General features: G+C 39.4%; 1 protein-coding gene across 1 annotated transcript; it reads left to right on the top strand.

Moving 5' to 3' along the window:
- The first annotated feature begins 28406 nt into the window (after window positions 1-28406).
- On the top strand, window positions 28407-66012 carry LOC125366876 (putative ankyrin repeat domain-containing protein 20A3). Its single transcript, XM_048367598.1, has 16 exons — window positions 28407-28602; window positions 29332-29446; window positions 29602-29775; window positions 30635-30741; window positions 33449-33611; window positions 36885-36991; window positions 39659-39821; window positions 42498-42680; window positions 44684-44950; window positions 45998-46095; window positions 53852-54068; window positions 57183-57498; window positions 62428-62626; window positions 64275-64339; window positions 65245-65304; window positions 65610-66012. The coding sequence occupies exons 1-16, from the start codon at window positions 28412-28414 to the stop codon at window positions 65681-65683; spliced, it is 2499 nt and encodes an 832-aa protein (XP_048223555.1). The 5' UTR covers window positions 28407-28411; the 3' UTR covers window positions 65684-66012.
- Window positions 66013-67825: the final 1813 nt, after the last annotated feature.

The following is a 67825-nucleotide window of genomic DNA, read 5'->3' as shown; positions in this document are numbered from 1 at the left end:
CTATGATTTTTAAATTAAGTTGTGTCATTTATTTTGTCAGAGGAATTAACATTTTTTTTTACCACATTTCTCATTCTCTGATTTCAGTTTGAGCTCCAGGAAATTATTAAAGAATATAAGTTTTATACTCTTACATTTGTCAGGACTATCCTATATAGGTTATCTTAATTTTATAGCACATAGGATAAAATGTAAGCTAGCACACTTTGGTTGAACTGGAGATGGGATGGTAATGTGGGTTATGCATAACACTTTGTGTTCTAAGAGTACCATTCTAAAAGTGTCATTTCAAACGTAGAATGCAGATCAAATGCAGAAATCATTATGTTGCAAGGTAGAAGGATGCTGTGGTAAAAGTCAAAATTAAGGATGTTATGAAAATAAGACAGAGCTAAGTCATGAAAGGAAAAATCACAGTCACATTTATAGAAATTAAATACTTGCTCATTCAACAGCATACAGGAAGAAAAGCATAAATACATCAATAAAGATCAATACATAGATTTCCAAAAGTGTGAACAGTCAGAATACTCATGCATATTTTCTTTCAAATTTTTATTTTAGGTATGAATTTCTTAAAAAGAAAAGAGAGGTCACTACGACAAGTTATACGAACTAAAGTTCCAACAAGAGTGATCAATTTAAAATTCTTTTGCAATCAAGGTAAATATTAGCATAAAGATATAAAATAGGTATAAACTTATATATAGTGGTATTAAAATATGCCTTTAAATGTACTCTTTTTATGTTTTATGTTTTTGTTCAATGAAAGTTTAGAGAATGCTTTCATGATTCAGAATGAAGTGGTTTAATTTTTTTCTTTTCGCTGTCAGCATAGTATTTTTATAACATTTATTTGGTCATCATTCTATCAAGAACTGAAAAAAAATTATTACTACTAAGTGTACCTCTCTCTATATAATATGTCATATTTAATATAATATGTCTTATACATATGCACATATACCACATTAAATAAAGGAAACTGCAGGAACTTGGAATGATTACACCTACAGGTGTAATCCTAGCTAGTCAGAATGTAGAGGCAGAAGGATTTCAGTTTTCAGATCAACCTGAGTAAAATGAGAAAGCTTGTGTTACCTAAATAAAACCAAATGGGACTAAGCTCATAGGTAAGTGATAAGGACGACTATTTAGCATGTGTAAGACCCTGAAACCAACCTAGAAATGTCAAGATGCAGATAGGTAGACAGACAGACAGGCAGGCAGACAGATAGAGATATAAATGTAAATATAGATACTGATAGATGCAAATATATGCTAGTACTGTTCCTTGAACTCAGGACATCGCATTTTCATTTTCCATTTCCTCTCATGACAAGTACTCTACCACTTAAACCACACCTCCACTTCCAGGTTTGGGCTGGTTAATTGGCAATGAGAGCTTCACACATTTTCCATCCTGGGCTTACTTCAAAGCAATATCATTGTAGCTCAATCTTTTGAGTTGCTAAGATTACAGGCGAGAACCTTTGACACCCAATGAGAAATATCTATTTAAGTCTATTACTCATTTTTTTTTTTTTTTTTTTTTGGCCAGTCCTGGGCCTTGGACTCAGGGCCTGAGCACTGTCCCTGGCTTCTTCCCGCTCAAGGCTAGCACTCTGCCACTTGAGCCACAGCGCCGCTTCTGGCCGTTTTCTGTATATGTGGTGCTGGGGAATCGAACCTAGGGCCTCGTGTATCCGAGGCAGGCACTCTTGCCACTAGGCTATATCCCCAGCCCCTATTACTCATTTTTAACTGGGTTACGATTACTATTTTTTTATTACTTTCTTTCTCTACATTAACCACGTGTAAAATGTATGTTTCACAAAATTTTTTCATGTTGTCTCTTCACTTTGAAAACTGTTTCCTTTGCTGTAAAGTTCTTTAGTATGAAACAATCATCTTTGTATATGTTTGCTTTAATTTTAAATGTTTTTAAGATCTCTTACCTTCAAATTTTTGCTCATGACATTATTCTGACTGTATACTCACATTATTTTTTCCAATAGTTTCATGCTTTACATTGAAATCCTTCATCTATTTTAAGTAATTTTTGTAACTTGTGACACATCAGCGTCCCTTTTTAGCCTTGTGCATTTGTATATCCTATTTTATCAATACCATATATTTAAAAGACCAACATTACTCAAAAGTGTACGCTTAGCAACTTGTCGAAAGTCAGTTGGCCACAGTTATGTGAGGCACTTAATTTCTACTAGTCAATGTGTCTGTTTGTCTTCAAGCTGTATTACAAAGCCTTAGTAATAAAAACAGCTTGCTAATGGCACAAGAACAGGCCTGAGGACCAATGGAACAGAACTGCAGACCCAGAAATGAACCTGCAGAACTATGCCTACTTAATCTTTGATAAAGGAGCTTAAAAAATAGGATGGAAGAAAGATAGGCTTCTTCAACAAATGGTGCTGGCAAAACTGGTTCAACACCTGCAACAAATTAAAACTAGATCCTTATATATCACCCTGCACCAAAATCAATTCCAAATGGATCAAAGACCTCGAAATAAAAACAGATACCCTTGGGGCTGGGAATATGGCCTAGTGGCAAGAGTGCTTGCCTCGGATACACGAGGCCCTGGGTTCGATTCCTCAGCACCACATATACAGAAAATGGCCAGAAGTGGTGCTGTGGCTCAAGTGGCAGTGCGCTAGCCTTGAGCAAAAAGAAGCCAGGGACAGTGCTCAGGCCCTGAGTTCACTGCCCAGGACTGGCCAAAAAAAAAAAAAAAAAAAAAAAAAACCCAGATACTCTGAAAACACTACAAGAAAGAATAGGAGAAACACTTGGGCTCCTTGGGACAGGACAAAACTTCCTTAATAAAGCCCCAGATATGCTACAAATCAAAGAAAGGTTGGACAAATGGGACTGCATCAAACTGCAGAGCTTCTGCAGGGCAAAGGACATAGCTCGCAAGATAAACAGAAAGCCCACAGATTGGAAAAGGATCTTTACCGGCCATACAACAGACAAAGGCCTCATATCTAAAATATATGCAGAACTAAAAAAATGATATTCCTCCAAAACAAAACCTCAAAGAACCAACAGCCCCCTCAACAAGTGGGTTAAAGAACTAAAAAGACACTTCTCTGATGAGGAAATGAGAATGGCCAAGAGACACATGAAGAAGTAAGTGCTCTACATCACTGGCCATAAAAGAAATGCAACTCAAAACAACATTGAGATTCCACCTCAGCCCAGTAAGAATGGCCATTAACAGGAAAACTAACAACAACAAAAGCTGGAGGGCATGTGGCCAAAGGGAACCCCACTTTCTCTGTGTCTCTGTGTCTGCAACTATCTCTGTCTTTGTCTCTGTTTTTGTATGTCTATGTTTTTGTCATTCTCTAGTTCTTTTTCTCCATCTCTTTCTCTTTCTTCTGTCTCTCTGGCTCTGGCTCTGACTCTTCTTCTCTTCTTCTCTCCCCGTCAGTACTGGATATTAGACTCAGGTCATTGCACATGCTAGACAAGTGTTCTACCACAGACACCCCCAGTGTTGATCTTTAAAGTACACAGCTTGAGATGTTATCTACGTAAGGAAATTGATGAAGACGTAGTCCCTGCTCCGCACACTTTTCTCCTTTAAATTTTAATGGTAGAGTCACAGTTGTGCAGCCATCAATCACCCTATCAATTTCATAACAGATTCGTTGCCCAAAGAAGAAACTCCATGTTCCTCATCTGTAACCTTCCAGTTTCCTTAGAGTGACAACTACATCTAGATCCCACAGAGCCAAGAATATGCACTTTGTTTCTTTAAGGACATCATATAAATGTATTCTTACAATAACCGCCTTAGACATAGAATTTTTTTAATTAATTAATTTATTGTCAAAGTGATGCACAAAGGGGTTACAGTTTCATACGGAAGGCAGTGAGTACATTTCCTACCAAACCTGTTACTTCACCCCTCATTTTTCTCCCTTCTTCCCTCCTCAGTTCTCTCCCCCCCGCCCCAAGTTGTACAGTTGGTTTACCGTGTATTGTCTTGTAAGTATTGCTGTTGCACTGGTTCAGCTTTTACCCTTTGTCTCTGCATTTTGATGTTCCCCCTCCCTTCCCAAGTTCTGCTAAATGAGATACAGAATTTTTTTATTTGACTCTAATCATCCCAAAGTGTGCATACATCTATACACATAGACATAACCAAGATGATATTTATATCAAATTTATTTTTGTTATTTAAATTCCTTTTACTTCATTTCATTGAAAATTTACTGTTTGTGTTGAAAATGGAAATATGAACTATATTACAACTTTTTATTTTATATTTAATTTTTTTATTGTGAAGGTGATGTACAGCGGAGTTACAGTTACATAAGTCAGGTGTTGAGTACATTTGTTTTTGGACAGTGTTACCCCCTCCCTCAGTTTCTCCCAGTTTTTCCCTCCCAACTTCCCTTTCCCCCCAAGTTATGTAGTTAATTTCCAAAATAGTGTCGAGTGGGTTTCACTGCTGAATTACTTCACTCTTGGTCCCACTGTTTCTGTGCTTTCCTTTCCCCTCTTCAAATCAGATAAACTTACATGCAAGACAAAGGGCACAGAAATAAAAAAAAAACAACAACAAAAGAAGAAAAAAAACAGGAAAGAAAAAATTAAAAAACAAATGTAAAAAACACTTGTTTCCATTTCATGGAGTTCATTTCGACCAGCGTCATTTTATATGATCATATGCACATAACTATTGAGCCCTTGTGATCTAAGAATACCCTCCTTTGGCTCCAGTGTATGAATATTTAGAGGCGTTTAATTAATAGTGTTCAAATGTAATTGTTTTGCCTTTTACTATACCTTGGGTTTACTTGTAGATCTATAGGCACATTCTAGTGATGACAAATGAGGGAAACCATGCAACCTATGTACAACTAACATATGTTTTCCTAATATTTGTAGTGGAAGATGGAGAAATTTTTTCTCCTTATGTGACCGCATCTCTAAAACCATTTTATACAACACTTAGACCTATGTCAGCCATACGGAAAAAGCACCGGCTTTTTGTAGTAAAAAGTCAAACTACAGGTAATTTTAACCTTTTTAGATTTATGATTGTCTCAAAAACAGCTTTAATTATATAGGAACCATAGATGTCTGTTAATCTTAGTCATGAACAGTTTGGCTAAATTCAAATGAAAGCATTCCAATTATGTTCACCCAACATGTACTCTTAAGGATGAATAGTGTTCCTCCCATTTCATTACTAGTGACAACATTGGATGCTATATCTCTTCAAAAATTTCCTCTCTTGACCCCATTACAGTTCCCATGGATCATCAAGATAAATTTGTAGTATAATATGTTTCTCTTTTTCCAGTGTCAGGGTGGATATACTAGAGAATTTGAGAATATGTCATAAGGAAAAAAATGCACATTAAACATTCTTTTGGTTTCATTATAACATTATCAACTACATAATTTCACTAGTATATATGCACTTCATTTATTAACTGTTTGAGGACCATTATATAATTATCCTCGTATACTTCCTAAAAATAACGAATTTAAAATTCAAAAGAAATGAGTGATTTTTTATTGAATATATTGTGTCTTTTTCTAATACCTTAAAAATAGAAGTGCATCATTTTATCTGTAAGTATTCCAAATAAAATAACAAAGATGGTTGATTAAGCTATTATTTCTTTTTTTTTTTTTTTTTTTTTTTTTTTTTTTTGGCCAGTCCTGGGGCTTGGACTCTGGGCCTGAGCACTGTCCCTGGCTTCTTTTTGCTCAAGGCTAGCACTCTGCCACTTGAGCCACAGCGCCACTTCTGGCCATTTTCTGTATATGTGGTGCTGGGGAATCGAACCAAGGCCTCATATATATGAGGCAGGCACTCTTGCCACTAGGCCATATCCCCAGCCCTAAGCTATTATTTCTATTGCATTTCTTGTTACTACTGACTATGGCAAAGTATGGTAGATGTCCTTGACAATAGGAACTATTGGGCGTTTCTAGGAACTGAAAGGGGAACAAAGGAGAGTGAAATATTTTTGCTCTCTTCAGTGAAAAGTAAAAATACTGTATTATAAGAAATAGCATGTGGTGTACAATGTCTGTTTAAAATAACAAGCAAAATAATTGCTTTTCTTTCTTTCTCCTCCTCCCCTTCCTCCCTTCTCTACCTTTTCCTCCCTCCTCCTCCTCCTCCTCCTCCTCCTCCTCCTCCTCCTCCTCCTCCTCCTCCTCCTCCTCCTCCTCCTCCTCCTCCTCCTCCTCCTCCTCCTCCTCCTCCTCCTCCTCCTCCTCCTCCTCCTCCTCCTCCTCCTCCTCCTCCTCCTCCTCCTCCTCCTCCTCCTCCTCCTCCTCCTCCTCCTCCTCCTCCTCCTCCTCTCTTCCTTTACCTCCCCCTCTTCTCGGCTTCTTCTACCTCCATCTCTTTCGACTCCTCTTCCCCTTCCTTATTCTCTTTCTTCCTCATTGCTCTATCTGCCTGAAGTTTTCATGGAACCTGCTTTTTTGTTGTTATGGTTCTGAAAGATTATTTAATACTTGGTGCTCTAGTCGATACATTATTTTGGCCATTATGGTATTTCCTACTTACATATGAATTTTAGGATTTAATTTCTTCTCTTTGAAGAATATCATCAGAGTTTTATGTGTATTGCATTATATCTCCAGATCATTTGAGTAACATAAATATTATGCCACTATTGATTCTTGCTGATGCGTAACATTGGATAATATTCCTCTTATAGTGTCTGCAGTATTCTTTCTTCAGAGTTTAGTACTTTTCATTTCATAAGTTTTTCACCCCTTTCATTACTGAGTATTAAGACTCCAATGACTGTGAATATTTTCTTTTCTAACATGCATATTTGTATATAAAAGAAATGTTGATTTTTCATATCTTTATTTTGTATTTGATACTTTACCAAATACTTTTGTATTGATACTTTACCAAAAGTATTTTTATCATACCTAAGAAAGTTCTGTTGTAGATTTGGGGTGTACGAAGTACAGGATGTGATTCTGAAAATAGACATTTAACTTCTCTTTTTAAATTTCTATCATTTCCATTTATTTTCCATGCCTTATTGCTCTAAAAATTCAGATACCTTTTTTTGAAAATATCGAAGGGTGAACACTCTTGTCTTTTTAAATATAATTGATTGCCATTTTTATAGACAGCATTAATATCTCCATGCATGACCCTTCAGTTGCAGCTTCCTTAGGTGCTTTTACATAAAAGAATATTGAATGTTATCAAAATATCTTTCTGTGTATATTTATGTACTATCATGGTTTCTTAATTCTATCCAATTAGTTGGAGTATAGTTTTGGAAAATAGTCCTGAATGATTCTCAGAATCTGGTTGGTACTTGCTATCATATTATTTTTTCACTTCTAATTTTATTAATTTGAGTCTCAATTATCTTTAAGTTAGTTTGGCTACTGATAGGTCAGTCTTCTTTGTCTTTTCAAAGAACCAATTGTGCTCTATTGATTTTTACATTTTATTTTGATCTCTATCATATTTATTTTGCTCTAGATTTTCTCCCTGATTTCTCAGTAAACGTGAGAGAAAGCTTATTTGAGGGGAAGGGAAGTACTTTGTATTCAAAAGTGTGATGTTTGTTGTGTTTCCATGCATAGTTTCCATATTTTCTTCTACTACTTATTTGTCATTTTATTCCATTATGGGTCTATTAGGAGATAGCAAAAGTATAAATGCCTCACACGGGGTGTCTAGTCCCACGTTGGTAGAGGCCTTGAGCAAAAAAGCTCAGGGACGCCACCCAGGTTCTGAGCTCAAGCCCCACGACCAACAACAACAACAAAGTATGAAGTATTTTATGCTGGCCTTCAAATCATGGGCCTTGTGCTTCAACCCATAAGCAGGGAGTCATCCATCGCCATGACTAGCTGTGCGGCTCTTTGTGTTCCCTTAGACTATTGTGAGGCACATTTGTAAGTAACAATTGCCAAAGAATATCAGAAAGAAAATGTTTGTGTCAGTCAAATTACTTTATCCAAATCAATGAAAAATGTGTAAAGAATATGTGTTTTAGAATAAGGGGTATTGGAGATAGACAAGGATATTGTCCAAGAAGCATTGTACTCATAACCTGAGTTATGGAATTGGAACCCCTCTGTACAAATATTTAGTAATAAAAATTTAAAAAATGATTTATTTTACCTTATAAAGTTGAAATTAATTTTAGTATGATCAAATAATATTGCTGTTCTTATTTTTCAGAGATGCCTAAAATCCTAAGTGTACGTGAAAAACCTTTTAAACTTCCAAATCTGCGTATAATGACCACTACAACTAAAAAGAATCTCAATAAAGGTAAAAAACTCATTATTTCACAGATACGTGAGGTGATACTCTTTATCACGTTCCATTGTTCTCATTTACCAATATTCTGAAACCCATGTATCTTTCCACTAATATTCAATATTATAAACAAAATGCCTTTTCACTGAGTTTTCCCCATTAATACATGTCTACACACAGAAATAATTTCAATTTACAATTAAGCCATAAACATTTAGCCTATGTAAATGCATGCATTTCTTTAATCTTCCACTCTTATTTTTTGCCCACTATAACAATTGTGTATATTTCACACTTTGATTCAACAGTTCTATAATCAAACTATATTTCTCATTTGTTTTTGCAACCTGTATCTTAATAGATATCCTTGTACACAATTATTTTGTTTCCCATGTCTCCATAATCTAGAGTAGAGTTGTTGTAAAAGGTGTATATAGTATGCATACTTCAAATTTTAATAGGTATGGCCAAACTTTTTTCACAGTAATTGCAGTTGATAGCTCTAATAAATCCACAGGAAGCTTACTTTTGAATATCTTAGCCAGAACCAGACATTTTACAGATGAAAATATTAACAATATTAGATAATATTTTTCATATGTGAATTCTGCCCAGTATGGCCCAAGGACTCTAAAATCCATATAAAATTCCACAAATAATTTTCAAATTAGCAAATTCTGAAATAGTAAAATTAGTTTTGTTGATAAACAAGTTAACAAGAAATAGACCTTATATTTTCAAAGTTATACTAATCTATGGTATTCGAGAGTACTGTAGAAGGCTGAAACATAAACCAGTGAAATAAAATAGTGATTCCAGAAAGAAATGGACTATTATAGTCAAATGCTACCAAGGCTATTCAGGGGGGAAAGCGCAGTCTTTGCAAGATATAGTGGTGGGAAAACTAAAAACTCCATGTAGAATGATGAAGTTGGAGTTGTAAAAACTAATTTATACAAGTCCCATAAGGGAACTCGGAGAAATGTCCTTAACACTTGATTTAGCAATATTTTTTTTTATTGACCCCAAAGGCACAAAAAGGAGAACTATAGGTAAATTTGCTTCAACTGGAATTATATTTTCACATTAGGGAATATCTGTAAGTCATACTGACTTTTTTTATTGGCTAGAATTCAAATACAAGACTTAGAAATGTAAGTGACACTTTCAAAAATATAACATAATTGCATTTCCAATGTATTTTGTAGCGGCTAATTTGTTTATCTTTCCACTTTGTATCATTATATTTATGTTTTGCATTGCAAAGTGCTGTTTTTTATGTTTCATATTATATTGAATTATTGAGCATAATCTTTAATGAAGAAAAAAATCTCTTCAGTAACTGTGGTTACATTGTTTGTCATTGACCATATTGTGATTTTTTAATCTCTTCCTTTATTCTTATACCATGACCATTATGATTTTCAGCAAAGTTGTTAGACTTTTTAAGCCCAATGTTTGGTTTTACTCATTCTTCCCAGTTACTTTTTTTTTTTACTTTGCTAACTAAATTAACTTTTTGTAGCATATTGTTCATTTTTTGGTCATTTTATAAATTCTTATTTGAAATGGTTCTTAGGTTGTTTTCTTTTAAGCAACCAATACAACTTAGTATAAAATGGTTTTGAATATTATTCGGCTTCTTGTTTATTTGAAGTACTCATTGTTTTTCAGCTAACTTACTGATTCTGTTATGACTTACCCATTGAAGTAGGTGCTACTCATATATTTATTAACAATTTTTCATGATTTAAGTACTAACACTAGGAAAAGTTGCTTTTTTAAGAAAAAAGAGAATGTTATCTGTAAAATTTGTTTCTAGAATTTATTGATATTTGTGGTAAAATTATAGTCTTTTTAATATTATAGGTGTAAAAGGTATATTTAAAAATATAAGAACATGTGTGTTCTGTAATCAAATTAAATGGAGCTCGGTTGTTATATTTAATACTTTATTGAATTTTTAACTTAAATAAAAACCCTCTAGGTTGGATGTATTTTGTCTTCTACTTTCTTTTACATTAAAACAAAGTCATTTTATTATCCCATTATCTCCAACTTGTACGTGTTGTATGGCTATGGTGGCAATATTAGCTTCACCTTCTGAAGACAATTTTTGGTCTTTTGGAGGCTTGTGAAATATTTCTATCTATCTTTTGAATGTAGAAATCTGTATGCATGTTTCACAACAATCTTTCCTTACTCTTGTTCACCTATTTCATTAGGTAGCTCAGTGATTCAATTGTTTTCATGGTGTGGATGCAGTTGTATTATTCTTTCTACATATTCTTATTAACATACGCTAGTTTAACAAGGGCATTTTATATTGAAACGTCCATGTTTGCATACAACTTACCTTTACCAGACTCACCTCCTCTGTCACGTTATCTTACTCGCTCTTGCTTCCTCGCCAATAAACCTTAACATGCTTCATTGTTTCTTTCTCACACTGATAATACATAAAGTATTTTGGTCATAATTATCCTTTGTCAATCTCTCCAGTTCTCCCCTTCCACAACTACCCAATCCCCAGACAGAACTTCTTTTCCATTTGGGTCATATGCTTAGATTTAGGGTGCATTTTTGTCCATAGAAGTTTCACCATACATTTCAGAAATGTATATTGAGAACTTTAATACGATTAAATCCTTTGTTTACTCCTATTTCTCACATCACTTAACCACTACCATTCAACTGATCTTAGTGAGGCTCCTATGCCATCTTCACACACAGATGCATTAATTTTGTATGTTGTTCGCCCTCTAAGATTCTGTTTTCTCTTCCTCTCACTCTAATTCTCTCAAACAATCTCAGAATTATAAACCCATTTTCTTTCTTTATATGTATCTATTATCCCATGTGTGTTTATATATATGCTGTCTTTTATATTTACCATCCATATGAGACAAAATACGTGAATTTTTTTCTGAATCTTATAATTCCTAATATGAAGATATCTATATCCATTCATTTCCATGCAAATACCACAATTTCCTTCTTTTCTAGTGCTTAGTAGCATTCCATTGTGTATATGCACCACGTTTGTGGGCCCGCTCTTCAGTTATGCGATATCATGGCAGTTTGCCTAGCTTCTTATTTTAACAGTAATATCACTTCTGTCACAAAAGAAGAAAGAAAGAAACATAAAGCTAACAACCTGAAATGCTACAGGCTGACGCCTGTTATCTTAGCTACTGATGAAGCTGTGATGCAAGTATCACAGTTTGGAGCCAACGCAGGTAGGAAAGTCTGTGAGACTCATCTCCAAGACACGACTCAGAAGGAGGCAGAAGGGGCGCTGTGGCTCAAGTGGCAGAGCACTAGCCTTGAGCACAGAGAGGCTCAGGGACAGTGCCCAGGCCCTGAGTTCAAGCCCAGGACCCGCAAAAACAAGCAACAACAACAACAAACCCTGAACATGCTAAGAGAAGGATAGGAAATGGGAGTCTATAAAATAGTGAATATGTCTCTGTGTAGTGCTATTAATATTCCACTTAAATATTTAGTGTTTTGTTCTCTGTTGAAGAATTTAACTTTTTAATCATCATGCGATATTATTATTTTCTTCTAATAATTTTTCTTGTTAGAATAATGAAAGTTAACAGAGCTTCTTATTTTAAAAGTAAGACCACTGTGTAAAAGAAATTGGGCTTTGTGGGTTTTTTTTGGTATTTGACCACTGATATTTAAATTGATCTTTGACTGAGCTGTATTAATATATTTCATCTATATCCCTGTTTTCTATTTCTGCCCTTACTCTTTCTTTTGTTTTTATTCTTCCACACATACCTTACTTTTCAGTTTTAATTGGGCATTTTATATGCTTACCTATCATATCCTTCTCTTAGTATGTTTTATATGCTTATTTCTTCCTTCGTTAGAGGATGTCTAAAGGCTTGCATTTTGTATTTATACTGATAAGAATAAGTTATTCCAACCCAAGTCTACTCTACTTTCAAATAACATCGGATGTTTTCAGCGGTAGTTCAAATATTAAAGAGCCAGTCTCAGCCACCAATGCCTATACCTGTGGCTATTCAAGAGGCTGAAATATGAAGATCACAGTTCAAAGCCAGCCTGCGCAGCACAGTGAGAGTCTTATCTCCAATTAGCCAAGAGAAAGCCAGAAATGGAGACATGACAGCTCAGGCTAGGGACAGCACTCAACACTCAAACCCTGAGTTCAAACACCATGATCAGAACAAAAAGAAAATAAACCAGAGTCAATTTCCCAGTCTTCTTATTGCTTCAATTCATTTGACTTAGGGAGAAACTCACTTAAGCTAATCTAGCATCTTTAAATTAAAAAAATTTTTTAAATTTTATTTTCACTCATTTTCATGATTTCTAACCCACATAATTTTCCTCTTTCTCTGAATAATAATTTCTTTTAACCTTTATTTTAAAGTAGTTCTACTGGAAACAAATTTCCTCAATTGTATTTGCCAGAGAAGGGTTAATTTATCTTTGTACTTGAAGGATATAGATGAAGGTTTGGTGGTAGGTTCTTTCCAAATATTCAAAAAATACTGTAGTCTGCTTATTGGATTTTCTAAGAAACTATGGTTGCAACTGCAAATATGTTTATTTACAGTTAAAGTGACTTTCTTCCAAAACTTTCAAGATTTTTTAACTTAACTTTATTTGCTGCACATTGAATATGATAGGATTTTATTAGAATTTCTTACTTTTTTGAGCTATCTAGATCTATGATTTGATATTATAATATTAATTATTATAAATTCAAAGACATCGAATTTCAAATGCTTCAAATTTTTGCCATTTGCTTGCTGTGTGGTACAAGATTTCCATCTTAAGCGGAGTGCCATCCATTTTTGTACCTTTATTTTAAGTGGAGTGCGATTTATTTTTGTTCCTTCATTTGCTTCTATTGGGACACCCAAATTGTGTTCCTTTTTCTTTTAATCTGCAACTGCATGGAAAGATCTCTCCATGTCTTTCTGTTTTGATTAGAGCTTATGAATCTACATGTTAGTATTTCTGGATGTGCTATTTTCTAACTTTCTAAGTTACTATTACTGAACTCTGGCTGTCTATATCACCATCTTCTCTGTAGTGCCACACTGGAGAATTTTGTTTAACTTCATGCAGACAAAGGCATGTGGCGGATAGTCTTAACACAACACGTTTCCCAACATTTGTTTTTAAGAGTGCTAAAATGTGTGTGTTAAAATAGTAATCCTTAAGAACTTTTCTCCTCCATTTGTACAATGATTTTTCACCCAGGGAGTGTCAAGTTTTGTTTGTTTTTTAAATGGGTTTTAAAGTTGTATACAGAGATAAAAATGTCTGAGAAATTTGTTTTAATTACTATCATGATTTTCTGACACTTGTATATAAAATATTTCTTCTTCCTCTTTGTTCGGAGAGAGGATGTGGCAATATTTAGTTGCAAACTGGGGTTAAAATTACTGCTTACTTGCATTGAGAGAAATGCATCACAATGCATAGCTTTGTTGTTCGTTTTGTTGAGTGTCACCCCCAGGATGTACATTTAAAAATACAGACTGCTTGGCAAGGAAAATGAGAAGGAAAACATTTGCATTGGTTAATCTACTTTATTTAAACCAGCTAAATTTTTTTTGTAAGAATCTGTCCCTCATTATGAAGGGACTAAGGTTTATTTGACCTTACATAAAGTTGGAAATAGTAAATTATTGGTACAATTAAATAATAAATGTGTTTGTATTTTCCAGGGAAGACCAAAATAGAAAAATTAAATGAACTCCTTTTTGAACTTCAAAAAAATCAGATTATGACCTCTGCTCCTGAAAAATCTCTCTATAAAGGTAATTGCACCACTATTATACAGATACATGAAATAACACCCTGTATCATGTTTTCATTGTCTCCATTTACCAGTACTCTCAAACCACTTTATCTTTCCAGTAAACATCTAATATTATGAACTAAGCACCTTTTTTTAACAGATTTACCATATAAGTAAATGACTATGTACAGTAACAATTTTGTTTTCCATACAACTAAGTCTCATTTTCTACAGCCATGTAAATTGATGTTTATTTCAGCCTTTGCTCTTAATTCTCACAATATTACAGTATTAATATTTTATAATTTTTCCCAGCAGTTCTCTAATTGAATGTCTTTTTTATTTTTATTTTCAATTATAATCCGTGGCTTAATAGATTTTTGTGTGTGTATGGTTAGTATTCTCCTTATATTTCTCTAAAATAATATGTAAGTGCAGTTGCTGCAAAAAATATGCATACTTTAAAATTTAATAAATATTGTCAAATTATTCCAAAATAATCACAGTTAATTTTCCTAATAAATCTATGAGAAGCTTATTTTGTAGAATTTTAACTAGTACTAGACATTTTACAGATTAAAATGTAAACAATACTAAGTAATATTTTTACATGTAAATTTTACTAAGTATGGCCTAAGAACTTAGTAAAATCCCTATTAAATTTTCATAGTTATAAAAATTAAAAATGGTAGTTTAACATTTATAGGTCATCTTTGAAACTGAAGCAGTAAAAGTAGTATTGTTGATGAACAAATTAACAAGATATAGACCAGAATTTCAAAATTATACAAATATATAGTACTCAAGAAAATATTATCAGGGGATGAAGTACAACCAGTGGAAAGGATTTATTATTCTAGAAAGGAATGGTGACACTTATTATCAAATACTCCCAAGACTATCCCCTGGGGAAGTAGTGATCTCTGAAGATATGGTCTTGGGTGAAAACTGGATGCTCTATGTGGAAGAACTTAGCTATCACCTTTCAACTGAAATAAAGTCATGTGCCTGAGAGAATTACTTGTAAAAACTAAACTGTCCAAGCCTGTGAAAAAGGCTTAAGAGAAAATTCCTTAATATTGGATTGGAGAATGATTTTTATGGTTCCTAAAGAAATAAAAATGAAAAATATAGGCAAATTTCTAATGGAGCAAAAAGCTATGCAAAATAATGCAAGAAAATATTTTCAAGTAATATACCCTACACAGCACTACTATCTAACTATATTTTAGTAAAGATCTGAAAATCACTAACACCCCAAATCATTAAAAAGGAACAAAGCAAAGTACCCCAACAGACATTTCTAATACTATTGTGCACAGCCAACTGAGAGATGAAAATACATTCACTATTACTAATCAGTAGAGAAGAGAAATGTAAGATCATAATGATGAGATGAGGCTAGATCATAGCTCCAATGCTAGCTGCTATCCTAGGCCAGACACAGACCATCACAGTTCAGAATTTCCTGAGCAGGAAAGTTCATGAGATGACTTCAATAATAGCCAGGCAAAGCTTGCCAGAGCATTCTGTAAATATTTAAGGACATATTGGTAAAATATATGTTTCATATACTTGTATTGAAGGAAATATATATTACATCACATATACTATTGTGTATATTGTATATGATATGCGTGTCATATGCATTATATATTCCATAAGGTATATAATATTGCATGTTGTATATATGCTATATTATATATAATAATATATCTTTTTATAATTTTGTTTTATATTACATTTTATTTATATCATATTTCAAAGCTCCTATATTTTATTTATATCTATTATAATAAATATTATGTTTCCAGTTTATGATATATGGCCAAGGACCTAGCCCTTGGCTGTGCTCTGTTGTCACTGTTTTGCATTTCTGTACGGTTTGTTTTGAGTTTATCTGATTTGCAGAAGGGAAAAGGCATCACAGAAAAGTTGGCCAAAGATGAACCAGCACAACAGCGATACTCATGGGTCACTATGTTGGAAATGAACTTTACAACCTGGATGAGGGCTAGCGGATTTGGGGGGAAGGAAATGTGGGGGAAAGTGAGAGAGTGGGAGAAATACTATTAAAAAAGAAATGCACTCATTACCTTATGTAAATGCAAACGGTCTGCACATTACCTTTACCATAAGAATGAAAAAGAATTTTCATTTCCTTGTGTCTTCTGGTAGTTAATCTCCTGATAGGGATATACAGCAAAGGTTTTTCTCTATTGCTGTGCAGAAGTTGTTGACTTTGAAACAATTGCACGTTTCAATCCTTCTCTAATTTGCTTAACTGCTGGAATTTGATTCAGTAAGTTATTGTCTACACATACATGTTTATACCTTGTCCCTATGTTTTGCTTAGTCATTCTGAAAGTATTAGTACTATGGTTCTCGGGCAGTTTGCAGTCTGATTCAAATTGTAAATTTATTATTACTAAATTGAAGAAATCTCGCAGCTATATCTTTGCTCTATTATTTTTCTTTGCTGGTTTGTTCTCTAGTGCTGGGGATCAAACCCAGGTCCTCACACGTGCTAGTCAGTGCAGGGCTATGCCATTAGAGTGTACATCCGGACAGTTTTTCACTTTTAAAATACTTAATGTATCTGGAAAAATTTCATAGCATCAAGTATAAATAAATCTATGTTTTACACCTTCCATACTAATTATAAAGCATTTAACTAGTCTTCCTATAAGTGAGCACTTTACTTGTTTTCAGTTTTCTCTGTAACAGACAATTTTACTCCAGGGATCACTGGTTTGTCTAATCGAGGAAGCTGATTGCTTCCAGGAGGAGGTTACGTCAAAATAGTGCTTGCTATTATTTCCTTACTGATGCTGACTTCTCTTCATTAACTTCTTTTGCAGCCAGCCTACCGTTTAAAGCTGACTGATGATTTATACATGTTATGTTATACCTATATGCCAAAAAAAAACAAAATTTCAGTAAACTTAGCATCCAAATGTGCTTTTCAAAGTGTGATCTTTGGTCTAGCAGCACGGTTATCACATGAGAATGTTCATAAAAATGTAAATTCCTAGATCTTGCCTCGGTCCAAGTGAATCAGAATGTCTGAGGCTGAAGCACAGCAATCTATTTTAAAGTCTTGGTGAATTCTAATGCTGATTGAAGCTGGAGAAGAATTATTCTGTATTTACATTGCCTGACAAAAGTGTGACTAACACCATTTCCATAAAAATAATATGTAGTTAGATTTATTGTTTGTAGTATTCATGTATTCTATTTTCTGTGATGCCAAATGTAAAAAAAAATCATATGAAACATAATGAGGCTAAATAAAATTATAATTTTCAATTTACTAATTTCTTTAGTGCTGAGTGTGGCTACGCGAAAATAAAAGGAATCCTGAACAAGACTAAACATGGATGAGTTGATGGACACAGCAATGGCTCCTTTGAACAGGTTTCGTGATGTGAATGAGCAATACTAAGAAAGCCACTGGGTAATAGTGAAGATCTAGATCGTGTGAGACTTTCAAAGGCAGCAGGTGAGTTTTCTTTCCTTTCCACTTCTCTTTTTGATTTCTTTTCTGTTTTGTGTGTCAGTACCTGGGTTGTTAACGCAGGGTCTGGGTGTTGTTCCTGAGCATTTTTTTTTTCAAGGCTTAACACTCTATCACTTCAGCACAGCTCAACTTTTTAAAAAATTTTGTTACTTGGAGATAAGAGTCTCATAGACTTTCCTGCATGAGCTAGCATTGAACCAGGATCCTCAGATTTCAGCTCCTAAGTATCAAAGATTTGAAACAGGAGCCACAGGCATCAGGATGAGTTTTCCTTATATTGTTTCAGTCCTTTCTTCCCATGTATACTGAGGTACAATGATTTTTTTTAAGTCACAAATAATGAAAATATCCACAGCATTAAAAAATATCTCACTGGAAGACCAATGTCAAAGTGAAAGAAAGTAAAAAGCCTAGAAAAACAATTTCATAAGTATGTGTTACGTTAAAGCACATTCTATCAAAATATAGTGGTATAAAATATAGCTGGCAAGAATTTTAAAGATGATTGTGGCTATTCACATCTTTCACAACATCAAATTATATTTTGGTTGCATTTTACTGAGAACTAGAAAACATAAGTTTTTTAAAACAGGATTATAGCAAGCAAAATGTAATAAAATCTAGATAACCACTGACATATATGTTTAAACTTGTAAAACATGTTGAATTTTGAATGTTCCCATTTTCCCAGCCAGAATGGTAAATCTAATGTTCTGGAGTTCTGTTTTGAACAATATAAATGTTTGATACAGTTTCTATCCCTTTTAAGATATCATTGCCAAGATGAAATTTCCATTTTATATATTGATATAATGGAATGACATAGTAATCACTTAGATAGAGCTTAGTCAAGAGATAACAGATGATACCTGTTCGTGATCACTTGTGTGTGTGTGTAATCCTGGCTATTCTTAATGGAGGTCAGGATGATCACTGTTCAAGTCAACTCTGGGCACAAAGTTCACAAGATGCTGTTCTTAATAAAGAGCTAGACAGAGTGCAGTTTACCTGTCATCCTACTATGTGGGAAGCACTAAGGAAATGACTAAGAAGTGCAAGCCAACCCAGGAAAAAGCAAATCTCTATTCAAAAGTAATAATAATAAAGGAAGAAGGGAGGAAGGAGAGGGACATGACTCAGCTGGTAGAGTGCTTGCCTAGTGAAGCAGGGCCTTAATTCCACACCTCAGTACTGAAAAAAGTGATAATAATTGGAACAGTTCTTTGCTGTTCAATTATTCCCCGAAACTGAAAAATCCCTGAACTAGTGTCGGTGGTTCCTGTGCGGGTTGTGTACATAGCTCCAACTCAGCTTCTCTCTTCTTTTTGTAGACATCACAATGTCACCTATAGATGAACTTCCACTCGACGTGGAGATTCAGTAGGCGTTCTTCATATCTCAGTTAAAACTTTTCTATGGGGCTGGGGATATAGCCTAGTGGCAAGAGTGCCTGCCTCGGATACACGAGGCCCTAGGTTCGATTCCCTGGCACCACATATATAGAAAACGGCCAGAAGCGGCGCCGCGCAAAGTAACTCAGGGACACCACCCAGGCCCGGAGCTCTTGCCTTTAAAATACTTATTTTAATAAATACGTTAATGCATTTGTCAACTACTGCTTCTGAATTTTGTCTACCAAGTACAATTCTTGTAGTTTTATGTAACAGCTCTTTGGCCCACGTACACAAGCAGGAGTTGTGAACCATGATCTTATTATTGATGAGAATATAAAAGAATTCACCTTACAACCAAGATCATATACAAATAGCTAACAGACTTGATCCACATTGGCTCTACTCAAATGTTCCTTATTACAGCAATTCCCTTTCAGAGAAATTATGAAATATTTGTTCTTTATATCCCTCTCCAATAGAATGTTCTGTGATAAGAAGAATGTTCTATTTGTGTGCTTCAAAATGGGACCTATGATCCACACGTAGTGATTGAGAATCTACTTTTATATTTCACAGAAGCTTAAAAGTTAGTTAACATGGGTAGTTCCTGGATGTCATGTAGAAAAGCACATTCAAGAGTTGTCAATGAGCAATCAGTTGATACATAATTACTAGGAAGTTGTTTTTCAGCTATTCAGAAACAACTTCTCTAACTTATTTTCACCCTGATAGCAAATAACTAGAATTTTTATTAGGGTTTGGAAATAGTTATAACTATTATGAATTTTTGACAGAAATCACAGAGCCACTGGGCACTAATATCCAATGTATTGATGCTGCATAGTGGATTGATATGGAGAGTTTCTGCTCTGTCTGTGGCTGACATTTCAAATTCTCTAAAAAGATCATTGATTTTGAAATCCAAAACCTATAGTTATTCTGAGAAACACCATGTTCTTTTTTCAAAATTCAATCATTCCTCTATAAATCACCCCTCTATACTATTAAGGAATGCAAAACATTAAAGCTTCAAAAATGCTTGAAGGGATGTTTGTGGCAGCAATTTCCAGAATCCCTTTCTACTCAGAAGCCAGAAATGGAAAGGTTCTTGACTCAAACCCAGAGAAGGAAAATTAGTGAAACACTATGTCAATCAACAAGCTGGACATCACTGTAATACAAACACATGCCTCCCCATGCCAGTGTAAGAAAGAGATTCACATCGTAAGGATAGCTCCCAGAAAAACGTCAGAGTTCTACTTACAAATAATGCAAACAAAATAGCAGTGAATGCCTGAAGAGAGACCCATCCTATGACTGCAAAAAATAACATATATGGAATTTTGAGTTAAATAAAAACTGCAATTCCTTGATTTCTTTCAGAACACCTCTTCACTGTGTCTAATGAACTGCAACTCCTAAGATCACAGCTGTTTTGTTTTTTTTTTTTATCCCATGGTAAGAAAGATGCTCTATCTTGATGGTCCAGCTTACTTCTACTTGCTAATAGCCCTGTCGAAACCTTCTGGAGTGCTGTAAAATAAATGATATTTGTGCTCAGCCTTCTTTGAAGGCCTATGCTTCTTTAAGTGTCATCTGATTTGCAAATCTTTTCTCTATGATCCTAGAAAAGAGAAAATTCACCCCCATGCATTTCTTATACTTTCCTCTAGAGGAATTTAATTAGAAATTAGAATAATGTTACTTTTTTCACATAAAGGACAAAAATCACTGATGGGATCAAAAGCAAGACTTAACAGATATTAAAGATACATAGAGTACAAAGCATATAATATTTTAACAGTACTATAATAGACATTATCTATAAACTCAAGAACATATTAGTTTCAATATTTTGGATGATCTTAGGATTTCAAGTCAGGGGTTTATGTTTCTCTTTTTATTGTGATTGTAGAATTGATACACAGTGGGGCTACAGTTACATGAAGGAAATGAGCAAGGAATGTAACTCTTTTGGAACCAGGTCTCCCCTTCCCTCGCTTTCTTCGGGTTTTTCCCTCTCATTCCCACTGCACAGTGTCTAGTGAGTTTCACTGTTGTATTTGTTCAACTTTTCCCCCCCTTTTCTGTGCTCTCCCTTACCCTCCAAATACAAACTAACAAACAAGATTACAGGAAAAGGAAACAAACACAGCAACAATGGCAACTAAACATGTCTCCTGTTTCCTTATCTTGGAGTTGATTTATAGAATATTATTGAGCCTTGACCAAACACTACTAGGCTATGCTCTTTTGGCCTCACTGTGTGAGTGTCTGGAGTCTTATATAAATTATCAAGCCCAAATATGTGGGCATATATATACATATATAAACACATATACATGTACACACACAATTATATACACACATAATCATTCAGTGTGCAAGCTCTTGACCACTTCAGCCACTCCAATAGCACCCTGAAGATTTTTTTCTTATGAGAGCACCATTAGGAAATGTCAAGCATAATTTAAGATAATGCTTACATAACTGACTTAATTTAGATCCATGGGAATATTGAATGACTTCAAAGACTGTCATTCATGATGAATTCTTTTTCTCTGTTGGATTTACTTTGTTAGATTATCATCCTGTTGTGCTTCTTTCTGCTTGATTCTTTTCTTCCGTTTTCATTTGGTGTCTCAGTATTTAGCTGTGCTTAGTCTCACACCGATAACCTTCATTCCTCAGCTTCCCAAGGGCTGTGTTTGCAGGCGTCTGCATATGCACAATGTGCATCTTTATTTTTCTTGTTATTTGTGTTAATGCTGGCTTTTTATCTCAGGGCCTGGGTGCTGTCCCTTAAGTCTTTATTGCTCACAGCTATTTCTGTTCCCCTTGAGCCAAAGTTCCACTTTTGGTACTACTCAGACCTCCAGGGAAGAATTACAGGCATGAGACACTAACACGCAACAGGTACTTCCCTTTGTATAAAAGTTTATCTTAGTTTTAGAAATTTTAACACCTTTTGATATTTCTAAACATTATTACCTATTATGTTGGTTCCTTATCTACTTGATAGCCTCAAAGATAAACACAAATCAATTATCATTATGTATTTAACTTTTTCAGAATCTAAAAAATATTGCACCATATAAGTCTAATTATACTGATAGGCTATTGTGGGGCTGGGAATGTGGGCTCGTGGCAAGAGTGCTTGCCTCATATGCATGAAGCCCTAGTGTCGATTCCCCAGCACCACATATATGGAAAACAGCCAGAAGTGGTGCTGTGGCTCAGTGGCAGAGTGCTAACCTTGAGCTAAGAGAAGCCAGGGACAGTGCTCAGGCCCTGGGTCCAAGGCCCAGGACTGGCCAAAAGAAAATTAAAAAAAACAAAAAATAATCTAACGGAGAGGCTATTGCATCAGTAAAATAATATCAGCAAGTATTTAAATCTCTACATTTAATTTTAGCTGTCCCATGATTGTATAGCAGGTCCATCAGTAACGGTCATAGAGTCCCCATCCTTTTAGACACTACAGCTAGTTGGAAAGAGCTTTCTTGTCATATTTTCTGTCCCTCTTAGGAAACAATATCCTTAAAGCCAAATGTATCTATACTCCGGAGAGTAATTCATTCTTGAAAAATATATCTAACTGTGGTACCTAAGTCAATTATATTTTAACCTATCTACTTTGTTTCCCTATATTTTTCACAACCTTAGAATTCAAACTACATCAAGACAAAACATGCAATATTTCATTTTTCTAATTTTAGATTTCATTTTTCTAGTTTTAGATTTCTCTCACAGCTTAATATTGATGACCCATTTTTCTTATTCTGGACATTAAGCCAAATTTTCTCATCGTATATATTTTATTCATGAAGCTAGACGAAAACAAAAAATAAGGTAATAATATAGAAATATTAGATAAATGCATGGTAACCAAAACCATCTACCTATTGTCACTAAAATGGTTGAAATTGTAAAATGATCTCTGTGGGAATAAAGATTAAATGTATTTTGAATTCTTAATATTTTTAATGAAGCATTACTTAGTGGGATCATGAAGGAGTGTCCTGTTTAGACACATACAGAACTCATGATGTAATAAGTAAATAGTGTTATCTTACCACCGTTTGCTTAGCTACAAATGACCCATCTTAGCAGGCTCTGATAGTTCCTGCCTGCAGTCCTGTCACCAGGGAGTCTGACACTGAGATCCTGTTTCAAAGCCTGACATGAAATTCATTCTCAACTAAGAGCAGTGGTGTGTGCTCCTCCTTCCAGCTGATTCTGTCTGTAGCTGAGAGGAGTGTGTTTCCAGTGCAGCCCAGGAAACAGAACGTCCATCAGAGTCTCTATCACTGATATGGGACAGGCTATGGTGCCACAACCAATGCAGAGAGGAAGGCGCCTCCCATCCCTCCCCTCTGCTGGGGCTGGGCCCTCTCCTCTCTCTCTGGGGTGTGCGGTTCTCCCGGGTTTCCACTCACCCCCCCCACCAAAGGCACCTGAGTGTCAGGGCAGTGGACAAGTGTCATCCCCCCACCCACCCCGCTGCTCGCTCAGGCCTGGGTGCACTGTCGGGCTCGGTCGCCTCTCCCGGTGTGGGGATCGAGACTCAGGTACTCTTTTATCAACTCCCTTTCTCACCCTCTCCCCTAGTCACCCGGCCCGCAGATAAGGCTAGAGTGGGGCGGGGGAGCCAGCCCCATCCTCACAGGAGAGGAGAGAGCCTGCCCGCCCCCTGACTGGTAAACAAAGTCAGACGAATGCAAGTCTCGGAGAAAGCTTCAAGAGCAACTGCTTTATTAAGGCAAAGGTAACGGGAGATGATTCCAAGAGAAGGCGATCGGCCAGGACGCCGATGGGCTGAGAGCTGTCACCTGATCCCCTTGAGCTAATGTCACTCGAAAGCGCCGAGCCAGGGCGGGACAGGGAGGTGCCTGGGCTGGCTGGAGAGTTGGGGACTGGGTGCAAAGCCGGTTCTTCTGGTTCCGGACCCAGAGAGAGTAGCCTGCTTCCGCATTCCCCTCGGGCTGGGGGGGAAGGGCGTCAAGCACCCCACCAAGTCTAAAGGCAGGATCCTAACAGTGCACCATTGCTGGGGAAACCCTCCTGTGGCCCTGAGTTCAAGGCCCAGGACTGGCAAAGCAAAGGAACCCCTTCTGAGCTGGGTTTTGTAGAGGACCCACAGTAGTAGTCCAAGTCACAGCTTGATATCTGTTAGTTTTGTTTGCTTCTAAACATTGTGAATCACTATGAAAATGAAGTGTGTCAAATTAATGGATTGTATTTTTCTTCCCTGATCACGTCATCACAAGTTGGGTGGAGAGCGATGGCTCACACCTGTGATTCCAGCACTGGGCACACGGCCCTGGGGACCCTTCAAGTTCTAGGGCGGTCCACACTGTGCAACAGCTTCCAGGCCAGCCTGGTACACAGGAGCCCTTGGCTCAAAGCTCAATTCATCTCATTCAGATTTATGATCAGTGGATTTAATTTTTCAAGTGTGTACAGTGTACATTTATTTATGTCACCGAAGTAAACTTGGTGTCCTTGAAACAAGATAAAACGTTTGGTCATTTGGATCATCTATTTTCTTGCCTAAGTGTATAATTCAAATTATATTTTTCTACATGTTTTCCATGTTGAGTTGATGAAATCAAACCAATAGTGTTACTCTGATTTTAATTTGTATCACTTTTGGAGTGATCATGTATACAGCTCTCTCTCTCTCTCTCTCTCTCCCTCCCTCCCTCTCTCCCTCCCTCCCTCTTTCCCTCCCTTCTTCTCCTGGGTCAGGGCTTACATTCCAGGCCTGGAAGCTGTCCTTGAGCTCTTTTGCCAGGGCTCTACCACCATGACCCATAGCTCCACTTCTAGTTTTCTGGTGGTTAATTGGAGACTTTCCTTCCTGGGCCAACTTTGAACTGTGATCCTCCAGGATCAAGCAACCCAACGAGCCCAAAAAAATTTTAGAAGAAAAAATTAAAACACGTACAACCAGAATTAAAATTTTTATAGCATTCAAAAAATTACAGCATGCATTTTCATGTTGTATTTTCAATATTCCCATCACTCTGACCAAAGTCTAAGTGTACCTTGTTAAGGAAATAGATCACAAACTTCATGCCAAAAAAAACCCAACTATATAATTATTATTCATCTCATAAACAATTGCCTTCAATCTGGTCTTTGAAGTATTTTCGGGGGGAAATCAAAGGTTGCTTACTTCTAATTCCAGGTTTATAAAATATGAATGTGTTACAAAATTTGTAGACAGGAATTTGAAACTCAATAGAGCATATTTTATGGAAGGATAGTCTTGATTTTACAGTATTTTAAACTGACTTTATTCCATATAATTTTCTAATAACGTAAGCTTTCCTGTTCACTGAGGAAGAAATTCTGGTAGCTCCATAGGCGTCTGAGATCTGTGTGATCAAAGTTGATGCCAACCCAGGCAGACACAGCAGACTCCTTATCACCCACCTTCTGGGCTGTTCCCTTGGTTCATCATCCTCACAGTGGGTGTGAATTCGGGAGGACCGCAGTTCCCGGCCAGCCTGAGCTGAAAAGTTCCTGAGACTCTGTGAGCAGCAGAAGCTCGATGCGGCCACGCTGGGCTTCACCAGAGCGACCGAGTCGGAGTTAGGAAGGAAGGTACACAGGGAAGGAGGAGGCTGAGCAAACACGGTTGGCTGTGTATCTAGGGATGAAGTCGAAAAAAGGGAAGTTAATAAAAGTAAGGAAAACGAGAAAATAAAAGTAATGAAACAAGCAGACATTAAAGACCTGTCATTCGAAAAGAGACTCTTTCCATTGATTTGGGAGAGCTTGGACAGGTTCCCCTGTGTGCACTAAGCCATCTCTTGATGGTGCATGTAGGGGTCTTGGAGTGTCAGCCTTCCTGTGGCCTAAGGGATCTGGGGTGTGGTGTGTGTGTGTGTGTGTGTGTGTGTGTGTGTGGAGGGTGGGGGGGTTGTTGAGGCCTGTCTGGAACCCTTGAGTTCTGCAGAAGGGTAGGGCTGCTTTTAGCTGCCCTTACCTGAGGAGGGGAGCACTCCTGCCCTGGGGGATGCTATCCTGCCCTGGGGGAGGCCATCCTGCCCTGGGGGAGGCCATCCTGCCCTGGGGGAGCCTGTCCTGCCCTGGGGGAGCCCGTCCTGCCCTGGGGGAGCCTGTTCTGCCCTGGGGGAGCCTGTCCTGCCCTGGGGGAGGCCATCCTGCCCTGGGGGAGTTCATCCTGCCCTGGGGGAGCCTGTTCTGCCCTGGGGGAGCCCATCCTGCCCTGGGCAGAGCTTTCCCTCCTCAGATTTCTTTACTGGGTTGAAAATGGGTGCTGCTGACTCAGTCTCAAGTTTCCTGCTGGCTGCTCTGGCAGGGTTTTTAGTCTTATTTATTTGTTGAATGGCTGTTGAGAAGAATATATATTGGGTCTCTGTAGGGTGAAAGACTCTATACGGATCTATCAGATCCATTTGGGACATGGTATTACTTAGGTCCTCCGCTCCCTTGCTAATCCTCTGGGTGCTGGATCTGTCTCTTGGAGAGAGTGGGGTATTTAAGTCTTCCACTATGATTGTGTTTGCATCTATCTCGTTCTGTAGTTCTGTGAGAATTTTCTTGACATATGTAGGGCCTCTTTTGTTCGGTGAGTATACATATTATCACTGTGATGTCTTGATTCTGGATTTTTCCTTGTATTAAAATATAGTGGCCTTCTTTGTCTTTTTTGAGTTGATTTTAATGAAAAGTCCAGCTTGTCTGAGATCAGGAGGGCTACTGCTGCCGTTTTTGTAGGTGCATTTGCTTGGAAGATCTTGCTCCAGCCTTTCATTCGGAGCCTGTTTTTGTCCCTTGCTGTAAGGTGGGTCTCTTGAAGACAACAGATGGCAACTTTTTGTTTACAGATCCACTCTGTCAGTCTGCTCATCTTTGTCAGAGAGTTTATACCGTTTATATTCACAGAGATCAAGGATAAGAGTGTTTTTTTCCCTTCCATTTTCCTGTTAGGCTGTTTTTCCTCACCTTCTTTTCTTTCTGTTGGGCTCTGGATATTGTAGTTTGATTCTGTTTCTGTCTGGGGGTCCTGGGGGTTTTCTGTTGAGTGGGGTTCCTCTCTTAGAGTTCGCTATAAGGCTGGTTTTTCATTCACACACTCCTTTAGATCCTATTTGCTATGGAAAGATCTGGTTTTTCCCTCGAAGGTGAATTCCACTTTTGCTGGATATTGAATTCTGGGTTGGCTATTGTTGGCCTGTAGGATTTGGATGGTGTTCTTCCATTCTCTTCGCGTGTGGTAGGTTTGTGTGGAGAGGTCTGCTGTTATTCGGATCCTCTTCCCACTGTAATAAATTTCTTGATGATCTTCTTGTATCCCCTTCCTGTGGTTGTACCTGCACTATCACTGTATCTTATCTGAATCCACTGGAAACTGCATATACTGGAATCAGAATGAGACGCTGAAAGGGATTATCAAAATCGAGAGTCACAGGGTAAAAAGACAAATGACTCCAAAAGCAATGCTTGCAAAACTGGTGTAAACCAACTGACCAACTCATGGAGGGGAGAGGGGAGTGGGGAGGGGGAGGGGGGACTGAGGAAGGAGTGACAAACAGCAGGCGGAATGTACCCAGTGCCCAATGGATGCAACTGTAACCTCTGTGTACATCACTTTGGCCATAAAAAAAATAAAAACTAAATTTAAAAAAAGAAAGACAAAGCACAAACTGATTCTTGGCATTGTCAACAAGCGGTAGGGAATCTGGAGCCATTCTAGAATGCATGTCACCTGTCATTTGCTAGCGACTCTTCCAGAAGCCCTAAGTGTGAGCTTTACACAGAACGGTGGTTCACTGAGTGTTTGCTCTTTTTTAACTGGTGGTGCTGGTGACTCGGTCACAGCCAATGTCCCCCCCCCCCCCCCCCCGCGTCCTCGGTCTGGAAGCAGCTTGCGGACCCCGCGGGGCGCCCCCCGGGCTGCGCGGAGCTCGGGTTTGCAGCCGGGGCTCCGCCGCCCAGGTCCCCGTGCTGGGCGACGGGGCGGCGCAGCTCCCGGGGGCTGGCGGGGTGGGGGCGGCCCGCGCCCGCCTGGGGGCCCCCCCGCCCCCGGCCGCGTCCTTGGGGAGCGCGCCCTGCACGCGCCCCGCCCCGGCCTCCAATGGCGCTGGGCCACGCGCACGGTGAGCGGTGGCGGTTGTGGCAGTGGAGGGAGAAGGTGCGAAGGCGCGGTGAGCGGCTGCAGTGCTGGCAGTGGAGGGAGACGGTGCGCAGGCGCGGTGAACTGTGGCGGTGGAGGGAGACGGTGCGCAGGCGCGGTGAGCCGTGGCAGTGGTGGCAGTGGAGGGAGACCTTGCGCAGGCGCGGTGAGCGGTGACAGCTGACTGAGTGCCCGGGATCCCCGACGAGGGGCAGGGGCGGGAAGTTCGTGCGGGGCCCCCGGCTCGGCCATGAGGAGGGCGCTCCGGTGCTGCTGGGGGGGCACCGGGCAGCCGGGGGGCGCGGACTCCCCGCGGGGCCTCGCCGACTACAAAGCCGTCACCAAGTGGCACCGGGCGGCCAGCGCGGGCGACGCGGCCCGAGTGCGGAAGATGCTGGTGCGGGGGAAGGCGGACGTGAACGCCGCGGACAGGCACGACCGGTGAGGACCCGGGGCCGCGGGGGCGGGGGCGCAGGGGGCGGGGGCGCAGGGGAAGGGACGGGGGCGGGGAGGGGGCGCAGGGGGCGGGGGGGGCGGGTGGATCCGATCCCCCCCACGGACCCCCTGCCGAGAGCGGGGCGGGGGCGGGGCGGAACCGAACCCCCCCACGGACCCCCTGCCGAGAGCGGGGCGGGTCCCCGGCACCCATCCCGCCCCCACTCGCAGCCCCGCGCCCTGGCGGAGGCGCTGCTGACCAAGGGCGCATGCGCACACACTCGAAGAGGGAAAGTCGGGGCCATGGCCTTGCGCCCTGGCTGCGCTCGAGGCCTCGGGGTGACAGGCTCGGCCCTGCAGGGTGTCGGCGGGGTTCTCCCGGGCCCCCTCTCGGGCCAGGGGCTGCCCCTCCCAGGGCTCTGCGCTTCAGCCTGATCAGCCCAGCAGCCCAGAAGAGGCCCCCGCTAAGCCAGACGCCCAGCACTAGGGGGGGGGGGGGGTCGCCCGGCTGCACCCCCAGGCCCTGGCACTCGCGACACTCCGTAGTCCTAGGAACGCATGGTTTCACCACTAGTAGGACAGACGGACAGCCAGCGTGCGTTACAACCCCTTCAGCCAGGAGTCCATGTTGGGAGAAGTGGGGCCCTCGCGGCTCCGCGTCCACACTGCCCGGGGGGAGGCTGCGGCTTCGGAGCGGGCTCTGCCAGGTCCTGAGAGGCCTTTGCACCCTCACAGGACGGCTCTGCATTTTGCCTGTGCCTATGGCCACCCAAAAGTGGTGACCCTCCTTCTGAGGAGTGGTTGTGAAGTGGATGCTGTGGATAGCGACTGCAACACAGCTCTGATGAAGGTAACTAGGACCCAACCATCGCCACCTGAGAGGTACTTGGTTGACCCGCTTACCACACCAACACAGGGATGACGGGGAACCTTCCTCCTTGAACCAGAACTAACTAGCAGACCACGTGTGACCTGACCACTCGCTTTCTGACGCTATCCCAACAGGCTACCCAGTGCCAACAAGAGGACTGTGTGTGTATTCTGCTGGAACATGGTGCTAACCCAAACAGGAGAGATGCCTGTGGGAAAACTGCCCTCCAGCACGCCGTTTCTGTGGGGAACATCAGGATAGCTGCGAAACTGGTGGCATTTGGGGCCTACGTGGACAACATCAGAAAGGTATCTATCACCCCAATTTACTTTGAAGTGCTTGAAATACAAGTATCATTACTTAGCACATACACATCTCTATCTGTCTACATAGACGTTTCCACCATGGTAGAAATACACACACACATGCACAAACACATATGCACAAACACTTAAGCAAACTGCACTTTATAGAAAGCAATGGATATGGATATATTATTTTGTATAAACATATATATATATTCCATATACACGTAGAAAGATTGCCAGATCATTTTGGCAACTCTGTACAGACTATTTCCCAGGGAGGATTGCGTAACTGCCCCACACTTTACAGATGCAAAAGGGTGGAGGCCTGAGGAACCAACAGTTAGAGAGGCAACCCCTTCAATAATTGGTTCTTAGAAGACTTAGGAAAATATTCCTCCACTTAACTGGAGTAACTGAATACAGATGGACTATATAGTCATGAGCACAGGAAAATTCCATAAAGCAGAGTGGTCATGAGGTATTTTAAATTTTCTATGGAGGCCAGAACTTATAGGTTTCCTTTATAATGAAAGTATCATGCCCAGTAGCGGGCAGGCTATTTGTAAGCCCTGAAACTTAGTAGGAACTACATGGCATATGCTCTGAATCAACTGGAGTTTGAGCAAGCAGTTCATTTCTAGGGAATTTTCACAGTGTACCAGGGTTCATGTGGACACTCACCCATGGGAGCTAGGGAGGCTTTCCTAGAGGAGCGGGCCAGAGAGTCACCAAGATGATGTTACTAGATCTTTACTCTCTGTATTGAGTGCTTACCCACACTGGATCTTTTATTGAATTTGCCAGTTCTCTTGGGAAATATAACCTAAGGTAAATATAAATATTTTTTATTGTTTCATAGGATATCCTGTTAGAAATTAGCAATGCTGCCAAGGAAGATGAACAACACATGAGCAACACATCATTAAAGATTGAAGAAGATGAAGGCAAAGTTGATGACATGGAAAAGTATGGCTATTTGATCAGTTTTTCATGACCTTGCGTGTATTCTAGATGGGAAACAATCACTCAATTCAGAAATACTAAGTAGGGAAAATACTAAATCATAAAACCTACCAAGTGAGCTGCAGGGTTAACAGCTTTTATTTAAGCTGGGCATAATGGCTTTAATCTAAAACCCTACCTAATTAATTGAGAGGGAAGGTTTAGGAGGATTGCAGTTTCAGCAAGAGGGAGACACTATTCAAACAGGAAAGAAAGTAAAAGGGCCTTGGGTCAGGACTCAAGCAGTAGAAGGCGCCATAGCAAGACCCAGACCCTGTATTCAAGGACTTTTGAGTGTGTGTGTGTGTGTGTGTGTGTGTGTGTGTGTCCTATTAAGGCTTGGTAGCTGCCCGCAAGTTTTTTGATCAAGGCTAGCGTTCTCCCATTTGAGCCACAACTGCCCCTCTGGATTTTGGTGCTTAGTTAGGGAGAGTCTCAGACATTTCTGCCTAAGCTGGCTACAAATTGTGATCCTGATCTCCGTCTCCTGAGTAGCTAGGATTACAGATGTGAGTCACTAAGTGTGCCAAATCAAGTTTGAATACTTCAAATAAAAGCATTTATGAAAATTACAGCATGTAGTTTACACTGTTTGGGAGGATTCATAATACCCTCAGTATGCACTGATGCTTTATATTCTTAAAGGAAGCTCAAGCCATTTGTATAATTCATATTTGTAGTTTACTTATAGGGTTCAGAATGAAATTCTTAATTACACAAAATTTTCATCATAGTACTGTCTTATGTTCCCTTTACAAATGCAAAATGAAGCATACACAGAAACTCCAAAAGCCTTTTTGTGTGTTAGAGATCACTCCTTTCTTTACAAATATTAATAATATATCATCAGAAGCTGATTAGCAACTGTTTCTATATACTCCATTCAATTGTTTTTCTCTTCTATTTCTAACGTGCCTTAATGTTGTTGATTTCTAATGTGATCTAATGAGTTTTTATTTTAACGGACATGAGAGTGAGAAATAAGGGAAAGTTTTCCTTCAGTGATTACAGGTTATTGTTGGGTGACACAGAAAGGAAAGACAGGCTTTATATTCACACAAATGAGTTAATTTAGTTCATAGATTTCATACTTGCTGTATCAATGACCTTGGAAATACTATCTATATTTCCTCATTTCCAAAAAGTGTTTAGTATATGTTTATCAGTTATTGGAAAGTTGCACATGTAGAATGAATTTTATGTCCTAGAAGTAGCTCACCGATTACCTTCTTACAGAAACTACTATAACCTAATTCTCATTACATTACTTTCAAAACTGATAGTGATTTGAGCAGCAAAGAGATTGTATTCATTTTACTTTTACCTTTGTATATATTACAATATATTTTATCAGACTCCGAGGAAATGAAGAACATTTCCATTTGAAATAGTTCTCTACCTCAGAGAATGACTCAGTATTGTTAAAACCTTTAAAAATGTTTTCACTAGAATTACTACCACAAAATTTGTTGTGGGAGAAGTTTTTCTGTTTTGACATTAGTGAGAATGCACAAACATGAATAGTTGAGTTTTCGAATACTTACATTGGTTAATCTGTGGAAATCTTCAACTATACACAGATAGAAAATATTATATTGATAATGTATACCTCATTATCTATTGTAGAAATTATATTCACTTAAAAATTTGAGTGTGAAGATAAATTGTTATCATAGTAAAAGGCAAACGATTTATACAATCTGAAGAGAAACCAGGCTATGAAATTACTACTTTAGTAGCCCTTAATCTTACTGTAAACTGTGCATCTCAAAATATTGTCAGGATTCTGCCTAAGCAAGGTATTGACATCTCTGCTAGAGATACTATTGGGTGGACTGAACTATCCAAATCAATTTTTGCTGTGGCTGCACTAATTAAGACTACATGATAATACCCCTTATGGTCTCCTTGAGGGCTAAAACAGATAATTTTCCCATGCTATTTACATCTGCTGCTGTTTCCTTCTCCAGCTCAGTTTTGGATGGCTGAGTTAGTGACTTCAGCTGGCAGATATCATGCAGAAGGCTAGCACAGCAGGACATAGCAATGGTGTGGGTTCTTCATCTCAGGCCTTGCTTTCTAGTGGTACTGGGACTGACTCAAGAGTTCTGCACATATGAGGAACGTGTTCTGGTACTGATTTATAGTCTCTCCAGCTCCTTCAGCATCTTTATTCTTAGAGATCTGTGCAGTGTCTACTTTACTCAATGTATAACCTCTCCCTATGCATGGGTTGCAAGCAGGGCCACATCTTTGATAGTAGTGACCTGCTTTTCCTGCTTGAACAAAGCCAAGTAAGCAGAACACCATCCATTAATCTCTTAGATTTTTAGATCACAAATTTCTTGAATTTCTTAAGAACTTTAGGAGTTATTTAAGCCCAAAGAGGATAATATCCTTTCCCAATCAGATGGGATGTGAGCAGACCAGTGGAATTCTTCGTGTCTGTAGCTTGTATTACAGTCTAATAATGAACATCTTATGTATTCTCATTGTCCTTCATAAGATCTCTCATTTCTCCTTAAATTATACATGGAAAGTGTACAAAGTTTTCGACACATCATATTTGCTTTATCTTATGCAATGTCACATCGATATCTGACAAGAGAGCTCACAAAGTGACCTTTCCCTTTATTAATCAAAATGTTAAGATGATCGCACTTATTCACAGTAAATGCCGAGGACAAGAGGAAAGCAACGAAGAAACTACTGCATCTCATGAAAATGTTCCCGAAGAAGAGCATACTAAGAAACTCCACGTGAAAACAAAACTTGAAACAGATATGATACCACCAGATATGGAACTGAATGGTTCAGAGGTAAATGTGAGTGAGGTAATTAATCTTCCATAATGCTGTCACGTTCCTAACTTTATTAATAGCAGGACGAACTACGTGTGCTGATGCACTAAGTGTGGACAAGGAAGAGCCTGGTGCACTCCTGAAACTAGGAAATCTCAATGTACCTTCAGAATCCCAGGGGGAAACATAATGTGTAGGAGATTGGCTATGCAGAGAAATTATCCAAACCTGGTAGGGGCCCTCGAGGCTACTGTATACAAGAAGTGAACTTGAAGGAGGATGGAATGTATAACTGATCAAGTTGAAGGGGCCATGCTGAATGTGATCATTAGTTGAACTAGTCACCTTCGTTGAAGCCTTCCTACTTCAATAACTCCCAGAAATCCAATAAAGACAAACAGAATGTTGGTAGCCCCAAGCAGTTTCTCTGGCGTACTCCCCTCTGCTAACTCATTAAACCAAACTGCGATGGCCAAGTGCCCGGATGGCAGCCCTTGCGAAACTCCCTCTTGTCCTGGGCCGCAAGGACCCCAGAAGAGATTGTTCCTCTTCTGACTCTGTCCTGGGAGGAATTCCTCTCTCCACCTTCCGGGGAGATGGGGAGGGCACAGAAAAGCCCATATTCTTTCCAAAACCACTTGAGGCTCCCCAGCCTCTCCCCTCAGATCCCTGCCCCTCCCATGTTGCTGGCCATGCCGTCCTCCTTTGTGCCCTTTTGGGCTTTGTTTTTCTCAAGGCTGCGTTTGCGGGCACCAGGGCAGGTTGTTTAATTACCTGCTGACATCTGGTTCCATTCCTGATGCTGTATCAGGCCCCTCTCTGTCTCTTCCTGCCTTCCTCTCCTAACTGTCCTTCTTCCCCTCTGGATTCTGCTGTTGGCTTTGGGGTTCACGACCAGGTTCTCCATCAATAAAAAGATAAAGTTGGCTCTTTTTAGTGCACATCCTCCCCACCTCCTCAGAAAATAATCATCTTACAAAATTTCCTGCTTACTTGTCCATGTAGTGGTCGTGTATGGATACAGTGGCCTTTCATTTGGTGTATAACAATGCTCAGGTTGAGAAAGACTGCCATACAATCATCTCAAGAAATGTATTTAGGAGGATTCTTAGTTGACCAGAATATGTGACTTAACTGGAATTTTGTGCAAAAGCAGAGAAAAGCTAAACTGATTCCTGCGATAGATTCTTTGACACTTAAAGCCCCTTAAGATAAGTGGAGCTCTCATTACTGAAATGTGATTTCTAAGAGGTGGCAGATAGTGTGTAATTTTGAATGGAATTGCATCGTAAATTGAACAATAGTCCCTACTCTAGCTCTACCTAGGGATTGTAAGAGTTGTCAGTAAGCGATTGTCCCTGTACCTCCAAGGCATGAAAGAAATTCACTCAGTAGATGAGAGATGAGAATGCAATGTCTCTTGTTTCCTGTTGTTCTCCAGAAGAATTATTCCGCACACTGACTAACAGAAAGATAACAAATTTTCACATCCACGTCGCCTCTAAGGTCCCAACTTTTCAAATATTTTAGATGTACCAGGCATGGATATTTGAGGATTTTCTCAAGACTCAGATACTGCTCCTAGACATAAGGGACACAGGATTGATACATGTCCATATATGTCACTCAGGAACTCAAAACTTCAGAGCAGATCATATGTTGCTCTCTTGATCCTTTTATTTCCATCCATATAAGCCTAATTTTCCTTTGCTATTCTTTGGTTTTTTCATCTCTTAGAACATAAAAGAAATATTACTGGCCTTGTCTCTGGGCTTCCAGAAAGACACCCTTTTCCTTCCAACCTACCGTCTTTCACTCCCATTTAAACAGTCTTGAGAAACATGTTGGCATTGTCTTTTGCTAAATAGAAGCTGACCCTCTGTGAATTTCAAGTTTCCTGTGGATACTCAGGTCATCCACCAAGAGTCAGGGAGAAGCAGAGTTTTCTGAATCTGCATGTTAGCCAATTGCATTTTTAAATGACTTCAACTCTGGTAGCCCATCCATTGTGTCTGTTATGTTGACACAGATCAGACATCAGCAGCCTGGAAGTGCTAAGCACCAAAAATCCGATAGAGTCGGATAATCCAATGTGAATTTTTTTTTAACTTTTCTGCTACTGAGCATATGAGGCAAGTTCCTCTAACTTTGTCCTGTTTGATTGTTTGACATTTCCACCACTTGAGAAATGGCTCCAGTGTACTGATCATTTTGGCAACTCTGTACAGACTATTTCCCAGGGAGGATTTGGTAACTGCCCCACACTTTACAGATGCAAAAGGGTGGAGGTATGAGGAACCAACAGTTAGAGAAGCAACCCTTTCAATAGTTTGTTCTTAGAAGACTTAGGAAAATATTCCTCCACTTAACTGGAGTAACTGGATACAGATGGACTACATAGTAATGAGCACAGGAAAATTCGATAAAGCAGAGTGGTCATAAGGTATTTTAAATTTCCTATGTAGGTCAGAACTTACAGGTTTCTTTTATAATGAAAGTATCATGCCCAGTAGCAGTCAGGCTATTTGTAGGCCCTGAAACTTTTTTTTTCAAATTTTTGTAATAAAACTGATGTACAGAGAGGTTACAGTTTCATACGTTAGGCATTGGATACATTTCTTGTACTGTTTGTTACCTTGTCCTTTTTACCCCCCTCCCCTTCCCCTATGCCCCCTGAGGTGTTCAGTTCACTTACACCAAACAGTTTTGCAAGTATTGCTTTTGTTGTTGTTTCTCTTATTTTACACTTAGTCTCTCAATTTTGGTATTCCCTTTCAATTTCCTAATTCTAGTACCAGTATACACGGTTTCCTGTATACTCAGATAAGATTACAGAGATAGTGTAGCTACAATCACAAGAGGGTGACACAAAAACATCATCAATAGTAGAAACTACAGATACACATGGGATGTTGAAAGTAGTTACAACTTTGATATAACAATCATTTCAATAAAATTGAGTTCATTTCACTTAGCATCATAGCTATTGGTTTCTTGTGATCCTCTGCTGTAAGCCCCGAAACTATATAGGAACTACACGACAAATGCTCTGAAGCAACTGAAGTTTGAGGGGGCAGTAAATTTCTAGGGAATTTTCACAGTGTACCAGGGTTCATGTGGACACTCACCCATGGGAGCTAGGGAGGCTTTCCTAGAGGAGGGGGCCAGAAAGTCACAAAGATGATTTTAATAGATCTTTACTCTCTGTATTGAGTGTTTACCCACACAGGATCTTGCATTGAATTTTCCTGTTCTCTTAGGAAATGTAACGTAGGGTAAATATAAATATTTATTATTGTTTCATAGGATGAAGCATTGGCAATTACCACTCCTGAAAAGGAATGTGAACACCAGAAGACAGAAACAACATTAAAGAATGAAGAAAATGAAGGCGAAGTTGATGACATGGAAAAGTATGGCTATTTGATCAGTTTTTCATGACCTTGCATGTATTCTAGATGGGAAACAATCACTCAATTCAGAAATACTAAGTAGGGAAAATACTAAATCATACAACCTACCAAGTGAGCTGCAGGGTTAAAAGCTTTTATTTAAGCTGGGCATAATGGCTTTAAACTAAAGCCCTAGCTAATTAATTGAGAGGGAAGGTTTAGGAGGATTGTAGTTTCAGCAAGAGGGAGACACTATTCAAACAGGAAAGAAAGCAAAAGGGCCTCGGGTCAGGACTCAACCAGTAGAAGGCTCCATAGCAAGACCCAGACCCTGTGTTGAAGAATTCTTGTGTGTGTGTGTGTGTGTGTGTGTGTCCTATTAAGGCTTGGTAGCTGCCTGCAAGTGTCTTGTTCAAGGCAAGCGTTCTCCCATTTGAGCCACAACTGCCCCTCTGGATTTTGGTGCTTAGTTAGGGAGAGTCTCAGACACATCTGCCCAAGCTGGCTACAAATTGTGGTCCTGACCTCTGTCTCCTGAGTAGCTAGGATTACAGATGTGAGTCACTAAGTGTGCCAAATCAAGTTTGAATACTTCAAATAAAAGCATTTATGTAAATTACAGCATGTAGTTTACACTGTTTGGGAGGATTCATAATACCCTCAGTATGCATTGATGCTTTGTATTCTTAATGGAAGCTCAAGTCATTTGTATAATTCATATTTGTAGTTTACTTATAGGGCTCACAATGAATTCTTAACAATTACACAAAATTTCATCATTGGTACTGTCTTGTGTTTTCTTTACAAATGCAAAATGAAGCATAAACAGAAACTCCAGAAGCATTTTTTGTTTTAGAGATTACTTCTTTCTTTACTAATATTAATAATATAGCATCACAAGCTGGTTAGTAACTGTTTCTATATACTCCATTCAATTGTTTTTCTCTTCTATTTCTAATGTGCCTTAATGTTGTTGATTTCAATGTGATCTAATGAGTTTTTATTTTAATGGACATGAGAGTGAGAAATAAGGGATGGTTTTCCTTCAGTGATTACAGGTTATTGTTGGGTGACACAGAAAGGAAAGACAGGCTTTATATTCACACAAATGAGTTAATTTAGTTCATAGATTTCATACTTGCTGTATCAATGACCTTGGAAATACTATCTATATTTCCTCATTTCCAAAAAGTGTTTAGTATATGTTTATCAGTGATTGGAAAGTTGCACATGTAGAATGAATTTTATGTCCTAGAAGTAGCTCACCGATTACCTTCTTACAGACACTACTATAACCTAATTCTCATTACATTACTTTCAAAACTGATAGTGATTTGAGCAGCCAAGAGACTGTATTCATTTTACTTTGACTCCAAGGAAATGAAGAACATTTCCATTTGAAATAGTTTTCTACCTCAAAGAATTACCTCAGTATTGAAATTACCTTCAAAAAGGTTTTCATTAGAATTACTACCACATCATTTGTTGTGGGCAAGTTTCTCTGTTTTGACATTAGTGAGAATGCGCAAACATAAATGGCTGAGCTTTGGAATACTTACATTGTTTAATCTGTGGAAATCTTCAAATATACACAGATAGGAATTAATTGTATTGATAATATATAGCTCATTATCTATTGTAGAAATTATATTCACTTAAAATTTTGAGTGTGAAGATAAATAGTTATCATAGTAAAAGGCAAACGATTTATACAATCTGAAGAGAAACCAGGCTATGAAATTACTACTTTAGTAGCCCTTAATCTTACTGTAAACTGTGCATCTCAAAATATTGTCAGGATTCTGCCTAAGCAAGGTATTGACATCTCTGCTAGAGATACTATTGGGTGGACTGAACTATCCAAATCAATTTTTGCTGTGGCTGCACTAATTAAGACTACATGATAATACCCCTTATGGTCTCCTTGAGGGCTAAAACAGATAATTTTCCCATGCTATTTACATCTGCTGCTGTTTCCTTCTCCAGCTCAGTTTTGGATGGCTGAGTTAGTGACTTCAGCTGGCAGATATCATGCAGAAGGCTAGCACAGCAGGACATAGCAATGGTGTGGGTTCTTCATCTCATGCCTTGCTTTCTAGTGGTACTGGGACTGACCCAAGAGTTCTGCACATATGAGGAACATGTTCTGATACTGATTTATAGTCTCTCCAGCTCCTTCAGCATCTTTATTCTTAGAGATCTGTGCAGTGTCTACTCTACTCAATGTATAACCTCTCCCTATGCATGGGTTGCAAGCAGGGCCACATCTTTGATAGTAGTGACCTGCTTTTCCTGCTTGAACAAAGCCAAGTTAGCATAAAAACCATCCATTAATCTCTTAGATTTTTAGATCACAACTTTCTTGAACTTCTTAATAACTTTAGGAGTTCTTTAAGCCCTAAGGAGATAATATCCTTTCCCAATCAGATGGGATGTGAGCAGACCAGTGGAATTCTTCGTGTCTGTTGCTTGTATTACAGTCTAATAATGAACATTTTATGTTGTCTCATTGTCCTTCCTAAGATCTCTCAATTCTCCTTGCATTATACACGGAAAGTGTGCAAAGTTTTCTACACATCATATGTGCTTGATCTTATGCAATGTCACATCGATATCTGACAAGAGAGCTCACAAAGTGACCTTTCCCTTTATTAATCAAAATGTTAAGATGATCGCACTTATTCACAGTAAATGCCGAGGAAAAGAGGAAAGCAACGAAGAAACTACTGCATCTCATGAAAATGTTCCCGAAGAAGAGCATACTAACAAACTCCACGTGAAAACACAGCTTGAAACAGATATGACACCACCAGATATGGAACTGAATGGTTCAAAGGTAAACGTGAGTGAGGTAATTAATCTTCCATAATGCTGTCACGTTCCTAACTTTATTAATAGCAGGACGAACTACGTGTGGTGATGCACTAAGTGTGGACAAGGAAGAGCCTGGTGCACTCCTGAAACTAGGAAATCTCAATGTACCTTCAGAATCCCAGGGGGAAACATAACGTGTAGGAGATTGGCTATGCAGAGAAATTATCCAAACCTGGTAGTGGCCCTCGAGGCTACTGTATACAAGAAGTGAACTTGAAGGAGGATGGAATGTATAACTGATCAAGTTGAAGGGGCCATGCTGAATGTGATCATTAGTTGAACTAGTCACCTTCGTTGAAGCCTTCCTACTTCAATAACTCCCAGAAATCCAATAAAGACAAACAGAATGTTGGTAGCCCCAAGCAATTTCTCTGCCTTACTCCCCTCTGCTAACTCATTAATGAGTTAGCAGAGCCTGGAGCACTCCTGAAACTAGAAAATTCCATACAGCCAATGTAACTTCAAAGGGAAAGGATTTGGATAATGTAGAGAAGAGTTGAGCTTGGAGGTGAAACAGGTAGTAGGAAAGGTACACTTGCACTCAGAGCAGGGCAGCTCCAAGGAATGGGTGTTTTTCTAATCTCCAAATCACTTATAGAACAAGAACATAATGGGAAAAGTGTTTCCAAAAATTGTCCTTACAAGACAGTATGTTGTGAACTAGGAATAGTGGAGGAGGGAAGGTGGGAGAAAAATGAGGGTTGAGGCTACAAGTTTGGCAAGAAATGCACTCACTACCTTATGTATGTAACTGTACTCCCTCTGCATATCACTTGAATGATAAACAGTAAAAATAAGTATAAAAATTGTTCTTACTAAATACAATTGAATTAACTGAGAATACATTGAACTGTTGAATCCACTTTTCTGTCATAACTTTCTAAAACTTACCCCAAATCTTCTATCTCAAGGGACTTGCTTTCTTCCTAAGTCTGTGGTTTGGGAGACACTTGCTGAGGAAACTTGTACTCATGCCGTTCCTTGTGGTTCTCGTGAGACTGCTTGAGAACTGCTTGGTAGGAGTCCACTGGAGGTTTTCCTCCCCCATGTCTGTTTATCTGAGTGCTGCTGGCCTCTGGGTGGACTTCCTTTGTGTGTGCATTTCCTCACAGGGGTGGTGGCTCCTAAGGGCAAGAAGTCGGCTACGGAATGCCTTTCTCTCTGTGTCTCTCGCGTCCTTTCTCTGTCTCTCTTCTACTGAAACTCACATGGAGCCACTTTGACCACAGTGTATCCCTTATATTGGTGTTCCAGGTTGTCCTACACGCTATGTGTTCATGGAAGCAATCTAGAGACTGTGCTCCAGAACAAGGACATGCTAAACATGCAATAATTTTATTTTCACCCCACTTAGAATTCTTGCCACTACTCAGTACTCAGAGTTTTTCATTTGCAATCACAGCACGCCACGGTGTAAGCCCAAGATGCTCTGTCACTTTGACGCTTAGCCCCTTCCCACGTGAATGAGACAGACGCAAGCCATTCATCACTGGAACACCAAACATGCTGTTACATTTCTAGAAACACTGCCATTTCATAGAGAAAGTGGCTATACTAACCTGTGGCACTTACAGAATAATTTAAAATATAAAAATTGTGAGATTATTTAAAGTTTGACTACAATTTATCTATCGTCATTCTATTTGCTATATACAAGCCAAGCTGGGTTGTGAAAAAATCTTTGTTTTTGTAAGGTTTAACTTTGAGGGACCGTTTTGTCAAACTGTGTCTCAAAGTTTGGGGGTTATTTTTCAGTAGGAAATAAATGGCACCAAACATAAAAAATCCAATTAAGCATAACAGAACCAATCTCAACAAATATGAAACTTCTTCCAAAGGCCAAGGGCAACAGGCGTGGATGAATAGCCTAGTTTCCCTAGCTTTGGACACTGAACCACACCAACAGCACCATAGAAAATTACTATGTACGGGGTTGAGAATATGCCTAGTGGTAGAGTGCTTGCCTCGTATACGTGACTCCCTGGGTTCGATTCCTCAGCACCACAGATACAGACAAACACAGAAGCAGCTCTGTGGCTCAAGTGGTAGAGAGCTAGCCTTGAGCCAAAGGAGCCAGGGTCAGTGCTCAGGCCCCGAGTTAAGACAAGGACATTAAGACAAGGAAGACAGAACCATGAGAAAGAAAACTTGCGGTAACGGAAACATGCTTATAGTTTAGAAGCTAAAATGTCATCGGTAGCACATTTACTTATCAATTCATTTTGTGCTCCCTACCAGCACAAAGATAACTGACAGGTTGAGAATTTCTACTTCATATTTATTGTGGATTTCTGTCCTACTTGTTTACATGGAACAATACTTCTCCCTGTGTGGAATTCTACAGTAACATTATTAAAGTGTTCACAACGTGAAATTTAATCAACAACAATGAGATTAGCCCATTTCTCTACCCTGTGTATCAGCTGGGGTGACTTGACCCTGACAACTGGCTTATTCCTTCACACGTCTGAAGGCAAAATCAGGTTTCTACTACAGCCATTGGGTGAATCAACATTACTTTGAAATTGGTTGTTTTTCTGAGTTCTTCAAGGGACTCCATTCTAAGAATCTGACAATATTTATAACTCGTTTTGTGTTATACAGTTGCCACGGGAATTCCTTCTTTACCTACCTACACTTATGTATCATGCAGGATGAAAATGTGCACATCCAATCCTCCAAATGTGAACAGCTGTCAAAGGAAATGGGTGTCCTCAAAGAGGAGTTACGGCTCATGAGAAGCGCATATGAGTCACAGACAGAAGAATTTGCAAAGCTGACTCATAAACTATACAGGGCAAAACTTCAGACCAAGCGATACAAAGAAATCTCTAAGGTAGAACAGTGCAAAACCTTTGTGACTCCTTACATGTACTGTTTATGTTACAAAAGTCTATTAATCCAGCACTTTATTTCACTTCTGTTTGATGGAATGTTTTAAAATAAAACAACTACATAATAACCTAAAGTTTTATTTGAAATTTACCTTTTCTCATTTCCTAAAATGTACACAGGCTGTGTTGTTTTGTGATGAAATCTTACATTTTTTCTTTGAGAGGTTTAACTATAAATGGGCCACTTGGTTGAGATATATCCCAAAGTGGGCTTTTGCTTTCTTGATAGAATAGATAGAGCACCACACATGAAGCATACAATCAAACATAAGGGAAATGTCCAAACCAATTCTAAACAGTGTTAACATTCTACCGATGGCATGATCACCAGGTAGTTGGCCTTGTTTTCCTGGTTGGGGATGACTAAGAACACAAACAGCCCCACAGAAAAGTCATATCCCAGCAGAGCCTGGAGTTCCGCAAAGGACTAGCCAAATGGGTGCAAGTGTGGAAGCTCCATTTGCCCAATGGATCGCTCCAATGTGGCATTTTGGGATCCTAGTTGCTTCTCTCCAAAGTCTCATAGTTAACAAGATCCCTACAGCTTCAGAAAAGAAAAGGATTCGCTTAAAGGATAGTTAGGTTTGAGACAGATGAAGTACAATAGGAGGGGTGACATTGGTCACGATTTTTGTACTTATAAATTGATAGCCTGAATTGAAGCCCCCTTGTACAAATACATAAAGAATATTTTTTTAAATGAAGGGGAAAAGTCACATTAAATGAGGCTGTGAATTGCGGTTTTGATTCATTACGCTTGTAATTGTTAGCATAGTTATTTTTATACTAGTTATCTATTCCTTTTCCTCTACATACTGGCTTTAAGATAGCTGGAAGATTATGGGTTTCTATTCATGTTTATTGTGCATTCCCGTCCCATTTGTTTACCTAGAACAATCCACCTCTTAATGTGGAGTTTCAGTGCAACATTAATGTGTTTCCATTTGGAATTGAATCAGTAGTGAAGTCAGCCCATTTCTCTACACTCTGCATTGTATGGGATGACTGTGTCACCAAAAGCCTTGCTCTACATGTCTGGGTGACAGCAGCCATTGAAGGAATCCACATGTGGGCTTCTTCACAGTGTAGTGTAGTGGTGAGATTCTGAAGGCAAACTTCCCAATGAGAGGAAGTTTTCTTGCTGTTTCTAAACTTTTTCTAATTTAATGTTTGAAATAAAACAGTAAATTCATCACATTCTGTTCACTAGAGAGCATTCTCAAAGGCTAGGTCCTATTCAGATAAAGTAAAATTATAGGAGGAATGCCCCCATATATATATATATATACATATATGTATAAATATGTGTATATATATATAGAGAGAGAGAGAGTCAAGCTTGAGAATCATCTCACCAATCAAACCCTATTGCAAAGGAAATCACTTCTTCACAACTTCGTGCTCTTGAAAAGGTACAATTATTTACTTGTTTGGCTTAGAATTCTCCCTGCTTTGTGGCAAGAATCAGACAATTACAAAATCATGTAATTGAATCCAGTCCATTTTGTTCAAAACCATGCGTAGATTATATCACTAAACTTCTATACTGGGACATGTCATACATAGTTACTTGCCAAAAGTCATCATTTTCTGGCATGAAATTCAGATTTACATTAAAAACACTTGAAGATTAGAATACGGCTTATAATTTTAGACAGCATAGATTGCACTCTCTTTAAGTGGAATTGGAATTCTAAGGTTGGAATTAGAGTCATTCTATAAAGAAAAAAAACAAGAAAACTAGGAGACAGAAGTGCAAGACCAAGCACAAGTGTTTTATGACAAAGCTGATCGATGGAGGGAATGTACTTTAACCTTGTAGTCATTTGAAATGAGTTGACTTTCTGCGTAATTCAGGGGAGCATATTCTAAGTATCTTACTATACTCATGATTGATCTGTGTAAGCTTGCCTTTCTTTACCAACCTGTGCTGATGACCATGCAGGTTTCTGCTGCCTCAGAGAATCTGCAGATGGGCAAATATCAACAGCTGCAAGAAGAAAATAATTTCCTCAAAGAGCAGTTACAGTCCCTGCAAAGCAAAAACGATTCACTGGCTGAGGAGAATACAAAGCTGAAGGAAGACCAAAAACATCTTACTGAGAGTTGCAAGTGTACCATAGCTATGACAGAACAGTACAGAATATTCCTCACACAAAAAACGGAAAGCGAAATAAGTGAACAAGCAGAAAAAGTGTCCAACTTTATACAGGTGAATATGTTTATTTCTAATATGCTTAAACATTTATTGGAAGGTATATTTTGGACTTACACATTGTTTCATGTACTTTATTAGAAGTAAATTATATAATGTTTCTATCTTACATATTACATCATATTCTATATGTTCTACATTATTCCCACATTGTAAGGACATTTATATTCAATAACATTCTTTTTATTAAAAATTACTTCATGGGCTGGGGATATGGCCTAGTGGCAAGAGCGCTTCCCTGGTATACATGAAGCCCTTGGTTCGATTCCCCAGCACCACATATACAGAAAATGGCCAGAAGTGGCGCTGTGGCTCAAGTGGCAGAGTGCTAGCCTTGAGCAAAAAGGAAGCCAGAGACAGTGCTCAGGCCCTGAGCTCAAGGCCCAGGACTGGCCAAAAAAAAAAAAATTACTTCATGTTTGAAATCTAGTTGCCATAAAATTAAATTCTTAGAAAACAATAATTCATACAGATTATAACATGCAAGCCAGGCACCTGTGGCTCACGCCTGTAACTAATAGTAGCTACTCGTGAAACTGAGATCTGAGGACTGCAGTTCAAATCCAGCCCAGACAGGAAAGTCTATTGAGACTCCTCTCCAGTTAACCTCCAGAAAACCATAAGTGAAGCTGCGGCTCAAAGTGGTCGAGTAGTACCCTGAGTAGAAAAATTCAGGGACAATGCCCAGGCACTGAGATCAAGCTCCACAATGGACAACCGTCAAAAATAAAACAAATTGGAACATGCTCATAGACTTTCATTCAGGTCAGGTTTTCATTCTCAAATTTGATTGGTCTTGTTCTATTTTATTAAGTTTTATCCATACTCTTGTACACATGCAGTAGTACTTACTTCATGTCATCCCCAAGAGAAAACTGCACTTAGGTATTTAGTATTTAGATTAAATGCAGTGGATAATGATGACAAGTACTGTAAATCCAAGCACCGGCTTTCCCATATCTCATAGTGTTCTACACCACGGATTGAATATAGGAACTTGTTCAAGAAATATTGATTGAACAATGACTCTTCAATTTTCTTTAGGAGCAGAACAGAGCTCGAGCATATCAGGACGCTGTTTGGACATCGACAGTGCAAGCACAACTATCTAAAATCTCCCAGCTATCAAATAAATTACAGGAGTAAGTTTAGAGTCACAGAAAATAAACAAAACTTAAGTAGACTGTAAAACATAGTGTTATGCCTAGATTTCCGGTCCCCAAAGACCACCAAGGAGCCGATACCGATGCAAATGCACAAGAGGCTTTATTGCAAGCTGGAGCCTGGACTCTCAACCGTCACCGACACAGCGGATCTGGATTGAGAGTCCCGACCCTCAGATAGGCAGGGTTTGTACTGTGATTACAACAGGGGCAGGATATTTCCAACTTGGCAGATACTTGATTGGATGGTATTTAGCAAGCATGTCTTGTCCTATTTCTACTGGCTCTCTACCCTATCACTTAACCTATTTTGGCTTTGATAATGGGAACTGGCCTTGATATCAGAAACTGACAGTAGGTGGTCACATAGCACTGATACAGTGGGTTAGTGCAGCGGGTAGAGCAAGTCACACATGGGTTAAGCAAGCCGTTTACAGAAGCAGAATTTGGCAGTCAGGCTGACCTAGTACCAACTTTATTTAAACAATTGCCAACATGTTTTCCCATTACCACTAAGCAAGCTTCAGCGGGCTAAAACAATCCAGTACTCAATCATAAGTAAACCAACCCAACAGTTTCCATGGCATTTCTACTCTTAGTATGGTTATTTCGATAGTCTATGACTAGGATCGTTTTTGACTGTCCATTACCATGGTTGCTACCTAGGTAGAGAGGGGAACAGGGCTCCCTATATTTTTAAATGTCAAACTACAAAATAGTCTCGCGGGTGGGGGTGCAGCCCTCTAGCACGGAGTCATCCCCAGGGTTTAGAAGCTGTTATGGGGCTGGGGATATGGCCTAGTGGCAAGAGTGCTTGCCTCGTATACATGAGGCCCTGGGTTCGATTCCCCAGCACCACATATACAGAAAACGGCCAGAAGTGGTGCTGTGGCTCAAGTGGCAGAGTGCTAGCCTTGAGCAAAAGGAAGCCAGGGACAGTGCTCAGGCCCTGAGTCCAAGGCCCAGGACTGGCCAAAAAAAAAAAAAAAAAAAAAAGGAGCTGTTATAATTTTAGCAGTAAAGCTTATATTTAGTCACGCGGGTTCTGAGGTCAGCCCTTACATTCCCTCCTCTTCTACTGCTTACTGGGGGGGCCAGTCATGCCCTCATTATCCTACATTTTTATGGCTTTCCTGTCCAGGGGCTGATACGGAGACCTCAGCACTCTTAGCTGTACCGCGCTGACACGATCTCTTAGAAATGCAGTGAGCCTCTTAAGATTACAAAGACCAGTAGAGACCAGGTCTGCAAAACAACAAACTTCTTGTCAAATGGTATTTCCACGTTTGGGTCAGCGACCTTACATTATATATCTAAAACCAAACAACTACTAAACATGAAAAGGTCTACAATAGACCTATCAGAGGATCACCATAGCTCCAAAGCTATGTACACATCATATAAGAACAGGATAAGCAAAAACAACCCCAAGAGAAGGACACAGGTGGAGTCTATTGTTGATGTCGCCTTTGAAGTTTCAGGTGAATTTCCTTTGGCGTACCCTATATGGTTACTTTATGTGATTTTAGTACACTGGGTATGGTTTGTATATATGCCTACCTGATCCAGGGAAGAGAAAGAAAAATGAGGGTGTAAGATATCACAAGAAATGGACTCACTGGCCTTGTCAATACAACTTAATTTATTGACACCTTAATAACATTTAATTTAAAAAAGAATACAAGGACCAACCATTAAGATGACTATTACCAACCTCCAAGGTCCTGCTACCGAGGTTTTTAACAATGTCAGCCAAAGGGACCCATTACACAAAGACTCATCCCATCCCATGCTTTCCTGGTGTTTCTCTGCTCATTCCCATATGCTTAACCCCAAGACAGCCTTCCTCTCCAAAGAAACCTGTCCTGTTTGGGAGGATCACTTCTGCCAGGGAGTTGGTCAGCGTCTCAGTGGATGCATGCGTTCACCGATGTCCAAACCCACTTGAGCGGTGAGGAGTTGGTGGATGGCTCCAATGGCTGTCAGGCTGTACTTGATCTGAACCCCAATGGGATGGGAGGGGGTGGGGCAGCCACAGGCAGCAGTGGCTCCCACAGAATGTCACACCACCTGCTGGGCTGCTGCAACTTTCTGCTTAGCCTGGTTCAAGAAGCTCACCCTAAGGCCTGGCTAGTGAACCCCCTAATATAGTCCTGGTTGCCTTTCAGCAAATGCTGGTTGGACAGTTTAGCTACTGCTTCACAACCAAGCCTGGTGCCTAAAGGAGGAGGCGCGGGAACATTGCTTCCTAGGGTGTGATGGCGAACAGGGTGGTGGAGGAGGGCCGGCCAGTGTTCACCAGTCTCAAGGGCTAATTTGGTTAAGCTCTCTTTTCCTCTCTACCTGACTTGAACTTTGGGGGTGACGGGCACAATGTAATTTCCTAATAATCCCCAATGACTTACCTAATAGCTGCCCTACCTAAGTGAGGAAGAGGGGCCACTGTCTGAGCCTATGGCTACTGGAAGTCCAAACCTGGGAATTATCTCCTCTAGAAGCTTCTTCTGTACTCTCTGTGATGTTTCCCACTTGGTTAGGAAAGCTTCCATCCATCCTGAAACAGTGACTAGAAAAGCTAGCAGGTACTTTCTATCTCAGTAAATCACCTCCCTGTAGGCTCCTGGCACCGTTCCTCTTGCCCTCTTTCTCTTGGCGGCTACTCCGCCAGCCACATTTGTGGTCTGGCATGGCACGCTGCTGCTGCTAATATTCCTTCTAATGCCTGGAGCTGCCTGTCCCACAAATGCTACATGAATCGCTTTGTCAGTTTTCCTCAGCCTCTAGATCTATGGAATCGGAAGGACGGTAAGCACAAGCAGCCTTTGAAGGCTGCTGGAGACTCACCCACTGCCTGTCTAACTTGCCCACCTTAGACAAATTGATTGAGCGCTTTCCGGTGGCCCGGAGCCCCCCAGAAGAGCCTGGTGATAAACCTTTGGCCACTCCCTCCCTGCCAGGAATTCAGGGGGAAGAGGACATCTAGTGCCTGAGGCTTCTTTGAGAAGGGAGGGTGGAAGTGGGAGGAGAGCAAGGGGGAAGGGGGCTCCCTACTTTATCCTTCCTCATCTTTTAAAGGGAGCTGATGGGCGAAGATCAGATCATTCCTCTTTTGTAACTTCTTCAGGCTGGCTCAGGGGCGTTGACCTGACCTAGCCAAGAACCTATCACCTTAGTCTACTTTAGCGAGAGGCTGCAGGATTAGATGTCCAGTTTACGAGCTTTCCTCCAAACTGGAAATCACATTCAACTTTTAACTTCTAACAACATTATAGACTTTTGGGGCTACAGCAGTGTCGCCTTTTAACATTTCAGTTTGCAAAAGCGTTTTCCTGACTGGCTGGGGAAACAGATCTCTGATAACCTAACAATGCCTAAATTACCTTAGTAGGCATCAGGTAGGTCTCGGGAAGGACACCATCTCAGGTCCACAAGCTTCCTTCCTGAACAGATGTGCGAGCTCAGAATTCTCACTGCCGCTCAGGGCTTTGAGCAGATGCAGGGGTGGGATTTTAAGCTATCCCTTCATTAGACAATCTTAGCTTTACTACCCACTATCACAGAGGACTGGCAAGTTCCTCCAGGACCTCCTGGCTCTGATGAACTTGTGAAGGCCAAGCACACATGACTCTAGGATCTGACACCCTCGCTGCCATCCACGCAGTGGCTTCCTGCCTCTGGATGCTCCATCTCTTTTGTCCCAGCCTTTTCCATGCTGAGGTCAATGCACCTTTGACATTTCTCTTGATCCGTCGCTGGACTTGGACTCAGGACCTGAGTGCTGTCCCTCAGCTCTTCAGTTCTAGGCTAGCACCCTACCACTTTAAGCTCCACACAATTCTGTTCCCAGCACTCTGCTGGCTCAATACACATGAAGACTCTCACAGGGACCTTTCTCTGCCTGGGCTGGCTTTGAACCACAGTTTTCAGATCAATGAATCTTACAAAAGTCCTCTTACTCCAATTAAAGCAACAAGATGGTCCACACAGAAGTAGCTTTTAAGCATCATCTTAACTGGAACTTGGTAAAGGCCAAAGTTACATTTGATAAACTTGTAAGAATCATCTGTCCTTGACTGTAGTTCTACCTGGAAATTTATAAAACCAGCAAGGCAAATTGGAATAGCAAATTAAAACAATCATTTTGGCAGCCTAAATTATTTCTTTTGTCCAATTGCAATGAAACATTTAGGACAACTTTATTTTCCAATCTCATATCTAGAAATCCATCTTGATCTCTAAACTCTTTTAGTAACCTCTGCTTTAATATTTACATTTTAGCTTTCAGTTGTATTTAAAGAACTCTGAAATCTAGAGGCACTGGCCACAGTCTGTTCCCTCCGGGTGGCTGCTTTAAAGGGGTCATTTGTTTCCCTGCGGTCTGCGTTACATGCCTAGAACACCTCTGAACTCAAATGACAGTTTTCCCTCCATGCAAGAATTACACATTCCAGAATGACAAACAAGAATCCAGACTTAGTATCTTTGTCCCCTTTTTTAAGATATATCCAAATTGCAACATAGCCTAGAAGTCAAATTACATTGTCCAGATAAACTTTGAACTGTCTTCTGAAAACTTTTTTTAATGTTTGAAACCTCCCAAGGAGCAGTTATAGACTTCAATAGCATCATCACAACACCTATTTTACCATCAGGATGTTATGTCCACCTGTAAGGAAAAGATACGGGACAAGGAAAAGCCTCCATTTGCCCATCCTACTCCTTGGGGCTGGGAGAATTGCCTCTGTGCCAGCTTACTCTTTTCCACCATGTGTGGACTCCCCCAGGGCCTGGCCCACCCCATGGACTGGCTAAGCTGCCCCTTTGCCACATCACCTCTCACTCCTGAGGATAGGCTCGCAGGCCTGGCCTAAGGGTTTCTGCCTTTTTTTCCATCTCTCCCTGAGAAACCCAAGCAATTTTTTTAACAGGGATAAACATTAATATCCAAATTTCTGACATTTAGCCCTGAATATTAACAGCAGAGGAAAATAAATTTCACATTTCCAATGCTTTTGCTAAACAAAATAACTTGATTACATGTTAAATAGCCTTATGCATTAAGATACCAGACTTAAAACTGCAAATTAAAGAATCCCTAGATACCTTTTAACTGTTTGTATTAAACTATGCACTAATCCTTTAAAGCATTTGGTAAGGCCGAACTTGATGACCTTTGAACGTCAACTCACCCATTCTTATATTATACTGACAGTTTTCATCTGGAACATGTTCACACTCACACCTGCACACACATACACATGCAAAAGATCTTAAAGCGAGCAAAATAAATGTCGGCCATACTTTTTCCAGTGGCAAGAGGTATTTATGCCAATCTTACTCTTGCAATAACCAAGATTTAAGACAAAAGTTAACAAATGATTTTAGCATTCTCCGGTCTCATTTACCAGGGCTTTCTAGTTTTAGCAAGACATTTTAGTGCACTAAGTACTTTTCTGCTGAGGAAAGCTGTTTGGGGGTTCCCTGGGCTAAGACTCAGCCCACCCAGTCCTTGACTCTAGTCTGAGCCCAGTTTTGACTAGAGCATTGTACAGATCAATTGGCCTTTAAATACCTTCAGTTGGAAGAAAATGGCTACTTGAAGCTGATCTCTCTTCCCCTTGGTCTTTCAGACTTGGGGGGACCTGGGGAGGCTGTTTGGAACTCTATACCAGCAGAGACCAGGTGTCTCTTGGAAACTGTTCCTGAGGAGGTAAAAAGGGCATTAACTAGGAAGGGAATTTTCCAGCAAATCATGCCAGACCAGGATGTAGAACAAAAGGTGATTGGTTTCCCTTTTGTTACTTCTATACTCAATCCATGTGCCTGGCTTTTCATGTCCTTGAAATTGTCTGTCAGAAGAGAAAGGGAGTCTTCTGAGTCTGTCCCATCTTATGTGAGTTTCAGAAAAGTAGATACAAACAGCCAGAAGCAAACACCAAAGAGACGCACCAAAGGCACAAAGCAGATTTTCAGTGAACAAATTCCTTCGGCCCAGAGGAGGAAGAAATGAATAGGGATTGTTGGCCTTAGGCTGCTGCGCCCCAGGAGCAGCCCATTTCCTTCCTACTGACTATACTAAGTGAGGAGGGGACTTTGTTCCCCACTAAGGAGGGGGCCTGGTCTTCCAAGATGACCCACCTACATGTCTGCTAAGTCTTATGACAACCTTACAGAATATTAGTTACTGGTTATTAAGGACGCCAAAACACACAAGAAAAACAAGTGTCACACTCTGGTTTGAGGGTCCTGGGATCTTGGGGTTCTGGGAAGAGTCCTCCAAGCTGTTATGCCTAAGATTTCCAGTCCCCAAGGACCACCAAGGAGCCGATACCGATGCAAACGCACAAGAGTCATTATTGCAGGTGGAGCCTGGACTCTCAACCATCACCAAGCTGATCTGGATTGAAAGCCCGGACCCTCAGATAGGCGGGGTTTTTATTGTGATTACAACAGGGGCAGGGTATTTACAACTTGGCAGATACTTGATTGGATGGCATTTAGCAAGCAAGTCTTGTCCTATTTCTATTGGCTCTGTACCCTATCAGTTAACCTATTTTGGCTTTGATAATGGGAACTGGCCTTGATATGAGGAACTGACAGCAGGTGGTCACGTAGCACTGATACAGTGGGTTAGTGCAGGGGGTAGAGCAAGTCACAAATGGGTTAAGCAAGCCGTTTACAGAAGCAGAATTTTGCAGTCAGGCTGACCCATTATCAACTTTATTTTAACAATTACCACCATGTTTTCCCAAGCTTGAGCAGGCGAAAACAATCCAGTACTCAGTCATGAGTAAACCAACCCAACAGTTTCCATGGCATTTCTACTCTTAGTATGGTTGTTTCGATAGTCTATGACTAGGATCGTTTTTGACTGTCTATTACCATGGTTGCTACCTAGGTACAGAGGGGAACAAGGGCTCCCTATATTTTTTAATGTCAAACTACAAAATAGTCTCATGGGTGGGGGTGCAGCCCTCTAGCATAGAGTCATCCCCAGGGTTTAGGAGCTGTTATAATTTTAGCAGTAAAACTTATATTTAGTCACGTGGGTTCTGAGGTCAGCCCTTACAATAGTTTTGATATGATAGACTCATGAGATTACTAGGAAGAGGAACCTAACTGAACAAACCAACTTTGGAAAATACTATGAATACATTAATTTTCTCCTAACTTATTAGAATAGAACAGTTTCTCCTCTTGGTTTACTTTGGGGCTTTATTGGTTGCTGCTCTGTTTTTCTTCCTATTCTAAGTGGCCTAAGTTTATTATTCATAGTTTAAACACCTATTTAAGGAGAATCATACGTTGTTTCACTGAAGTTATGCATGATAAAGTGTCTACTATAACCACATATGATAATACAGAGATGATTTTACATAGATAGTAATACTTACATGAGGAATCCTCTAAGTAGAGCCCTACCAGAGGGCAGCAGTGACAACTGTGGAGCCAGACATCCCTGACAATCACTTGTCTCCTCCCTACAGTGTTGGAATTAACTTGCCAGGAATGAGTGTGTGTGTGTGTGTGATTATTTAGAATAAATTACAATTTTACACGTTATACAGTTGGCATTCATTAACCAATGTGTATTTCAAGATACTGTTTCAAGGAACTTAAGTTTGGTCTTAAGGCTAATTTTAAAAGTTAGTGTTTGCACCTTTTTTCTTAAAGCCATAAGTCCTTTGGGTCTAACTCAGGGAAAGATGGATTCCTGGATGTTTGCCTTTTGCAGATGTGAAAGAAAGATTAAGAGACTGGAGGATGAAAATTGTAAGCTTCATCTAAGAGTTCATCTGTGTCAAACATCGTCTGAAACTTTTACTACCAGGAATAGCTTAAACAACCCTACTGAGAGAAATTCTCAGAGTTTTCTGGGACCTCGGACGCACTTTTCAGCAAGAGAAGACTATGCGGATTTGAGCCCAAGACTAAGATCTGCATTTGAGAAGGTGGATGCCTTCCTGAGAAAACTTTAGGTTAGTTACAGTATCTTTTTCATTTTGGATTTCAGACTTCAGACACGTTCTGTCTTTGATTTGATGAATTATTGAGAAGTACAGTTGACTTATTTGTGCCATACAAATATGACAATAATCTCTTTTAAAAAGCAGCACAAGTCAACAAATGTGTCCCATTTCAAGTGATGCTCATTTCCTAATAATTCAATTCGATACATGTATTTAAACTAAAACTGTTTCAACTATCTTTAAAAAGTATAATTAAATGAGATATTTGAGAATAAATGTGACTTTCTATAAATAAAGTTATCATGTGTTACCATACCATACCAGAGCAAGAAAAGTAAGTTCACACACACACACATAAACACACACACACACACACACACACACACACACACAGTTTTCTGTTCTTGGTGCATTGCAAAAGTTTAGGAGGCAATACTTGAAAAATAAGTTGACTATAATTAAAACAAGCTTTAAATTAATATGTTATTTGAAAAGCCCCTTTCATTATAGGAATTGTTTTGCTATCATCGTCTTACTGTGTCCTTGCCTAATAGAATAGCCTAACATATGGATTAAGATTGGTATGTGAGTTTCTTAACAACAGTTTGCTATAGAACAATCAGTTCCTTGACTAAAGTAACTCTATGAATATTATCTGCATATGTGTTTTTTCTTTAATCACATGCATATATCTAAATACATAAATCATTGTTCTACATTCACTTACTCATCCATTAATTTATATAGCACTTTTTGCTTCTTTAGACAGGATCTCACTAGCGAGCCCAGATGTCTAGGATGAAATATCCCTTCATGCTCAGCCTTGTCAGTGCTATGATTGCAGGCTGCTAAGCCAAGTGCCTTACGTTTACTCAGATGGTAGTTTGAGCCAAATTTTGAAGAAAAAAAATGCCTAAGTTACATACCTATGCTAGAATTCTAAAGTGATCTGTTCCTGCCACTGCCATCTGATCATGTGTTTATGAGACACTTAACATTTCTGTTTTCTTTTTCCATTTCCCATATCTTGGCTACCTAGGTCTGGCCATTTTGGAGGACAAATTATAGTTGCGAGATCAGATGTAAGTATTTCCCCAAAATTATAATTTGGTAAGTTATTTTAAGTCAATAGTGCAAACTTTATTATTCCTATGAAATGTACCCACTCATCTAGTTGGTGCTCCTAATTTCATTTTTACCTGAAAAGAAGCTCCTTTATGTCTTTTCTTTTTTGCTGGTCCTGAGGCTTTGATTCAGGGCCTGAGCGTTGGATGCAAGCTTTTGTGCTCAAGGCTGGAGGTACAGCACCTCCAGCTCTAACTCTACAGCATCCTTGATGATGAATAGGAGGCAAGAACCACACAGGGACTTTGCTGTCTTGGCTGCCTTTGAACCTCAGGCCTCAGCTCTCAGCCTCCTGAGTAGCTCGCACCCCAGGCAGAAACTACCTGGACACTGTGTTCTCTTTGTTCTCGGTTGCTGTCCTGTTCTGGAAGGAGGATAAATGACAGGTTGGTGATGGACTTATTTTGTGATTCTCCGTGGAACACTGCAGGGATATGGCTTAATGACAGGGCGACCATAGGTAAAGATTTGAAAAATAAAGTGGGGACACTAACTGTGGAAATCATAATTAATCAATCTCAAAACTGAAAGAAAGAAAAATGCGCAATTTATTCAGTCAGATGGAGGCTAAAGTACTTTGCTTCGGGGGTAGGAGCTACACAAACCCTGATCTATAGAGGGGTTAGAGTTCCAAAATTCCTTTCCTTCCTTAACTGTGAGTTCTTACCAGCAGATCATTACCTTTTAGATCTCTAGAGGATATACTCTTACTTCCCCATTTATATTTATTTCGATAGGCCTTAATGGAGACGAAAACTTTTTAATAAGTGAGATACAGCGTAGTTAGCAACGTAGAAAAAAAGAATTCATGTATAGTTTTATATACTTAGTTATAAGTAACAATTTATTAGACTTATAAACTGCTCTTTAAATAAAATTCTGCTTAGTTAAGACTTAGCTTTTTGAAGCCTGGTATAGAGCTCAGGCCCTGAGTTCAAGTCCCAGGATTGGCCAAAAAAAAAAAAGTTAGTTTGGGTGCTGGGAAAATGGTGAAAAAAAAAAAAAGCCAGACTTAGCTTTTTTAAGTTTCAGTAGAACTTGACAGTATCAATAGTACACAAGCAATTACCTTGATAAGTAATATTTTTCTTTCAAATAATTTCATTGTTACAGAGAGTAAATACCTTACTCTAACTCTGTGTATTAATCTTTATCTTTGGAAACCTTTTAAATAAACTTAAATTACAGTTAACCTAACCAGAGGCCAAACATCCCATTTTTTAGAAGAAATGTTTATATTAAACCAACTTTTTAAGTTGAAATGCTACATGTTTAGTGCTTATTTTAAGGTTAAATTAGACTGCTTCTGTGGTATCTTTAGAATTTAGAATGACATGTACACTGGCTAATTTGACTGATGATTTAAAGTTTGCTACAATGAGTATTGAAAATTTGTACTGTATAGATATGTTACACCAAATCTTGAATTGAACTTTCAAAATCTCTTCGCTATATTTAAAGCCAAGAGCTCATAATTAGATTTTATTTGAGCACTTAAGAGATTTCATTTAACCTCTCTAAACGATATCAAAGGTCTGGAATTCAATATTTTCGTATGAGACATTCCTGGATAAGTCTTGATAACATAACCAACATTTTTAACACAACGCTGTTCTTCAACGAAGTAGCGGAGAAGCAAACCAATCTTAACCTGTGCATGCCATCCTGATGAACCCCACGTGTTCAGAATCAACGTTACCCAGTCACCAAGTCTCCTTGGTTGTTTACTGCTTTTTTCCCCTTATTTGGGTTTAACTTGATTGAGATAACATGACCAACCCTTGACAGTTATAGTGGCTTTTATGCACTAAAGACAACGAATCCTTTTTTATGTTTATACACATAAGTACAATAAGTTTTAGATATTATAAGCATGCACAAAAATTGTGCTAAAAACAAATGAACAACTTCAAGTTGGCCCTAAGTTATGTCCTAGAATTCCTGTAGCAAGGCAAATATTTCTGCCCACAGTTTGATGACCTGGACTCTGGTGTCCCCGTCACACTCCTGACCCCCCTTTTTGCTTCCCCCGCTCGTCCTCCTGGTGGGAAGAGCCACGGATCCCCAACCCCAGCCCACGAAGCAGCTACCGCAGGCTCGCAAGAGGCAACGCAGGATCCCAGCAGGGACGGTCCAGACCCTCACCCAGGACGAGAAGGGATCTCAGGGAGGACCAGTGGACGGCACGCCACCCCGACCATGCTAGAGGGAGGACCGCAGGGAGGACCGCAAGAGAGGAAGCCAGCTCAGCCTCGGAGGACACGCGCAGGTGCCGTTCTCCATGCAGGTGAGTGAAATACCTTTAACCCTTCCCACTGCGGAGCTTGCAGAGCAGGGAGTGCATTTCGTGGGCAGGGCACAAGATCAGGCCTGAGGACCGGTGGACTAGAACTGAAGACCCAGAAATGAACCCACCCACCCGCGGCCACCTCATCTGTGATAAGGGAGCCAAAAAAAAGACAGAAAACAGGATGGAAGAAAGACAGGTTCGTCCACAAACGGTGCTGGCAACATTGCGAATCCAGACAGACACCATGACAGCCACTCCTGCCCTGACACTTTTTGAATGATGTGCTGGAGAGGAATATTGTTGTAAATATATAAATAAACATCCGTAGGATAAATTCATTATGGTATACAAGAAGGTCTCTGAAAAGTAACACTTGGAAACATGAAATATCTGTTTTCCTAGGAAATAGTTCATTTTCATCAGTATTATGCATTCATTTTTATATCAGAATACCTACATTCACTAGAAAATTGATTTGTTTAAGACTTGTTGGCAAACATCTAGACTACTAGGAAAACCCTAAGTATTGTGTTGTACAAATGTTTAAATGTTTCTAATATTTGTCTGAAGTCATGTATTTAATGGGAAAATATTGAATTTGTCATTCTATGAGGTACCATATAACTAGAGGACTAAAATAAGAATGCGTCAGATATGAGGGCATTGATTGGCATGAGAATATTTATGTCATATGCATAATATATAGTGAGCAATCTCCAACAGCAAAAACTAGGCTCACATCATTCAGATGAAATGCAGTTGATAAGATAATAAATTTAAGCTGCAGCAGCATGTTAATATATTTTAAATTGATTGTTTGCTGAACCACTGAGGCAGAAGTGATGGGAAACAATATAATTACTTTACACATGCTCATGGAGATGGGATGTCGGCTCTATAAGACAAAATCTTCACAAAATTGATCTTCAAGGACACCTACAAGACCATGCAGAGCCCTCTCAAAGGGTTGAGATTTACGAAAAGGTCCAGACCAAAAAGCTATAGAAGTCAAAGTGGAATCATACTAACGAAACGTAGCTACTTGTCTCAAAAGCATAATTTGTAGTGAGACAGTGAGGTCGCTGGGAAGGAAAAGTAAATAGAATTTAGCATAATATTCTGAAGGAATTTAATTCCCTGATACTTATAAAAGACTAGTCTACTGCTGTTGAATTCCTTCATCATAGTTCAGTTTCATGTGCATATTTTTTCTCATATTTCGACATAGAGCTAATTAGTTGTCAGTTTGTAGCTCAACACCTGATCTTGACTATGACCTTGCTACCAGCAGAGAGTGCGCAGAACCAGGCTGTCCTCAACTGATGTAAAAAAATAATGACATGATAATGGGAAGGTATATAATTTCCAAAGCCGTGAAACTATAAATCTCTGGTCAGGTTTGGGGAGTGTGAGGAAGGCAGAGCCGGCAGGTCCCACCCCTGACACCTTGTGAGGATGAAATGGGCCAAGAGCTGCTTGTGGTCTTTTAATCTCCGCGTCACCATCTTCCTCCCTAGATGTTGCTGTTCTGAGTGAATCCTCACGCTAAAAGCTGGATATCTCAAAGAATGCATGCATGGTGACAGCAAACGGCAGCCAGATGACTTCTTTTCATTGCTAAATGACTTTCCTCAATACCAGCGTTCAGGTATGCTTAATTGTATTTTGTGTTGAATGTTGAGTACGATTATTCTTTCCTTCTTTATTATCAACGTGAATTACAGAGTAGTTACAGTTTCATACATAAGGCAGTGAGTACATTTCTTGTTCAACTTGCTACCTCTTCCCTCACTTTTCCCCCGCCTTCCCCTCCCCCTTCCCCTCTCCCCTCATGAGTTGTGCAGTTGGTTTACACCGAATGGTTTTGTAAGTATTGCTTTTGGAGTCGTTTGCCTTTTTATCCTTTGTCTCTCAATTTTCACATTTCCTTTCCCGTCCCTAGTTCGAATACACGTATATACAGTATCCATGGTACTCAGATGAGATACAGCAATAGCGGGGGTACAACTAAAGGGAGGGAATGCGCGAGGGAAAAAAAGGTTACGGTTTCACATGGCATGTTGAAAATAATTACAACAACGATATAATACTTGTTTCCATAATGTGGAGTTCATTTTTCACTTAGCATCATCTTATGTGTTCATATGGTCATAACTGTTGAGCTACTGTGATCTCTCTTATGACGAACCTGAACATGTGCTAATTATTCCCTGTGAGGGAGACCGCAGAGTCCATGTTTCTTTGGGTCTGGCTCACTTCACTTAGTATGATTTTTTCCAAGTCCTTCCATTTCCTTACGAATGGGCAATGTCATTCTTTCTGATAGAGGCATAAAATTCCATTGTGTATATGTGCCACATTTTCCTGATCCACTCTTCTACTGAGGGGCATCTGGGTTGGTTCAATATTGTAGCAATGACAAATTGTGCTACGACAAACATTGTTGCGCTGGTGGCTTTAGTGTGGTCTTGCTTGTGGTCTTCTGGGTAGATGCCCAACAGTGGGGCTACTGGGTCATAAGGGAGCTCTAGGTTTAGCCTTCTGAGGAATCTCCATACAGCTTTCCAGAGTGGTTGAACCAGCTTACATTCCCACCAACACTGTAGTAGGGTTCCCTTTTGGCCACATCCCCTGCAGCATTGGGTATTATTAGTTTTGCTGATATTGGACATTCTTACTGGTGTTAGATAGAATCTCAGTACTGTTTTGAGTAGCATTTCTTTTATGGCCAGTGATGTAGAACACTTCTTCATGTGTCTCTTGGCCATTCTCATTTCCTCCTCAGAGAAGTCTCTTTTTAGGTCTTTGGCCCATTTGTTGAGGGGGCTTTTGGTTCTTTGAGGATTTGTTTTGGAGGAATTTATTTTTTTGACTTCTACGTATAGTTTGGATATGAGGCCTTTTTCTATTGTATGGCTGGTAAAGATCTTCTCCCAATGTGTGGACGTTCTATTTATCTTGGCAGCTATGTCCTTTGCCCTGTAGAAGCTCTGCAGTTTCATGCAGTCCCATTTGTCCTACTTTTTTTCATTTGTTGAAATTCTGTGCCTTTATTAAGGAAGTTTCATCCTGTGCCAAGGAGCCCAAGTGTTTCTCCTATTCCTCCTTGCAATGTTATTAGGGTATCTGATTTTAATTCAAGGTCTTTGATCCATTTGGAATTTATTTTGCTGCGGGGTGTTATGTAAGGATCTAGTTTCAGTTTATTACAGGTGTTGAGCTGGTTTTTCTATTACCATTTGTTGAAGAGGCTGTCTTCCATCCTGTCTTTAGCTACTTTATCAAAGATTATGTAGCCATAGGTCTGCTTGTTCATTTCTGGGTCTTCAGTTTTATTGCATTGGTCCTCAGGCCTGGTCTTGTGCCAATACCAGACAGTTTTTATTTCTATAGCTTGGTAATTCAACTTGAAGTTTGGTGTTGTAACTCCTTCAGCACTATCCTTTTTACTTAGGATAGCTTTTGCTATTTGGTGTCGTTTATTGGTCCATAGAAATTTCTGGATTGCTTCCTCTATGTTGTTAAAGAATAGTGTTGGGATATTGATGGGTATTGCATTGCATTTGTAGATAGCCTTTGACAACATTGCCATTTTCACCATGTTGATCCTCCCAACCCAGAAGCAATGTGAGGTTTTTCCATTTCCTTAGTTTTGCTTTCATTTCCTTTTTCAGGTTTTTAAAGTTCTCATCATAGAGGTCTCTGACTTCTTTGGCTAAGGTATTTGCTAAGTATTTTATGGTTTTTGAGGCTATTGCCAAAGGAGTTGCTTTCCTGAATTCAGCCTTGCTCTTCGGGTCGTTGACATGGAGAAAAGCCATTGATTTTTGAGGATTTAGTTTGTATCCTGCTCCCTGGCCAAAGTGTTGGGTCACCTCAAGTAACCTGGAAGTAGAGTCTATTGGGTTCTTAAGATACAGGGTCTTGTCATCTGCAAAGAGAGAGAGTTTGACTTCATCTTTTCCTATTTGGATCCCCTTTATGTCTTCCTCTTGCCTTATTGCTCTGGCTAGGCAGTCCAGTACTGTGTTGAAAAGGAGAGGAGAGAGCAGACAACCTTTTTGTGCTTCTCATTTTAAAGGAAATGGCTTTCACTTTCACCATGAAGTATAAGGCTTGCTGTGGGTTTGTCATAGACAGACTTTATTATTTTTTCGAATTTTTATTATCAAATTGATGTACAGAGAAGTTACAGTTTCATACATTAGGCATTGGATACATTTCTTGTACTTTTTGTTACCTTGTCCCTCATACCCCCCGCCCGCCTTCTCGTTTCCCTACCCCCACCCCGAGGTGTTCAGTTCACTTATACCAAACAGTTTTGCAAGTATTGCTTTTGTAGTTGTTTGTCTTTTTTTACCCTGTGATGGACAGACTTTATTATAGTCAGAAATGTTCCCTGGAATTCTAGTTTCTCCAAAGCTTTCATCATAAATGGGTGCTGGATTTTATCAAACACTTTTTCCACATCCAGAGACATAATCATGTGATTCTTGATTTTGCTCCTCAGTATGGTGATTTAACATATGTTTTGCATGGTAAAATGGCTAGTAGTGGCAACCAAATTAATACACCAATCTTCTCACACAGTCATACTTGAAAAACAGGCATTTCTAAACATTTTCTGAATAATTGTCTTAGTAATGACCTATCATAAGCAAGGGAAACCTATTAACCCAGAAATCATTGAAAGTCACTTCTGTCCTCCTTACTTTTTTGGGGTGACTTTCTAGAGTGGTATCTTCCTGTAAATATATGTGTACTTCTATAGGATGAAATTGTTTGAAACAGAAATTTTCTTACAAATACTGATGGTAAAAATAAAATTTAAAAGAAATTAAGTTTTATTTTATAGGTATTTTTAAAATAGTCCTACTTTGTTAATATAAAGGAATGATTTGGCATTTGCTGTTTGGATTTTCACAGGTCCGTTAAGAGACTGGAGGAGGACAAGTGGAATCCTCATTTCCAGAGCCAGTAGAGCACAGTCTGTCCAACATTTTTGCCCTAGTGTTGGAAATCATACTTCCTGTGAACTCAAAAAGTTTTCTTCCAAGAGAAGAGGTGGTAACCTAGGCTCACACACACAATCTTCCACTCTGGAGGACTGCGCACTGCAGGTTAGGTATGTTCACTTTGAGTCTCATGTCTGCTAGATTTCTTGATATTGACTTGGGGAACTATTGAGAACTAAAATAGATTTTGCATGTCAAGTAAAGATCAAAATAATCTGTGCTTAGATAACAGCAACAAGGCTTTGTCAAATACCGGATAGCTGCTGTTGTGTGGTTGTATGTCTCCTTGTTTGAATCAGTTCTGAGAAGCGTGAGAGAGAAGGGTCTCGTTTCAGTCTCCCTGAAGGAGATAACCATTTCTGTCAGCACCATTTATGAAGAGGCTGTTTTTTCTCAAGGCTTTGTGTTTATCTCCACTGTCAAAAACGATATAGCTGAAGCTGTGTGCTTTATTAATTTTTATAGAGTGTCATTGGTCTTTGGGTCTCGTTTGTAGGATTTCTATTTGCAAGGAGCACACTTGTTTGGTTATTATATCTTTGGAGCCTGGTATTATGATACATCCACAATTGCATTTGTTGTTCAGAGACTTTAATTCTCTTCCATGAATTTTTGGAATGACTTTTTATTTCTATATAGAATGGCATTGGGGTTTTGATGAGTATTTGTAAAAATAAGTAAGTTGCAATGCTTGGCAATATTGTCATTTTCATGATTGAATGATGCCATTCCACGGTCTTGGAAGATCTCTCCATCCCTTGATGTCTTCTTCTATTTCTTATGTCATTATTTAATAGACTTTATTATTGATGTCTTTTAATCCCTTTGTTCAGCTTATTTATGGGTGTCTAATTGTTTTGGAAGTTATTGCTATTCTCAATTTCTTTCTCAACCTGTTCATTATTGGACTATAGAAAGATTAGTGAGTTTTGAATATTGAATTCTCTATCCTGCTGTATTTCCAAAGATGTTGATCAAACTAACAAGTATTTTGGTATTGTCATTAGGATCTGCTAAGTAGAGAATGGAAAGTTTCTTTCGAGCAAAAGATTCATTAACTTGAAATAAGTGATTAAATATTTAGGAAAAGGTAGATACAGGGCACATTTCATTCAAGTACAATATATGCATGGATGATATACCATGGTGAAAGCCTTCTGATAAGTAGAGTACACTTTTAAGAAGTGACTGACTGAGCTATAAAATCTTGTCCAGCATGCAGAGATGGTAAGAGGAAAGAGAGTGAATGGAGAATATAAACAATTGATCAAAATATGTTACATACGTGTATAAAAACTTAAAAAGGAAATGCATTAAATTTAGTTTAGGAAGCAATTGTGAAGGATGCAGGAAAAATGAATAAGGTACATTATAGGCATATATGAAGTGAAACATAAGTGAAACAGCCTTTACACGTAATTGATCTTAAAACTGTGCGGGGAAAGAAAGCAGTTTTGGTGAAAACCATTGACTTGCATTGAAAATGCACTGAATATATAATATAGGTTGTATTGTGCATACATTAGTGAATACTCACAGCATAATTAGTACAGAAGTATTCATTTTAATGTTAAGCAGATTAAGTAGCATTATATATGGATACTTTTTACGTAAAGTGAATGTAGGTTAATTTTACATGGGTGACATTTTCACAACTTTCTTCAAACTGTCTTAGTCTCTACATCCTTATGTAAGCTCAGATTTCATAAGCTGTAAGTCATTTCCAGGATGATATCTCTTTTTGAATTCAAATAATAGATGTCATATTTGGCTTATTTCAAGATATGAAGAAGGAAGAATTATAACTCGTGGACTGCCAGGAGGTATGTTGCCAAACGTTATAAATTAACTTAGGTGTGTTGATATTCTGAAACAAAGCAATTAGCACCCCTTCTTTTTATTTGGCCAACAGACCTACAACATATAATTAAAATTCAAATGGAAGGGATTAAAAACCAACACCCCTCCTGTAGGCTAACTTCCCACGTGTCTTTCATCACTGTAGTAACTATCAAGTTTCATGTGCATTTTCTTTTGTGACTCAGCACTTTTTTCACTTGTCATCTCTTGAAGCTCTCAGACTATTCTTAGCAAATGAAGGCATCCTCCACTTCTTAGTTAAATGTCTCCAAATATAAGTGTTTACCTTTTTTGTGTGTTTTATATTCATTTATTCTTATTTTTTTATTCTTATGGCCAGTCCTGGGCCTTGGACTCAGGGCCTGAGCACTGTCCCTGGCTTCTTCCCGCTCAAGGCTAGCACTCTGCCACTTGAGCCAGAGCGCCACTTCTGGCCATTTTGTGTATATGTGGTGCTGGGGAATTGAACCCAGGGCTTCATGTATTTGAGGCAAGTACACTTGCCACTAGGCCATATCCCCAGCCCTGTGTTTATCTTTTGCACTCATGAAATTTCTAACTACCTTGGTATGAAAGGCAAATATTCAAATTAAGTTTATTTACATCAACTTATTCAGCCTTGGTGCTTTCTACTTACCCTTCGTTGCTGTAACTCTAGTCAGTGTGAACTACTTACAATGTGTAGCAATTTGTATGGCTTACTTCCCTCCTTATCAAAGTTCAGTTATTAATGTAATAACTACAACAAAATGCATTCACATTGGCACAAAACTGAGAAATACATCCCACCCTTGTGCTCAAGTACCTTTATACTTGTTATGGTAAGTATAGTTCTGCCTGGAAATCACCCGTTGATCTCATTTTCCAGAAGCAAGGAAGAGATTGATGAAGAATGGAGTATATCGTGATCTTGAATTTCAGTGCTTGTGTAAGTGGTTGAATAAATGGTTGCTGAGTTAATGAATAAATCCAAATATATAGAACCTTCACAGTTAGCCACATAATAATTAGTCACCAATATGGTTTAATTACATTTGAATATCATTTTGTATTGTAGTTCTCTCTCTCCTTCTGCCATACACATAACTTACCATACCCAATGCCCATAATTTTATTCTTATTAACATTTATATAATCCTTCATAAGTTTACTATCACATGCTTACTTAACTAAAAGTCTTTGAGATAAAGACTATAATGCTTTCATGTTTTGTTTTGTGTTCACCTAATATAGATTTGAGTCTGGGTCTGCTAGAACTTCTGCTCTATGATGTACTATTGAAGTCAAGATTCACATGTGGAAACTGATGATAACATGGCATTTTTAAGGAGAATGTATAAATTAGGTTCATAAAAGAAAATTTATGTTATAACAGAAAACTTAAAAGATAATGTTATTTCTGAATGTTATTGGAATTATTCTTAATAGATGAAAGATATAAAATGTTGTAAAAATAACATTTCTAATAATATGTTGCAATGAAAAGTTTTATACTATTTTGAACTGCTTCAAAACAAATCTTCAGGTAGATGTTCTATGCAAAAATGATTATTACTTGTTCTGTCAAAATGCCCATTGTTTAAGTAGAACCTAAACCACAAAGTTGACATTAATGCTTTAGTGGAATTAAATATCAATTCTGTGATAACAATGATGTATTTTCCTTTTGGTTTCATTTGATATATATTGAAAAAATAGTAATGCATTCACTTAGTGAAGATTTATCTACTTAGAGCTAGGATGGCACTCTGCTCTGTGCATTTTCCTGCTTCAGTCTGCTGAGTAGCAGGGATTCAAGGTGTGAACTACAACACCAGGCTAAACTTCAAGTTTTTAACTAATATTTGGGGGTTTTAAAAAGTATCTTCAAGTTTAGGAGATTCAGATACATATCTTGATCATCATAGAAGACATTTTAAGTTGAATCACCTCTTCAAAATTCTGTCCCCACTTACCTAGGAGGAACTGTCTAATATGATTTCTGTGTTCTACTTTCATGTGTATACATTGTATATGAATGGATTTGCTCATTATTTCTTTTCACTTTATTGGGTCAGTCCTCATTTTAGCTTCCAACACTTGCACCCTTCCTCTCAAAACATGTTTCAGGTATTGATACTCATGTTGCCTAACTGGTAATTATTCAAAAGGATTAGACCATGGAATCTCATTCTTGTGAAGACTTTAGTAAGATTCAACATGCAATATAATTTTTTAAAGTACATCCCTTTCTCTACAAATATCATTCTGCCTGACAGATGAGTAAAATTTGTGTGTCTGTGTGTAGGTGTGTGTGTGTGTGTGTGTGTGTGTGTGTGTGACTGTGTGTATGTGACATTTTGTTGATCCATTCATCCATGAAGCACATCTGGGTTTATTTCCATAGCTTATTTCTGTTGAATAGTGCATCAGTGAACATGGTTGTGTAAGTAGCCTTGCTGTATCCTGATTTGTAGTCTTTTGGGGTAGTATTTCTGGATCATGGAGACATCCTATGTTTAGGTTTTTGAGGAAACTCCAAATGTTCCACAATAGTTGAGCAAGTGTATAGCCCAGCAGTAGGTTATGGTTAGTTATCTCTCACACCTGTGCCAGGACATGTTGGTAATATCTTTGGTGATGGCCACTCTAACTAGAATGAGATGGATTCTCAATGTTGGCTTAATTTGGATTCTTTTATGGCCATGGATATTGGGCATTTCTTCATGTGTCGATTGGCCATTTTTATTTCTTCCTTTGAGATGTCTTTTTACCTCACAGGCCCATGTATACATTGAGTATTGATTCTTAAAAGGTTTTGTTTCTTGAGTTCTCTGTATTATTCTGGATATTAGGCAATTGTCCAGCATTGACCTGGCAAATGTTGTCCATTCTGTAGGCTGTCTCATGAGGTTACTAGCGGCCTCCTTTTCTGTGCAGGGGAATTTTAGGGGATGGAGGAAGAGGGCAGAGGGACAGCCGGGCACTAACTGAGCTCTCTCCAAGCGAAAGTCCACAACTAGAGAAGCACATCCAGGGAGCCAAACCAGTGCAGAGATGCAGGACAGAGAGGAAGCCTGCTTAAGAAGACGGATTTGAGCACAGGCGCTCCAGAGGCAGTGACAGCGGTAATGCAGCCAGAGCAGCAGACAAAACCAAGATATGAGCAATGGGAGAGAGGGATGGAGGGAAGGGGAGAGGGAGGGAGGGAGGGAGGGGAGGAGAGAGGGGAGAGAGTACTCACTTTCCATTCACCTCCAGTGCATGTGGAAACCTGGCTGCAAGCCACAGACAGACACAAGTCGCAGATGGACCAAAAACCCAAGGGAAAGCGTGAGTTCACCGGGATAGACCCCCTCAGTCTCCCACCCGGAGCAGCCTTTGGAAGGCAGCCCTTCCCCTCCTCTGGAGATGGAGATGGAACCCAGCAACCCTGCCAGAGCAGCCAGCAGGAAACCTGAGGCTGAGTC

Source organism: Perognathus longimembris, chromosome 18, assembly GCF_023159225.1.
Source record: "Perognathus longimembris pacificus isolate PPM17 chromosome 18, ASM2315922v1, whole genome shotgun sequence".
In the NCBI taxonomy this organism is placed as follows: Eukaryota; Metazoa; Chordata; class Mammalia; order Rodentia; family Heteromyidae; genus Perognathus; species Perognathus longimembris.
The sequence above is the reverse complement of the archived record's forward strand: the minus strand, read 5'-3'. Positions and strand labels throughout refer to the sequence as shown.

Bases quoted from the DNA above. Each gene is read 5' to 3' on its own strand.
- LOC125366876 (XM_048367598.1), top strand. From the start codon at position 28,412: ATGAGGAGGGCGCTCCGGTGCTGCTGGGGGGGCACCGGGCAGCCGGGG. The intron at 36,992-39,658 runs GTATGGCTATTT...ACTTATTCACAG, and splicing joins GAAGTTGATGACATGGAAAA to TAAATGCCGAGGAAAAGAGG. The intron at 62,627-64,274 runs GTATGTTCACTT...TTCAAATAATAG, and splicing joins GACTGCGCACTGCAGGTTAG to ATGTCATATTTGGCTTATTT.